The 72,089-nt window shown below is 33.5% G+C and overlaps 7 protein-coding genes and 1 long non-coding RNA gene across 11 annotated transcripts; 4 read left to right on the forward strand and 4 right to left on the reverse strand.

Annotated features, from left to right (window-relative positions):
- Positions 1-7,333: 7,333 nt before the first annotated feature.
- Positions 7,334-7,798, reverse strand: LOC123890005. Its single transcript, XM_045939548.1, has one exon. It carries the CDS (start codon positions 7,796-7,798, stop codon positions 7,334-7,336), a length of 465 nt encoding a protein of 154 aa, XP_045795504.1.
- Positions 7,799-17,634: 9,836 nt separating this feature from the next.
- Positions 17,635-30,345, reverse strand: LOC123903306 (sm-like protein LSM5). 2 transcript variants are annotated; one of them, XM_045953257.1, is made up of 6 exons: positions 30,274-30,345; positions 20,505-20,560; positions 19,105-19,167; positions 18,879-19,002; positions 18,116-18,188; positions 17,635-17,950 (listed from the first exon to the last, which is right to left on the reverse strand). In XM_045953257.1, the coding sequence occupies exons 3-6, from the start codon at positions 19,136-19,138 to the stop codon at positions 17,918-17,920; spliced, it is 264 nt and encodes an 87-aa protein (XP_045809213.1). In that variant the 5' UTR covers positions 19,139-19,167; positions 20,505-20,560; positions 30,274-30,345; the 3' UTR covers positions 17,635-17,917. The 2 variants fall into 2 exon arrangements, with proteins under 2 accessions (XP_045809213.1, XP_045809212.1); XM_045953256.1 differs by lacking the exon at positions 30,274-30,345 and having other exon boundaries at positions 20,505-20,675.
- LOC123890015 lies at positions 21,373-22,185 on the forward strand. Its single transcript, XM_045939560.1, has one exon. The coding sequence runs from the start codon at positions 21,373-21,375 to the stop codon at positions 22,183-22,185; it is 813 nt and encodes a 270-aa protein (XP_045795516.1).
- Positions 30,346-31,209: 864 nt separating the features above from the next.
- On the forward strand, positions 31,210-33,984 carry LOC123924481. 3 transcript variants are annotated; one of them, XR_006814735.1, is made up of 4 exons: positions 31,210-31,562; positions 31,662-31,789; positions 31,958-33,682; positions 33,781-33,984. It is a non-coding gene; the product is annotated as an uncharacterized LOC123924481 (long non-coding RNA). The 3 variants fall into 3 exon arrangements; XR_006814738.1 differs by having other exon boundaries at positions 31,345-31,562; positions 31,644-31,789; XR_006814740.1 differs by having other exon boundaries at positions 31,359-31,789.
- Positions 33,985-42,385: 8,401 nt separating this feature from the next.
- LOC123902999 (FCS-Like Zinc finger 8-like) lies at positions 42,386-43,796 on the reverse strand. Its single transcript, XM_045952849.1, has 2 exons — positions 42,751-43,796; positions 42,386-42,636 (listed from the first exon to the last, which is right to left on the reverse strand). Exons 1-2 carry the CDS (start codon positions 43,434-43,436, stop codon positions 42,567-42,569), a joined length of 756 nt encoding a protein of 251 aa, XP_045808805.1. The 5' UTR covers positions 43,437-43,796; the 3' UTR covers positions 42,386-42,566.
- A 16,606-nt stretch (positions 43,797-60,402) lies between these two features.
- On the reverse strand, positions 60,403-61,494 carry LOC123885557 (non-specific lipid transfer protein GPI-anchored 5-like). Its single transcript, XM_045934839.1, has 3 exons — positions 61,129-61,494; positions 60,775-60,903; positions 60,403-60,659 (listed from the first exon to the last, which is right to left on the reverse strand). The coding sequence occupies exons 1-3, from the start codon at positions 61,445-61,447 to the stop codon at positions 60,532-60,534; spliced, it is 576 nt and encodes a 191-aa protein (XP_045790795.1). The 5' UTR covers positions 61,448-61,494; the 3' UTR covers positions 60,403-60,531.
- Positions 61,495-62,671: 1,177 nt separating this feature from the next.
- On the forward strand, positions 62,672-64,551 carry LOC123896540 (non-specific lipid transfer protein GPI-anchored 16-like). The gene is made up of 4 exons (XM_045946917.1): positions 62,672-63,050; positions 63,190-63,216; positions 63,388-63,456; positions 64,352-64,551. Exons 1-4 carry the CDS (start codon positions 62,705-62,707, stop codon positions 64,456-64,458), a joined length of 549 nt encoding a protein of 182 aa, XP_045802873.1. The 5' UTR covers positions 62,672-62,704; the 3' UTR covers positions 64,459-64,551.
- Positions 64,552-66,159: 1,608 nt separating this feature from the next.
- LOC123903004 (sucrose-binding protein-like) lies at positions 66,160-68,661 on the forward strand. Its single transcript, XM_045952853.1, has 4 exons — positions 66,160-66,905; positions 66,988-67,172; positions 67,379-68,015; positions 68,501-68,661. The coding sequence occupies exons 1-4, from the start codon at positions 66,464-66,466 to the stop codon at positions 68,659-68,661; spliced, it is 1,425 nt and encodes a 474-aa protein (XP_045808809.1). The 5' UTR covers positions 66,160-66,463.
- Positions 68,662-72,089: the final 3,428 nt, after the last annotated feature.

The following is a 72,089-nucleotide window of genomic DNA, read 5'->3' on the forward strand; positions in this document are numbered from 1 at the left end:
TGTGTTGGACCTACTTGGATCTCATTCTCAGCCATGTTCACAACGTTGTTTTTGTTGACACCGACCATTGGTCGTGTTTTTGGATAGTTTTGGAAGTTTTGGTCTTGTTTCTGGAAAAGACGGAGAAATAACTTTAGGTTCCCATAAACGACACATTAATCTTACTAGGATCAAAGTCGACCTTTGTCTGGTGGTGCTCCATTTCCGTTATGGTGAATCGGAGGGGGTTTTGTACATACAGATTCTCTGAAGCTAAAGTTAGTAAGAGGTGGAGTAAGGTCTTAAGAATATAATAGAATGTACTTGACTCCTCTACATGAGAGAAATATATATAGCCCCGACGCTAGGCCATGACCATTGATGGACATATCAATGTCATCAATGACTTGTCGAAAAACGGCTGAGGAGCCTTGATGGACAGTAAATAATATCCATCATTCTGATGTCGGGCGTTATGATATGTTGGATATGATGTCTGTTGACCTGGGTGATGCGATCTTAGACTACTCTACGATTGAATCGTGCTCAACGGTTCAAGAGGAAGATTTTCTCAGCTATTAGGTCTTAGGCCCAGTTCAGAACAATATATAATTCTACGGTTTAAAATCACTAAGGATCAGATATCTTTCTCACTTATGGACAATGCACTTGGCCCACAAATCTAATTCTCCTTGCTTTTTTGACGTGGGCCTTATTTTAGGAGTGACTATGACCAAAAATATTTTCTCTCTAGGCCTCCCATGTATCTTTTATACCCTTAAATATTCCAATTTTGCCCTTGCTAAAAACTTCGGTTCGCAGAAACCGAAGTTTTTTCTAGTTCAAATTCAGGAAAAATTCGGTTAACAGAAACCGAATGTTTTTTATGACAAAAAAAATTCGATTCGTAATAAGCGAAGTTTTTATTGAAGGACAAAAAAGTAAAATTCAGGAGAAAAGAACCATAAGGCCTAAAAAAAACATGTGACCAACCCAAGTGTGGGGATAGCACCGCCCATACTACTTTTTTAATATGCGCCACAAAGCGCATTCTCTTATTTGTAGAAGTATTAGGTCCAGCTAGTTAGTGACATTATTTGAAGACACATATTTGAGAAAATATATAAAGAAAAAAAATTAGAAAATACAGAGTAATATATATTCTTAATATAAATAAATTATACGTAATTTTATGCCGGTGTACTTAGAGCATCCACAATGGAGCTACTCATTTTTGAATACTTAAGTGGCCCCACATGTACACATAATTTATTTATAATTTTTTTAATAATAGTACATAATAAGTACTTATTCCCTCCAACCCAAAACCTCTTCAAAAGTTCTAAATTGGTCCCACTAGTAGCACATCTATCCAATAACTCAACATCATTTTAAATGGGTCCCACAAAAATTATTTAGGTACTATGTCTTATTGTAGAACTAGTACCTATTAGGTACAATTTTGTTTTTGCTCCAATGGGAGTACCTATTAAGTACTAGTACTTAAAAATATAAGTACCACCATTGGAGATGGTCTTAAATGACTTAAATTTTTCGAGTCAAAAAAGTGGATGGTAATAATGTCACAATGCTCAGTGTCATTAGCAGGAGACAAATATCAATTGTCTAAATCAATTAACATCTGTAAATGAATTAAAAGAGTCTCAATATTTAATCAAATGATGCATGATTTTTTTTGTTAGAATGATATCAAATTTCCGTCAAGGTTACAAATAATTATTTTTCGATTGGGAATCTGTGATGCTTATAAGGTGAGTTATTCTCTTCCAATCAAATTTTTTTCATACAAATTGAATCGTTAACCAAAACTCTTGCCACTTGAATCAATTCATTACTCATAAAAATGCATGATTTTTACACTTCAACATCTAGTAAGACATAACAATAAGACATAACAACAAATAGGATGTTTTCCGCCGCCGCCGCCCAAAATTAAACCAAAAAAAAAAAAACTACATCCGCCGCCGCCGCGCTGCCTCCTTCCGTCTGATGACACTGCTGCAATGGCATCTATTGTTAGTCTCTCCTAGGAACATCCTTTGTGATTCCTCGTGAGTGTTTTGATTTCGATTCGGTAGGATTTGCCGTAAGATCCGGAAAACTAATCCTAACGTGGTCGCTTTGTTTTTGGGGTCCGATCCTCGTGAGTGTTTGACTTAGATTCACTACCAAATTGATTGATTTGAAGCCATTGTGAAGGTTTTCAGGTTTGCTGCTTATCAATTTGGTGTCTTTTGTCTTTTATAGAATTAAGTATCGGGATTGCTTTTATGAACTGGTTGGAGATTTGCTGGGTATACTGAAGCTTGTATTTTGTTGCTAATTCATTTGGATGCTTTCTATCTTGTCTCTCTTTGTGGTAATTGGGTTTGATCTGGTACTTTCTATTTGCCGTTTGGTGAGGCTTTCTCTTTGTTTGGGAATTTGATATTCATGAAGAGAGTTCATATGCATTACAACCACACCAGGCCTGCTACTAATGAGTATAGTAAGTTGATGGTAACAATACATATGCTGGTAGTGATATTATCTATTCATGGTAAACCATTGTTTTATGTTGATGTTGTAATGGTGGGCATTGAGACTCGGATCTGCCAAGAAAAATGAGTATCATCAGCTGGAATTGCCGGGGCTTGGGGAACCCGAATGCAATTCTACATTTGAAATTCCTCATCCGTAGGTATAAACCAGATGTAATGATCTTGTATGAGACCTTGATTAATTCGAATAAAACCAATGATCTGCGTTATGAATTGAGTTTTGATTCTTGTTTTGCTGCTGATCGGGAAGGTAGAGGAGGGGGCGTGGCTGTTTTTTGGAATAAGAATATTGACTGTACTATCACCAATTTTTCTTCCAATCATGTTGATATTAGTGTGAATGACTCGGTTAGAGGAAATTGGAGATTGACAGGATTTTATGGGTACCCAGAAGGTAGTCGTAGAAGAGATTCTTGGAATTTTCTTAGGCAACTTGCTAACCTCTCTACTTTACCTTGGTGTGTTATTGGGGAATTTAATGACATACTTTCATCCGACGAAAAGAAAGGAAGAGTGGACATAGCAAATTGGTTGATTAATGGATTTAGAGAAGCAGTAATGGACGCTGGCCTGTTTGATTTAAACATGCATGGATATCAATTTACTTGGTTCAAAAGCTTGGGAACAAACCGGGCAGTGGAAGAAAAACTAGATAGAGCGTTAGTTAATGATGCTTGGAGCCAAAATTTCCCAAACGCTATGTTGGAGTGTTTGTCGGCTACTTCCTCTGATCACTATCCCATACGGCTTACTTGTGATTATGTTCAGTCCAACAACTATGTACATAGGCATTTCAAATTTGAGATGGCCTGGTTAGAAGAACCTGAATTTGCAAAATTTGTGAGACATAATTGGGGTAACTATAATGCTGGTGATATTATGCATAAGCTCAAGGAGTGTGCATCCGATTTAACAAGCTGGAGCAAGGAAAATTTTCATAATTTGCGCAAGCAAATTGATTTCTACCACAAAAAGCTGGAGACTACTCGCTTAAATGTTGATGAATCCAATATCAACTATTTCAATGCCTTGAAAAGAAGACTCTCGGTACTTCTTACTCAGGAGGATCATTTTTGGAGACAAAGGGCAAAAACTTACTGGTACAAGGATGGTGATTTGAACACCAAGTTTTTCCATGCAGCTGCTTCTACAAGAAAGACAATGAACCGAATTGAAGCCTTGATCGACGACAATAATATTGAGTGTCGAAATCCAGATGGCATGGTTGCTATTGCTAGGGAGTATTTTTCAAATTTGTTCCAAAAGCAGATCAGTGCTCGTGATGAAGTGTTGAATGTCATCACGCTTACAATAACAATTGAAGATAATGAAAAGCTCCTTGAACCGTTTGTGTTTGAAGAATTTCGTGAAGCAATTTTTTCCATGCAAGCTGATAAATGCCCAGGTCCAGATGGCTTTAATCCTGGATTTTATCAACACTTTTGGGACCTCTACGGTAAAGATATTTTTTATGCTGGCTGTTCTTGGTTGGACTCAGGGGTGTTTCCTCCAGGTTGAATTCTACTAATATAGCCTTAATCCCTAAAGGTGATGTTCAAACCACCATGAAGGATTGGAGGCCGATTGCGTTGTGTAATGTTCTCTATAAAGTGGTAGCTAAAGTTCTTGCTAACAGATTAAAAGGTGTGCTTCACAAATGCATTTCTGACAACCAATCTGCATTTGTACCTGGAAGATCAATTCTGGATAACGCTATGGCTGCAATTGAGTTGGTGCATTTCATGAAGGCAAAAACCAGGGGTAAACGAGGAGAGGTTGCTCTCAAACTTGACATTAGTAAAGCATATGATAGAATAGATTGGGAGTATCTCAAAGATATTATGAGCACTATGGGATTCTCTGAAAAATGGATTTCTTGGATAATGCTTTGTGTTGAGACTGTCGATTACTCTATTATTTTCAATGGTAACACTGTTGGACCTATCATCCCAGGCAGAGGTTTGCGACAAGGGGACCCTTTGTCTCCTTATTTGTTTATCATTTGTGCAGAAGGCTTGTCAGCACTTATTAGAAAGGCTGAAGGAAGAGGTGATATTCACGGACTCAAAATTTGCAAAAATGCTCCTATTATCTCGCATCTCTTGTTTGCAGATGATTGTTTCCTCTTTTTTCGTGCATCCGACAATGAAGCTGTGATTATGAAAAATATTCTTGCTACCTATGAAGAAGCATCTGGCCAAACAATTAATTTGCAAAAGTCTGAAATCTTTTGTAGTAGGAATGTCTCTCCTGCTATTCAAAATTCTGTCACCACTATTTTAGGAGTGCAACATGTTCTTGGGACTGGTAAATATCTCGGATTGCCGTCTATGGTGGGCCGGAGTAGAAAATCAACATTCCGATTTATAAAGGACAGAATTTGGAAGAAGATTAATTCTTGGAGTAGTAGATGCCTCTCTCAAGTAGGTCGAGAAATTATGATTAAATCGGTTCTTCAATCTATACCCTCATATGTTATGAGTATATTTTTAATTCCATCCTCCCTTTGTGATGAAATTGAAAAAATGATGAACTCAATTTGGTGGGGCCATAATAGAGATCAATCTAAAGGAATATATTGGCTCTCTTGGGAGCGTCTTTCTATGCACAAAAATGCGGGTGGCTTGGGTTTTAAAAGCATTGAAGCTTTTAATTATGCAATGCTTGGAAAACAAGCTTGGAAGTTGTTATCAGATCCAAGCAATTTAATCACAAAATTATTCAAAGCTAAATACTTTCCTAAAAGTGATTTTCTTGATTCGAGCATTGGGCATAATCCTAGCTATGTTTGGCGAAGCATTTGGAGAGCTAAATTTATTGTTCGTGGCGGATATAAGTGGAGTATTGGTACTGGTAACCATATCCCGGTTTGGAATCATAAATGGAGCTTGGATGGTGATATTTTTACACGACCGATACATATTAATCATGTGATGGACACTATGAGAGTCTCAGATTTGTTGATGTCTGATTCAAAGATGTGGAATTTGCCTCTTATTTGCTCCTTGTTTGATGATAGTAGTGCAAGGAAAATTTTGAAAACTCCTATGTTAGACTCAGTTCCTGTCGACAAAGTTATTTGGAGATTAGAAAAGGATGGGCACTATTCAGTTAAGAGTGCATATCGTTATTGCATTGACGAGGCCATTGATACTACGCATTTGAAGGTTCCAGGTCAGTGGCATTATATCTGGAAAGCAACGGCTCCACCAAAAATTAAGAACTTTATTTGGCGGTTATGTCGTAATTGCATTCCGACTAGATTTCGACTGAACCAAAAGGGTGTTAATTGTCCTGGTAATTGTGTTCATTGTGATGATGAGCTTGAAGATAATATTCATCTATTTTTCTTATGCAATAATGCAAAGAATATATGGCAAAAGCTTGGATGGAGAGATGTTATTCAACAACACTTGCAGGCTAACAATCATATAGCAGAGATCATCTTTTCTCTTTTGCAGGTCTTTAACTCAGAGCATTCAACGTTGTTCATGGTGACATTATGGAGCATTTGGCAACAAAGAAACAATAGGGTGTGGGGGAATAAAATTGAACCAACTCATGTAGTTTGTGACAGAACCACCAACTTATTATTGGACTGGAGAAATGCACAACAATACAAGCAACGTAACTGTATGCAGCAACAAAAAGTAACTGAAACTCGTTGGCAAAAGCTGCATACAGGGCGGTACAAGTGTAACATAGATGCTTCGTTCTCTGTTCGGCAGAATAAAGTTGGAATAGGAATGTGTATACGAGATGATCAAGGACAATTTGTTCTAGCCAAAACTGAATGGATGTCACCCATCACAGATACTGATATTGGTGAAGCTCTTGGTTTGCTTAGCGCTCTGAAATGGGTTCATGATTTGCAGCTAGAAAATGTGGACTTTGAACTAGACTCCAAGAATGTTGTTACAAGCTTTCATAGTAAGCACAATAATGTGTCTGAGCTTGGTGATGTTATTAGAAATTGTGTTCGTTTGCACAAAACTTATTTTAGAAACTCTAGTGTTGAGTTTATTAGGAGACAAGTCAATGAGGTTGCTCATGCTCTAGCAAGGGTGGCCACTTCTATAGCTAGTTTCCACCTTTTCATTGATATACCCACTTGTATTGTTAACATTCTAAATAATGAAATGCTATAAACTTTTTACTGTAAAAAAAAAAAAAAAAAAAAAAAAATCTAGTAATACTTATGCCTATTTGTAACCATACATGCCACTTTGGTCGTGGGAAAAAAATTAACATGGTACCCAATGTATTAACATTTCAACTTCAAGTGAACCATTCATTCATTTTAGAGACTAAAGTGAAATATTCTAAATGAATAAATTATCTTAAAACTAAGATTAATACAAGCACCAAATTAACCTAACTAAATTATAAGTTTATACTATGTTATAAATAGAGATACCTGCATATATGTAACATGTTATATTACATGGAATAATTTTTTATTTTATTTTTATTTTATCAAATAGTTTAGTAAGTAAAATTTTACCCTATTAAAATAAATTAATGAAATAAATATATGTCCTACCAATTAAACTAAGGTCATACATAAAGGATTTTTTTTTTATTAGAATGAAAGAAGAAAAAAAAAAAAAGCCAAATGCATATACACACACGTATGTGTCATAAATTCATATATGGGACTCGTGATGAATTTGGCCTCTAAAGTGAGATATTTTGGTGTAAACAGGTATCTTTGACCGCAACCTTAAAGATTAATCCCTCGAGAATCTATACTAACGTGTACACATATATTCATTCTATCATTATTGATCATATTAGTTCCCTTTGATCTTAGGCACTGTCACTACCAATTTCCCACCGGAACAAACAGCAGTAACCCTCTCCGGCTGCGTCCACGGCGGAAGTCTAAACCGCCAAAGATCAACACCAAGAGATGACCTCTTCTCTTGCTGACCCGCCACCGAAACATCACCACCATCGAATCTCTTGATCACAATTTTAGTTATTCCTGGTAGAATCTCAATCGCCTGAGCTCGCACACCACCGTCATTGAAAATATTCATCTTATTACATAACGCTACAAACCGGAAAAACTGCGGCGTTTCCTCGATCGAAATATCGGCATCTGAAGGAAAAGGAAGCTCGAGCATTTTAGCAAACACATGTGGAAGCCTCCATAACTGCTTTTTTGTGTTTACGTTTGGTGTTGTTGAAACGACGCCGTGTTGAGAACGTTTCTTTGCGAAGGGGTTAACGGTTGTAACTTTCTTAGCGAACATGCTCATGAAGTGTTTGTGTTATTGTTTGTTCTTAGATGTGAGAAAAGGTTGAAATGGAAAGTATGAGTTTTTGCGGGTTAATTTTGTTATGGGAATTTATGTTCGATGATGGGTGATATATAAAGGGTTGTGTTTATTGGTTTGACGAAAATACCCTTAAAGAGGACATTGTTTTGAGTGATTGTGCTTTCTTTGTCCTAAGGAATCTTGAAAAGGTTTTGCTTTGGCCCCTAACTAAACGAATAGAATATATGTATGGTAAAGTTCGCAAAATAATTTTAAAAACAATTAATACAAAATAATGATTTGGAAAGTTTGTTTGCTGTGTCACCCGTTTCATTTTAGATTTCTGATGGCAAAGTCAAATTTAGAGTAAATAAATGACCACAAATCCTTGTATAAAAAAAAAACCACAAATCCTTTTGTAAAAAAAAAAAATACCACAAATCGTATCTCAAGTCAATTAGATTTGACATTTTAATCGAAGTTCGAATCCGATCTTTCACTTTGTTGCGTGAGTTTCCAACAACTTATTATTTTGTCTATCAACCAAAAAAATAAAAAAGAAGTGAAAAAAAAGAAGAGAAATTATTATAAGCCATGCTTAATATTTCCTATAACATAAATAGGTTAATCACGAAGTCAAATTTAACTTAACTTCTTCATCAATCTCGTGAATTATTAAACTGACATTAGTTTAAAGTGAATTTAATTTTGAAGGTTCATCAGAAAACTTAATGTTTATGAGGAGACACAATTAGGAACAGAGGTTTAAATTGTATTTTTCATTTTCTAAAACTTTTTCACTAATAATTTAATTGTATTCTTTATCACTAAAACTTAAGGATTTCCACCTAGTGAACCTTCATATTGAATTTTCTGCATCACAAGTGATGATGACTTCCTTGTTTAAGACAAGATGTTGCCTAACTGGGTGAGTTACATAACGTTTGAGTTTGTATCGGTGTGATACAAAGTCATGGTCTAGTATTCTAACTCCAAAGAGAGGATATATAATGAAAATCCTATAATCATGATATTCACTTGTTGAGTAATCATGATTGCACACATATTTGGTGCTTTGAAGTTCTGAATGTAGAGGATGATTTTTTTTTTAAAGGAACACGCAATAGCCCATTGTGTGACCTCCTTGCTGATTTCACTAATGATTTCCTTCCACTCACTAGCTCTTCAACCACTTACAACGATTACAAACAATCTTCTATTTATAAACAACTAAAAATAAAGTCGTTGTGATACAATTTAATTATAGTACAGTACGAAACCTCTCTGCGTAGTACTATTCTAAAAACTTGCAATAGTACTATGTTGAGCTGTCATTTTATCGTTCATGAGAAACACACACAATAATGTTTGAATATTACTGACGTGTGGTTGAATATTCAACACAAACAATAATGTTTGAATATTCCTCAAAAATTGATCCTTTTGTGATGTTGAATGTTTGTTATCATCAAAATCTTGAATGAATGTGATATTGCTTGAACATATTTTGTTCTAACAAATTTGGATTTATGCACCTCGTCAAAAATAACAATCACTATTATGGAGAGAACAATATACAAACCCTAATTCCCAAATTTTGAAAACGATAAACAACAAACCCTTTGTGTTGGTACAAGTATGATAAATTTAACAATAGAAGAAGACGTTTGAATGATGAAGCACTTTGGAGCAAGATTACGTAATTCTCTTTTGAATCATCATTACTGCTGCATTTATGTTTTCGTAATTTGAGAATTAGGGTTTATCATGTAATTTCTTTTTGTTTTTATTTATGATTTTATAAATACACATATTTGTTTTCTTTTATTAATTTATTCTTTTCTCTCTTATCATATCATGTTACTTATAATCATTTTATTTTATTTATTCATTTCTCTTCAATTTTTTACTTTCCTCTATATTTCTTTCATTAACCATACAAAAAAAATTAGGTAAGGAGTTGTCTCGGTTTATTTTTTTTAGATACTAAAAAATGGTTTTTATTAAAGACAAAGTTGGGTCTTGGATTTTTTTTGGAGCAAAATGAGCCTTCGCTCTTAAATTTAAGTAAAATAAATAAGTGAACACTCTTTTAGTTGGATATCAGTACCCTTTAAATAAAATTTAATATCATATCATATTTATATATTAAAATAAATTCAAATTTAAATAAATTTTGTCCAGAGGATACCGGTAGCTAACAAAACACTTGCACCTAAAAATTTATATCAAGGTAAATAGTGAATTTGGGAAAGAAAAAGTAAGATTAAATGAGATTAGAAGTTTAGTCAATGTCCAATTTTTTTACTTCTCCGTATTAATTAAAACTAGACACTTACCCGTGCATCACGGGTTTTATGCGCTATTTTATACTATAACGTCAAAAAATTATTTGTATAAGTAGTAAATTTAAAATTGAAACAATAGGAGCAAATATATTAATTTGAAATTTATTGGAGTCTTCAATCCCTTACCAAAAAATTACTGCATTATCGAATTTGACATTTATATTAATTTGAAACTTATTGGAGCAAAGATAAACCAACATAACTCATACTCAAATATCAAATATGATAAAAATCATACAGGGCATAACAACCACTAGTAAATTTTATTTTATCTAATTTTTTTTTACTAACATTAAAAAAAGAGTCAGGATCCGTTGACACCAACTAGTTTGACACCAAATGTTACACATCTCAATAACGTTTTAACCGATATAAATTTTATAAAATCCACCGTTGGATTGAAAGTTTACATCATATAGATCATTTGTGTAAAATTTCAAATAAATCCAAAATCATTTGATATGTTATTGAGATACATCAAAATTAACGGTTTTTGTATTTTTTTAAATGCCGTTAATCTTTATGTCTGAAATTTTGGATTTGTCTGAAATTTTACACAAATGATCAATATGATGTAAACTTTCAATCCAACGGTGGATTTTATAAAATTTATATCGGTTAAAACGTTATTGAGAGGTGTAACATTTGGTGTCAAACTAGTTGGTGTCAACGGATCCTGACTCTTAAAAAAATAGTCCCAACAATCGACCAACTCCTTATATTTACAAAGATTGGACAAAAGATTATTAACAAAAACATTAACTATTTTGAAAAAAAAACAATAAAATACACAAAATAATAAAATAACACAAAAAATTAAAATGAATAATAACCCAAAGGGGCTGCTAATTTAGACCCAGTTGGGTCTAAATTAGCAAAGTGCACCTTTTCAGTTGGACCAAAATACCCATTCTTTTTAATTAATTAACCAAATTACCATCAATGGACGCGGATCCAGAGTCGCGCGAGTACCGCAGGACCATGGTTACAGGCCGTTGATTTCCATCAGACAGCCAAGATCTGATCTCATCAAGACTGTTTGATCAATCAGACAGCCCAGATCATCCGAATCCATCAGATTCCAGCACGTGCACCACACTGGATTACACCCTGGAGAGAGAAGAATCTACTTTTTAAAAACAGGACACGTGTCGCTGTCTGATTGGCTGGGCGTGATTTTTTTCCATTTAATACTTTGAACTCAATTATTTCATTGTAAATTAATTTTTTTTTTTTTTATACCAAAATTCATAATTTTTTTCTCTACAAATAGAGACTTGGTTCGTTTGATTTGGACACAGAAAAAAAAACTCAATTTTTCACTACCTTAATCTCATTTTTCACTACCTTACATCAACTCACTGAAACCATTCTACCAGGAAAATGGTTTCAGAGTACAAATCTCTGAAACCATTCTACCAGCTAAATGGTTTCAGAAGCAAACACAATTAATAAATTACTCACTGAAACCATTCTACCAGTAAAATAGTTTCAGAGTACAACTATGTGCAACCATTCTACAAGCTAAATGGTTTCAGAAGCAAATAACTAATAATCAACTTACTGAAACCATTCTACCAGTAAAATGGTTTCAGATTACAACTCTCTGAAACCATTGTACCAGATAAATGGTTTCAGAAGCAAACACAATTAATAAATTACTCATTGAAACCATTCTACCAGTAAAATGGTTTCAGAATACAACTATGTGCAACCATTCTACCAGTAAAATGGTTTCAGAAGCAAACATTAGTTTTTAATTACCGTTTTATCTCATTTAATTAACTAAAAATAGTTTCAGGTCTCCAAAAATTTCATAAAATATACCAAAAGTTCCAGAATATTATCTACTATTTTCCTGGTATAATGGTTTCAGTGAGTTGGTTGAGTGGTGCGTGTTAAATTACAACACACAAGTAACGTATTTAGTAGACAAAAAATGAGATTAAGGTAGTGAAAAATTGCATTTTTTTTTCGGTGTCCAAATCAAACGAACCAAGTCTCTATTTGTAGAAAAAAAAAATTATGAATTTTGGTATAAAAAAAAAAATAAAAAATTAATTTACAACGAAATAATTGAGTTCAAAGTATTAAATGAACAAAAATCACGTCCAGCCAACCATTGTGTGACACGTGTCCTACTTTTAAAAAGCAAATTTTTCTCTCTCCAGGGTGTAATCCATTGTGGCGCACGCGCTGGAATCTGATGGATCAGGATGATCTGGGCTGTCGGAATGATCAGACAGTCTTGATGAGATCAGATCTTGGCTGTTTGATGGAAATCAACGGTCTGTAACCATGGTCCTTCGGTACGCGCGCGACACTGGATCCACGTCTATTAATGGGTATTTTAGTTAATTAATTAAAAAGAATGGGTATTTTGGTCCAATTGAAAAGGTGCACCTTGCTAACTTAGACCTAACTTGGGTCTAAGTTAGAAAACCCCTAACCCAAAACAACAACAACAACAACAATAATAATAATAATAATAATAATAATAATAATAATAATAATAATAATAATAATAATAATAATAATAATAATAATAATAATAATAATAATAATAATAATTACAATTAGTACCCCTCATTAAATGAATGTAAGTGGATGATGTGGCTAAATGAAAGGTTTTCATTGGTTTGTGGATTAGGGTTTAGATAAGCAATTCCACAACTATCTAGGATTTATATATATAGATAGATAATAATAATAATAATAATTATTATTATTATTATTATTATTTCTCAAAAATAATAATAATTGCAATTAGTACCCCACATTAAATGGATGTAAGTGGATGATGTGGCTAAATGAAAGGTTTTCATTGGTTTGTGGATTAGGGTTTAGATAAGCAATTCCACAACTATCTAGGATTTATATATATAGATATGCAAGTCTCTTGTATAAATAAAATGTCTAAGTCTATTAAATAATTTGACAAAAAAAAGTGTAATTATTATTAGCTCAATTATTCTCATAACTTGATTAAAAAAAAAAAAGAAGTACTCTCATAACTCGTATATAGTTTTTATTTTTGACAGCCTCATAGTCATATAGTTGACATAAATATATATCCCCTTGTTTTTTTGTAATTTTTTTTTATGAGAATATCCCCTTATTTTTAAATTGTGTTGTATTCTTTTCATTTCATTACTTTAATTTAGGTTCCTTCGAATGTATGCCGAAGATAAAATTTATAATTGGACGTATTGTTATTCATAGATAATAGACTTTAAAGGTTCTTTTAGTGATTAGATGGAATGTCTTAGACGTAAATTACGTAATCATCCTCAAACAGAAGGTTTGTTTAAATCGTATTGCCTCTTAGGCGAAAGATTCTTTTAAATAGGAAAATTTCTTATAGTGGTTTGCAAGACTTCTTAGATGAAAAACTCATTAATTAATCAGTCATAAGTATTAAGTATTAACTTAATACACTTTTCAGTTATTCGATACATATGAAAAAATTTAATATACCGATATATTAGATCAATTAATAAATTAACGATTATTTTATAAATTAAAAAGTTATTTGTCGATTATTATATTTTACATATGATAATTTCATAAGAAAAAAATATAAGTCCAATGTTTTATAAGTATTATATTAACTTTTTTATATTTTTTTCATGAAAAAATTCAATAATGACTATTATTAGTGATAAAAAAATCAAAAAAATCTAATTTTTTTATTTATAATTTTGATAAATAGTATTTAGTTATTACATTATTTTAAATAAATGATTTATTTCGGAAAAAAATATTTATTTACCTAGTAATTTAATAATCTAATGTACCGGCACATTGAATTTTTTCATATGTACCATTAGAATTTTCCATAATAAAGAGGATCTCTAAGGTACATATTCACAACTTCATTTTCCTTTCTTGAACTTTTTGAAAATTTTTTTTCAAAGGTTATAAAATAAGTAAATTTTAATCATTCGTGCTATTATTATTTTTGGTACAAGGAGACAAAGAAATGGAAAAACAAACAACAAAAAAATTATCTAAAAAAATAAAGTCTCACTAGCATCAGCTAGCAGAAAGAGACTCATTTTATTAGGTGGAATAACTATAAGAGAATAAGCTTTAGGGTTTCGTGTTTTGGCTAAATAGTCGGGAAATGTGTATCATTCGTGCTATATATATTAACGAGCCTATTATTTTACTATTAATTTTTAGTGAGTCATACAGTACCTATTGAACTAAAAAGTAGTTTGTGAATATCGTTTATAAATTTATTCATGAGTAATTTTTATTGGTTGTTGGAGATAATCTAAGCAAAAAAATCATTTCTTCAAAATGGTTAAAATTAATAATTAGTTGTTAACAGTAATATTTTTTTACAATCATTAAAATTTGAACTCTAAATTATTACTCTTAATTCTTTTAACCTTAGCTTTAATTAGTTGAATTACACAACCCAACTTATATCACTAATATCGATTGGTATATGAACTGACAAATATGTGTATTGTTAGTGTAAATCAGGACATACATATATACTTTTATTAATATTCATTCATTGACACAAGATAAAAAGATTCCCATCGAAATCGATCGATCAAATAGTCAGACTCCACTTTAGGCGAGGTGCTTATAGCCACTCAAACCCATAACTCAAGCACAACCACACTTTTTTGTTCTGTTTACATAATACTAGTAATATTGAACCCTTTAATGACTTTGATTTTAGTATTGTTGCATGATATTCCCTATAGCTAAAGTGTGATGTGTGTGTCTATCAGGAATATATCATATAATTTGGCAACAATATATTCATCAATAACCAATTCCATGTCAGTGAGAGTATAGTTTTATTCGCAAATCTTATTCTCTTATTTGTGTGGTCTGAGTATATGTGGGGATGTGACATGTTTGTTCTGTTTCTATTAGAACTCTGAAGTGGGTCGGTTCAGTCTTATTTGATGTTTTGCTCTTATTTGTTCCGAATGGAGCAGTGTAGACCACACATTCATGTATTGCACCCTGTGCCGTAGCGAACCGAGTCGCCCTGGAAGCATGTGTACAAGCTCGGAATGAGGGACATGATCTTGCTCGTGAGGGAAATGATATATATTATCCGTGCAGCTGACAAATGGAGTCCTGAATTAGCTGCTGCTTGTGAAGTTGGAAGGAGATCAAATTTGAATTCCCAACAATGGATACTTTGTAATCCAGTAATTATCATCCGTTCTATTAATTCACTACTTAAAGTATGAATTGTGCAGCTATTAAAATTGGTCAGTTCTATTTTGTGTGTTATCAAACCTACTTTAATAAATTAAAAAAATATAATCATCCAAACAAATTAAAATGCTTTGTTACTTAACATGGAACTGAGGGGTGGTTCGCTAATTAACGTGTGAGCTGTGCTGATCTATGAAGTACGGACACAGACATGGATACCGGACACGGCATGGACACTGACACGTTGACACTAATAAAAATTTGAAAAAATGACATAATTTAGTGTAATTATAAGTGTCGGTATCGATGTCGGACATGGACACCGACACGTGTCCGACACGGTGTCCGACACGGACACGCCTAATCTGAGGAGTTTGGACAGGTTCTATTTTGTGTTATTGAACCTACTTCAGTAAATTAAAAAAATATCATCATTTGGCCACATTAAAATGCTTAAAACAACATATAAACCAACATCAAATAATTATCCATACTTAGCCATAACAATTATTCTTACATAATTATTCAAAACCACAAAATTATCCATACATAAAAAAATTATTTGAAATTATTACAAACAAAAACAATCAATGTCTAGCCAAATCCCCTATACCCCTCCTCTTATACAACAAGACCTCATGGTCCGCCTCTTGATCTACTCCAAAGTAAGGTATGGCCGAGAGTTTTGTGGTATCTCCTCGCTAGCCATCGAATAAATGTCCACTAACTTCTTGATTATTTGCTTTTTTCTTCACTAGTGAGGGAATTTCGACCAAAAATGTGCACAAAAAAAAAAGGATTTAATGAGGTTTTCGAATTTTAGGGGTGTGGAGGTTTTTTTTTTTCTTCGGAAAATTCTTAGTTTTTTAAAGGGGTGTTGAAATGAGGGGAAAGGTGGTGAGACTCTTGTTATATAGGGCAAAAGTTTGCATTTTAAAATGTGAACTAGTTGAAAGGGTATTTGCACTTTAAGTAGCGAACATGTGTTTTTTCAAACTAGCGTGTTATTTAATTTCGGGGGTGTGCAGGTGTAAATATTGGAGCTAGGTTAATAAAGATTGTTATACGCTACTTAAGGGTTCAAACCTCGCAATTGTCATTGTAACCAAATGATAATACATAAATCTGGGAATTCATGGAAGCATAATAACTGAACTGGATTATAGTCTACATATCCCTACATACATTACATATTTGGATGCATAGGTTAGGGATATGGCATTTTTAAAGAAAACTAAGGTAAGAATACACCAATCAAAATAATGATTTCTGTATTATACTCAGTCCTAGAACAGCAAGAAGAAATCAGTAAAGGGAATATTTCAATACTAATTGACACAATTTTGACAGGGAATAAATGGTGCCTTAGTATGTGCAATTAATCTCTACCAGAACGATCCTGAGAGTTGGAAGCAACTTGTTCAGAAGGACATGAACATAAATTTTAGCTGGGATTCTTCAGCAGCACAATATGAGGAGCTCTATTTAAAATCCGTGATAAGAGGAAGGGCAGCAAGACGTGGTTAATTTAATCTCAAACTCCAACATAACACAATGATTCATGTCTAGAATCAATCTAAGGAATCAGAAAGAGGAAACCATATAACTTATAACTTGAATGAGTTGGATAATAACTTGTTGATCAAAGATACATATGGGTGAGATATTGCTCTGTTTATACAGCTTATTGAACCAACAAACTATGAATCAATTGTGAGAAATGAGATTTTTACATTTATGGGAACACAATTGTTTTTAGTGTTAACCCCTGATTTTTAGAAGGGGTTATAGTAATTCGGAATTCGGTCGTGAGGTTATGAGATAGTTATGCTGGAGATGGAGCTTGGGGAGAACCGATGTTCGATCTCAGCAAAAACATTATGAAAGGACAAAATATTTCAAGTTGGGGCCTAAATATCCTAGCATATAGACATATAGTAGTTTCATAGTTGGACCAAAAGACTGAAGATTGTAAGGATACTATGTAAAAGAAGCCTTTTGTCATTAGGGCACGATGACCTTTAAACACTAGCAATACAATGCAAATAACTGTACTTATCTTTGCAACATATGGATAAACTTGTAGTTCTATTAACAGTAGCCAAGTAGTCCTATGCAGCCAATTTTTTTATTATATAGTAATAACCGGCTTCATTGTTGTATTATAGTCCCAATGCATATACTTTTACTAGGTTTGTCAAAAAATATCATTATATTATATGTTCAAGCTTCAAATACTAATAGCAGGTACTACCACATAAACAGGAAAGGAGTCCAATCAGCTTATAGTAGACACGAGTGAACTTTGATACTTGATATTAATAATGGAAGAGAAACACGAATATGAAGGTGCACAGTTAATTGTTATAATCAATACCATTGCTTGCTACACTGGACAATCCATGATTGAACAAGACGATAAAGGTTTAATAATTACTACCATCATGTATCCTTAAAACAAGCTTTCGGAAGAAAGAACCCTAGCTTGCCTCAGAATTCTCTTTAAATATAGGAAATATGTGCCTTGTGCAAAAACTAATAGTTAAAAATAGAGGTAACCAAGTAGCATTATTCATTCTGGATCAGGTGAACCACCAGGGACCAACTGCATTGCACACCACATATTGTTAGTATCACTATGACACCGTAAAAACTAAAAAACATGCGAGACTACTGTCACTGTTTTCTGAAATTGCCAAGTCAAAAGATTTATTAATAATAATCCATAGAATTTAGGTAAATAGAAAACAATTGAGTATTTGGCACTTACAATGGCAATGTTGTTTCCATTGAGTAAAATCTGATCAAGCTTAGTAATCCTTCTCCCCTCAGCAGTGATCTCACTGTTGAATGAATTTAAAATCAAATCAACTTATTATGTGCCCAAGGCATCACCGTGAAAGAATAGAGAACTAACATAAATCATACGCAGACACAAAAGCCATTACAAAAGTGAGAAAGTCTTCTGTAAGGGCAATTAGATATAAATAGTCTATGAACTTGGTACATGACAGAGGCATTATGATGCCCTTTGGCCCATGTATCAAAACACACCCAATGATAAAAAAAAACGCCGTTGTTAGTGTTCGATATTTGCATCCACATGTAATAACACGCATTCCTAACAAGTTTAAAATTAATTTCAGTTTTGACCATCATTTCTTCCCAAGGAAACCTACTTTCATAAAGGTTGGGGAAAAAAGTATAATTAACTTCTCCGACATCATGCCAATTCAAACTAAATGTAAACACTCACAAAAGATAGGGAAAAACTGTTCATTATCGAAATTAACGTAGTATAACAATTCCAGTTAGAAGTGTAATTAAAAATGTTTGGGGCATCGAGTCCACGCATGAAATAAATGCATCCCTAAACAAACATGTATATCTGGTCCTATTCTATCTTCCTACCCAACAAACACGTGTTTAACAGAAAAACAATCAAATGTGCACAATGTAAATATAAATATAAAAAACAGAACATCAGAAAGTTTTGCAGATAAAAGCATAAAATGTAGTGGTGCAGGTCTTACTATTCAGTAACATCTTCAAGGACCATGTTGACATACACATCAAAGCCTCTAAGAGTACCAACAAGCTCCTTGTCACCTTTCATTATCACCCATATTTTTGAACCTATACAGCGGTCAATCAGTTCTGCATATTTTAAGCACAAAATGATATATTATCTTAAACTTTGTTCAAAGCTATATTGGATTACACAAAAATTGGTTGGAGAGAGATAGTGAATTCAAAAACCTGATGGAAGAAGCTGTGATGGATTATTAGCCATGAATATGAATTGGTAAGTTCACCAAAAACCTGTGACGGGAACAGAAAAGATTATATCAATGAAGCTTATAAATGTTTCTGAAAATTTATTAGCTCTGCCTCAACTAACTTAAGTTCAAACAATGAAAGCAAGATGAAAAGAAATATAAGATTTTGTCCAAGTTCCCAATTCTAGTGAAAATAACAAAGTAAACCAACCATATAAAAAATCCACAAGTCCCTAATGAAATTCAATTGATATTTGAAATTAGAGTGAGAAGCAAAATAACATAGAAATAAAGCAAGTATGCCCTAGTAGCAGTTCATTGTATGATCAGTATTGTGAAGTAATTAATACTCCCTCCGTCCCATTTTCCAATTTTAGCCTTGTTCATTTTTATTGCACTTTTTGATCAATAAATTATAAAATACCTATTTAAGAGGAGATATAAAGGGCATAACTTTACACTACACAACACTTCTTAACAGCTTTTCTTATAGAGTGTGCTAGAACCTTAGTATGGGACAGAGTGAGTACAAAGTAGTTTTCCTCATTTACTCTTGGATTGTAAAACTAGCTTATACTACATGAACTATTAAGTACTATATGATACATATTTGCTGAATATGTGCTTAATTAAACTATTTACTCTCATTATTCAACAAGGCACAATCTTGATTTAGGCCGCTTGGATAAACAGCTTATTTTGCAGCTTATAGCATAAGTTCTCAAGTATAAACTATTTTTATAATAAAAAATAAAATAAAGTCAAACTTTTTTCATATAAGCTATAAGCCATTTTCATAAGCTATCTTGGAGAGCTTATGAAAATAAACAGAAAACACCTTACTGAAAATGCCATAAGTTGTTGTCTCATAAATAACTGCTTATGCTAGTAATAGTATATAAGCTCAAATAAGTCAATCCAAACAGACTCTTAGTTGGCTTTGCTAATTTGTGTTAGTTTTCTTTTGAGGATGGACAGTATCTCTACACATCTTTGCAATATTATGATTATACTTAACTTTCAAGCTAATAATGAATGAGTTTGTTTACAGCACAAAATGCAAATTATTCCAAAATCTTATTAATCAGTGCAATCCCAAAAGATTAGGAATTTGCTGCAGAAAGATTAATTGATTGATTTCAAACTCATGGTATAAAATCCGAATTAATCAAATTAAATACTCCTATTAAACCCTAGTTAACTAATAACACCAATGCAAACGGTAACTGAAAATCGAAAGTTGAGCATGCCGGAGTGGAGTTGAATCACCGGCGAAGTGGCGGCTATCGCGGCCGCAAATCGCGCTGGAATTGGATCCTCGCAGAGGGGAATAAGAATCGCTAAAATAAAATAAAGATGAAAACCTGAAATGCTTCTTACTTTTTGTGGCGCCGAAGACCAATTTCCGGCGAGTTGAATTAAGTACGACTCTCCAACTTGTTTGATGTAGCTGCTGAGTTTGTTGTTTTAGGGTTTTAATTCTCTAGCTATGGCGACGGAGATATGGAATCGGCGACGGAGAGATGGAGAAGCGGTAATGTGAAAGAATGAAGAAAGGAGAGGGTCGTTGAGACTTGTGCTTTTTCAATTTTTAATTTCAACCGTTGGATAATTTTTTTTCCACGTGTCTCGGATCTGTTAAAAGAACTTGAAAACTGGAGGATAACCTACTGCTAGTTTGTAACTTTAGATTAAGTTTGTCAAGTCAACCGATCGTTAGGTGATTGACACTAAACTTGGTAAAGAGAATCGCGATTCGACTCTCGAAGCAGATTAAACTTGTGGTGAAAACCAAAAAAAATGTTTGTCAAGTCATTCTTTAGTAAAACCGAGTATTCTATGTCTAATCGTTATATTTTTTATTTGATTCCTCTTTATATTGTAACAATTTGATTAATAAAATAAATTAAAGTTGAATTAAGGATGAGTTCATTCTTTTGGTAAATAAATAAATAAATAAAAAAAGTTTGTCAAATGATAAATAAATAAAGTAGAACAAAAAAAATAATAATAAAGAAATGGGTTTTTGGTAATGGGCTTTTTACAGTATAAATAGTAAGTAATAATAAGAAAATGTATCAAAGTATACTGCATACATACGAGTGATTCCTCCTAAGTGATTCCTAGAGCCTTGATTCCTAGAGCATATCCGTCCTCCGTCACTCCGTCCATCCTGCCTCCGTCCTCCGTCACACCCTCCATCCTGCCTCTGTCACTCCGTCCCTCCATCGGCGGCGGCGGCTTCAATATGAAGAGAAAGGCAACAACTTGTTCTTCTTCTCTGATACTCCTCATCAATATGAAAGCAGCGAAGAGAATTAAAACAACAACAAGAAGAGATTCTGTGAGTGTTTACTTACCTGATGAGTGTTGGGGACTTGTATTCAAAAACTTACCCATGGATGATCGCGACTACAACTCTATCTCCCTCGTCTCCAAACAATTTCTCTCCATTACCAACAGACTTCGATCCTCTCTCACTATCAAATCCAATCTAACAACGAAACAAGCTCTCAATCTCATTCGAAGATTCCCCAAACTCACCTCCCTTGACTTCTCCGGCCGTCGCGACCTCGATTACATTCTCCCCCGACTCTCTACTTTCCCATTTAGACTCACATCACTCAAACTCGACAAAATATCCACCATTCCTGCTTCTGGCTTACTAGCTTTCTCTATAACTTCAACTTTAAACTCCTTCACATGTTCCCACACTAATTTTCTCCATTCCTCTCACATGTTCCTCGTTGGCAATTGTTTCCCTGAGTTGCAGCGCATTGATTTGAGTCATTGCAAAGACATATATCCAGACAGTCTCCATCTTCTTTTGAAGGGATGTCGTGAAAATATTACACATTTGAACTTAACTGACTGTTCTATTTTCACTGAAGATATAATCATGAACTTTCAAGTTCCTAAATTGAAGGTTTTGAATTTGTCAAGTTCATCCGTTGACGATAAAACACTCTATGTTATTACAAAGAGTTGTACTGGGATTTGGAAACTCTATCTCAACATTGTCATGCTGTCGGATACAAGGGTGATCACTGTCGTTTCGTGATCAAAATAAGTTTTAATTAAGAAAAGTACAGTAACAAGGTAGTTAACCTTGGTCGTCTCACAAGGACCTCTAATTTAATAATTAGTAAAAATAAGAACAATGAATAACACAATTAGAAGGGGGTTTTGGGTTTGTTTAGATCGAAAGAGTATTAGAAATTCAATTGATAAAAAGACGATCAATCCATTGGTTTTAGGAAAACTTCGTTATGATTCTATCCTCGGTTCACATAAAATATTGTTTATATATTCATGCCTTGGTTGGTTTATAAGACCGATTATACAAGCGATAAGCAGTTTTATACGAATTCATTCGATTAAGCAAAGAATGTGTTCAACTAACCATGGGTAGTGAACAAGCGTCACTTAGAACACAGTTTGTATCATGACAAAGTTCGACCAACCCTTTTTTGCTAAGCACGAAAAAACCTATATCAATTCCTATTGGAACTAGTCATACAAGCGATGAATTAATCCGAAAAGTCTCACAATATATAACTCGAAACAGAGATTAAGCATCACTATATTCGAGTTTCATAAATAAATAAAGAGCATGAATTGATAAGAGAAGACAGTAAATAAATAAACTGAATTACTATTAAGAATTGAACCTCAAGAAGTCATGAACGATGTTCTCGTATACCAATGAATCAACCTAGGGTTTTTAGGCTTCCATGAGAGCAAAGCAGCCCTTCTTTTCTATTTTGCGTGAATACTGAATTGTCCCTGAAACCCTAGCTGTGTTTTTGCTTAAGTACTCAGAGAAAATTGGGCTTAAAAAGCTACGGGTTGAAAAACATAAGTTTGACCTGAAATTACATTATTTTCATAAAGTCTGGAACATAAACGTAAATATTTGACTGCTTTGCGCTCCGAACTGGGTTCTGGCCTTAACATGAAAGTTGTAGCTCTTTCTCTTGTCTTTCCAGCGCATTTTCGCACACCTCAATCCGATACTCGTAGCTCAAGTTATGACCTGCGGACTGAGAAGGATCAAATGCAATTAAATCCGAAAATTAATCAAAGAAATACATTAGAGCTCAATTATGACCCAAAGTTTAGAAACATGGTAAAAAGTTGATATTAGGCTAGAAAAGCTTCCAATACGTCAAAGTACAAAGCCATAAAATATGTGCCAAAATGCACTGATCAAATTCCCCCACACTTATTCTTTTGCTCTCCTGAGCAAAACTCAAGTTTAAAGACTCAAGTAAAACTTTTTTTTTTTTTAGAGATAACAAAGCATGATACAACGTCATAAGAAATCAACACATTATAAGATTCAAGCTCAAACCATGGATTGTATTTCAAAGATTGGCATAACTCTTGTATATCAACCGTCAATGATAATCAAGCGTGTGTGTGTACTGCCTATTACTGTCAACCAGAGTCATGACATGATCCTTCTCAAAAACTACACAGTCAAGATACTAAGCTACCTTTTCTTTCCTACAACTTAGAGTTTGAGTTTAGATTTCAGCTTGAGGGGAAGCTATTCTTTTCTTGTTCTCACAGGCTTTTTGATTTTTATACGCAGGGATACTACTTAAGTTCATTTTAGTTATGCTTTAGGTGCTACTCTACCTTTTCACCTGACGGGATCTCACTTGTAATGAGTCCAACCTGTTACTCCGAATAGAGCACCCTACACAGCATTTGTTCCTCCAGTTTTAGGCACAGGAACTCAACATATTCATTATTGTTCCTCCAGTTTCGGGCACAGGAACTTATTATATTTTTATTTTTAATTTTAATTTTTTTATTGTGTAGTATCCCATCATTTAGTCTAGCCATGATCCTACAATCAAGTAATCCAGCTTTCCCCCAAACTTAGTCATAATCATGCCTCTTTATCATATTCTATACTCAGACAACTTAGGATAATGACTGTGTATTTTAAAGATTTATCAAGCCACTACTAAGTTTGCAAGTTTTTCAGCAGTTGTGCATTAAGGTGCAAAGATCATCATATCAAGCATGAAAACCAGAATTTCCAAAAATTTCACCAATCCTACGGCTATATTGCTCTAGTCCTAAAACATGTAACTACTCATAACAATTGCATGCATGCTAAATTTATTTTTTATTTTATTATTACTATTTTTTTTTAATTGACAAAAAAAAAAAGACTAGATGTTCCCCCCACACTTAAATCAGACATTGTCCGCAATGTAACAATAAGCATAAAGCGAGAATAAGGAAGGAACACACCCGAGAGGTCAAGGTGTAACAACTGTAGCTTCTATGTCTGGTGGTTTAGGTGGAGGCCTTGCTGCACTACGAACATATGAAACAAGAAAAAGCAAACAGCACGTGAACTTGTATAATAGTACAAAATCTGGTGGCTTAGGAGGAATAGCCAACACAAATAGTGAATCTGCACTAACAAAAGCATGGAAATCACAAAATCCACAGTTAACTGGTGAGTCAGGTAAAATAGGTGGAAGAGATGCATAAATGGTGAAGGACGACTGCATGTTGTGTGGCTTAATACGAGGCTCCACCAACAATTTTTCTGCTATAGGCAATAGTTGCTTCCGACTAAAATCCACATTTTTGGTGTCAACTTCAAGAGTTATTGAATTTGTTTGAATTTTTGCACAAGTGGTTGTCTGCATCAAAATGTCTTCACCTAAAATGGCTGCACTGATCTTATGACAAACATTACAAACACCACATTTACAAGCAACAATTTCAAAAGATTTATCTATTTCAAGAGAAGTATATAATTCATCCAAATCAAAATTTTGTGGTGTAATATTCTCTTTCATGCATTCACTTGAGTTTGTGTTATTTATTTTATGTTCATCAACAGAAACAAGTATTGTTTCAATGGGCTCACCTGAAATTTCATCAACACTTGTATCACATTGCATTACCTCTAAGAGTGCAACAGGTTGTACATCATCATGTAACATCTTCTTCTCTTGAATTAGATGGGCATTGGAGACTATTTGCTCAACTTGGACTGCTAAACTTTGAAGAGAGGATAGCATCCATTCATCCATTTGCTTATTATGTTCAGCCATCTGCTTTATCAATTCTTCCAAACTAGGTTGTGGCTCAACCACCAATGAATCAATTTGCTGAAACTGTGGATGTGACCAAATAGGCTGCTCAGCAGGATATGAATTTTGTTCTTGATAGTATTGTCCTTGAAAATTACCTACAAATTGTGTCTCACCACAAAAAGTATCTAAAAATATAGGACAATCATCACTAATATGAAAACTCGAAGAACAAATATTACACATCACAGTTGGAATATAATTTTGATAGCAAGATTGTTGTTTTCTTGCATCCAAGCAATTTATGATATAAGCCAACTGGCCCGATGAATCTCCCATTTTTTTATTGGTTTTTTTTTTGTCTAAATAAAATGAAGAGAAAAATAAAAACCGAGTCAAATAAAAACTAAAAAAAATTAAAATTAACACCTAAAATCTCTAAAAATCAAACAAATCTAAATATAATTTTTTAGGATTTTTTTAAATGTATGGAAAATTCAAAATAAAAATAAAAAGTGATATAAACGAAGGAATTTCGCAATTTCAGCCTCAATTTTCGTATCAAAGATACGAAAGTTTTGTTCCTTGATTTTTTTCAAATTTGTGGACCAAATTTCGGATCAATCTAAGATATCAACCGAAAATTAATTATTTTTCAGCTTCACTGCAAAATTCAACGTCGGAACCTGAAACACAACAAAAACTCACAAAACAAAAAGTGTTAGTAACGTTAGTTAGTTCTAAATTTTACTAATCCTAATCAGAGATCCCCGGCAACAGCGCCAATTTGATCACTGTCGTTTCGTGATCAAAATAAGTTTTAATTAAGAAAAGTAGTAACAAGGTAGTTAACCTTGGTCGTCTCACAAGGACCTCTAATTTAATAATTAGTAAAAATAAGAACAATGAATAACACAATTAGAAGGGGGTTTTGGGTTTGTTTAGATCGAAAGAGTATTAGAAATTCAATTGATAAAAAGACGATCAATCCATTGGTTTTAGGAAAACTTCGTTATGATTCTATCCTCAGTTCACATAAAATATTGTTTATATATTCATGCCTTGGTTGGTTTATAAGACCGATTATACAAGCGATAATCAGTTTTATACAAATTCATTCGATTAAGCAAAGAATGTGTTCAACTAACCATGGGTAGTGAACAAGCGTCACTTAGAACACGGTTTGTATCATGACAAAGTTCGACCAACCCTTTTTTGCTAAGCGCGAAAAAATCTATATCAATTCCTATTCGAACTAGTCATACAAGCGATGAATCAATCCGAAAAGTCTCACAATATATAACTCGAAACAGAGATTAAGCATCACTATATTCGAGTTTCATAAATAAATAAAGAGCATGAATTGATAAGAGAAGACAGTAAATAAATAAACTGAATTACTATTAAGAATTGAACCTCAAGAAGTCATGAACGATGTTCCCGTATACCAATGAATCAACCTAGGGTTTTTAGGCTTCCATGAGAGCAAAGCAGCCCTTCTTTTCTATTTTGCGTGAATACTGAATTGTCCCTGAAACCCTAGCTGTGTTTTTGCTTAAGTACTCAGAGAAAATTGGGCTTAAAAAGCTACGGGTCGAAAAACATAAGTTTGACCCGAAATTACATTATTTTCATAAAGTCTGGAACATAAACGTAAATATTTGACTGCTTTTCGCTCCGAACTGGGTTCTGGCCTTAACATGAAAGTTGTAGCTCTTTCTCTTGTCTTTCCAACGCATCTTCGCACACCTCAATCCGATACTCGTAGCTCAAGTTATGACCTGCGGACTGAGAAGGATCAACATGCAATTAAATCCGAAAATTAATCAAAGAAATACATTAGAGCTCAATTATGACCCAAAGTTTAGAAACATGGTAAAACGTTAATATTAGGCTAGAAAAGCTTCCAATACGTCAAAGTACAAAGCCATAAAATATGTGCCAAAATGCACTGATCAAAGGGAGTCAAGCGTGTGCTACGAAATTGCAAACAACTCAGAGAGATCAATTTGAAACATTGTCCTAGACTAGTACTTGATGTTAATCTTGACTCAATGCTACTAAGAAGGCCATCATTGAGAAAGATAAAGCTTCCATCTGGTGCGGCTTGGGTAGCTCCATTGGTTTCAACTAAGAGTTAAACGAAGGAATCAAAGGTTTATTCAAAGTTCAAACCATGCCTTGTTTGTTGCTCTTTCTGCTGATACTTCTAACTGCAGCTCTCTCTCTCTCTCTCTCTATCTCTCTCTCTCTCTCTCTCTCTCTCTCTCTCTCTCTCTCTCTCTCTCTCTCAGTAGCAACAACACCCTACAGTACTGAGACCAAAACTTGTGACTTCCTCATCATGTACTTCATTTTGTCTGACTTACATTTTAGTATTCTGGCTTGGGATGGGGAGGGTTGTGTCCTCTTTCTTTTCCTTGCTTGTACTTTGTTATTATTTTCAGTTTCATAAATAAAATCAGTTTATCAGTTTCATAAACTGTATTTTTATTTCAACAACTATACAAAATTGCACCTAAAAGTTTTTGTACATAAGAGTATAATGGCCAAATTACACACTTAGTAGTAGTAGTAGTAGTAGTAAAAGACTAAGACAAGATTAATGCAGGCCTAGAAACTAAACATGATATTTAATTAGTCAAAAAAAAAAATTAGGCCAACAAAAGATGATTATGATTTACACACGCCCCAAGGAAAGCCCTGCACGACCAATAACATCAACCATACAACCATAAAACTCATTTTTCATGCTTTCAAACACCCGCCATCCATCATGACTACAAGCCTATAAATGACATCCCGTCAGGCGTCAAATCCAGACTCCTACTACATGTCATACAACGCTTTCAAAGCCTCCCCCCTACTTGGTCCATGAACAACAAGCCCAATAATCAATGCAGTCCACGTAACTACATTTCTATTTGGCATTTCATCAAACACCTTGACAGAATGATCAATAGACCCATATCTATGTTGGGAAAAACTGGCATAGAGAAAATAAAAGAACGCAATCAACAACACAAGAATATAACGTGGAAACTCCAAATCGAAGAAAAAACCACGGTCGTTGTCAAAACCGACAACCAGAGAATAAACACTATGTGAAAATTGTTACAACACATAGACTTCACTCTCAATCACCCTATGCCCCAATACACCCACACTCTCCAAAGTAAATATTTGAACTACATCTCAAATACTCTTAAACAAGAGCATAAGAGAAAAGCAAAAAGACACAAATATAAACTTAAAGTGTTTACAAGTGTTACTGCTTGGTGCAATTATAAACAAAGAACTTAGGTCCATTATATAGCCTTGATTCCCTCATTGCTTCACCATTCTAAGCGATGTGGGACTTCTTCAATATAATTTCTTTGACCTTTTTTTTTTCCTTCATTAGCAATGTGGGACTTACATTGCAATCAATCCCAACAATCTCCACCTTGATTGTAATGGTCTTCAATCTTCATTGTTTACACCGACAATCATTATCTTCTGCTTCCATTGTCTATACCGACAATCATTGTCTTCACCGACAATCATAATTCTCATTGTCTATACCGACAAATTAAATTATCATACTCCACCATAAAAAGTACACTCCACTTGGAACTAAACCATCCCAAGAATTTTATTCACTTGGAACTAAACCATCTCAAGATTTTGCTTCACTTGGAACCAAGCCATCCCAGGAATTTCATCTCGAAACCTCGATGACAATTTATGGTGCAACTTTCATGTTGGCTTTCTCTGAAAGTTCATCAGCCATCGAGATAACCGCATACCTTGCATCAATGCCAACCAATGCCCGCACGCTATCATCACACACCTTGCATCCATGTCAACCGATGCCCATGTTCCACCTGAACAATTTCAAACTGCTCTGAAGCTACCTTCACGCCATTGTTAGGCTCCAACAATTCCAGTTTAGTTACATCACCTAGTAAACCTTGTTTCACTAGTCCAACTAAACTCATGTCACTAACAAGTACCCACCTGAAGATCCACAACTTAACCAAAACATGAGAATCACCACTAGTAACAGATGCATAACCAATAATAGTATAACTATCTAACAAGTATCTACCTACTATCTATGCATCAAAGTTCAAGAAAATACCTCACATTGTGTTAAAAGAAACTCACTCATACCTTGAACCTTACAAGCTTTCCGTCACCAAGATGAACAACTCCACCTTCAACTAGCTATAGGGATTCAAAAGTATTTCTTCTTCAAACACATGTGATAGGAGCTTCCAAAGTCCATATGACTCAACACTCCACCGATTCTCAACTTCCACTAGCACCTTCGCATCCTCACCTTCGCATCCTCATAATAAGTTGTTGTTTCAGACGTAACCCGAGTATTCTTAGCACCGCCTCTCCAGACTGATGTCGAGTATTATTACCACCGGCTCTCCAAGCTGACCTTGTGTAACCCTGATTGCATCAACATATCCTTGACTTGATTTCCCACAAGCCAAACGTGATTCTTCCATTAGTTTTCTCTAGCCTAAACTTCACAGCGGACTCCCTACTCCTGAATCAAACCAAGAGCTCTGATACCAGTTGTTGGGAAAAACCGGCATAGAGAAAATAAAAGAACACAATCAACAACACAAGAATATAACGTGGAAACTCCAAATCGAAGAAAAAACCACGGTCGTTGTCAAAACCGACAACCAGAGAATAAACACTATGTGAAAATTGTTACAACACATAGACTTCACTCTCAATCACCCTATGCCCCAATACACTCACACTCTCCAAAGTAAAGCATAAGAGAAAAGCAAAAAGACACAAATATAAACTTAAAGTGTTTACAAGTGTTACTGCTTGGTGCAATTATAAACAAAGAATTTAGGTCCATTATATAGCCTTGATTCCCTCATTGCTTCACCATTCTAAGCGATGTGGGACTTCTTCAATATAATTTCTTTGACCTTTTTTTTTCCTTCATTAGCAATGTGGGACTTACATTGCAATCAATCCCAGGAAACTAGAATACATATTAATAAGAGCAGTATAGTACCCAATGGAACAATAATGGAAAGCAGTACCTACATTTCATCAAACACCTTGTTTGATGTAGCTGCTGAGTTTGTTGTTTTAGGGTTTTAATTCTCTAGCTATGGCGACGGAGATATGGAGAAGCGGTAATGTGAAAGAATGAACCTATGTTGCCCGGGTGCGGGTACGGTACCGGTACCCGGTACCGGTACCGGTACGGGGTACGTCATTTTTAGAAAAACTAAAGTACGGGTACGTCCCTGTAATTTTTTTTTAAAATATAATTATATATATCAAATAATATAGTTATATTGTTAAAACAAATAATTAAACATTAAAAAGATCACACCACACTTTAAATGTAATTTAAATGGGAGGAGATTGTCTACAGTCATATGACTCTCCAGTGAAATTGAGACCATCAGATTGTAAAATAAAAGAAAATCAAAATAAAAAAAATAATATTTTAATGGTGGATATGGGAAGTGCACTCCCTCCAGTCAAATTTTCACGGGAGGTAATCCTCTCCCAATTTAAATTGTTCGAAACATCAAAATATGAAATTAAAAACCAATTAGCTCAAAAAGAGTCAATTATTTCCCTCATCATCACTAAAAAGAGTGACCTCTAGTTAGGTTCACCGCGAGTAAGACTAGCAATTTCAAGAATATCAACTATATATTAAATAAATCTCATTCATCTCTACGAATATCAACTATATATTATAAACAAATAAAAATCGTAAATCTTCCTATAAAAAGAAAACTAATAATAAAAGAAAAAGGAGAAAAATAATCGTGTTTTTTTGGATTGGTGTACTACGCGCGTACCACAGGTGTACCACAGGTGTACCACGCGTGTACCCATTGCAAAAAACAAACAAAAAAATTAGGTACGGGGTCGGTGCGTACCGGGAGAGTACCATACGCGTACCGGTACCCGATACGTACCCGGTACCGGTACCCAGTCTAAAATAGAGTACGCATGCAACATAGGAATGAACTGAAGAAAGGAGAGAGGGTCATTGAGTTGAGACTTTTTGTGATTTTTCAATTTTTAATTCCAACCGTTGGATAATTTGTTTGCCACGTGTCTCGGATTTGTTAAAAGAACTTGAAAACTGAAGGATATCCTACTGGAGTGGATGGATCTGAACTCCTTTCGGCGGTCACAAATAAACCCTATTTTTTGTTTGAGAGTGATGAGGGTATGCCAGCTTTAGTACCAGTTCCACCACGCACGACCAAGGAAAGCAAAGAACCACTTTTAGATATTTTTGGTCACAAATTCCGAAAGCAACGGAACGTGTAAAAATCATGTCACAATAATATAATCGCCACATAACCGACACCAGTAGGTAGTAGTAGCCCCATACTTTATCCCTTTTTCCTCTATTATTAATTTATTAATTTATCACAATATTATTATTATTTCTCAGTTTTCACGTTCATTTCAGATTCATGCAACTTTCATTTCTTTCAAACTATATAGTTAATCAAATATACTCCATAAGATAAAGCACCATCAGCTCTATCATACACTTTCCGTGTTCCCTCTTCAAAAATTTTCTCTTACAACAAACCGGTAGGTGATTCTTTCTACTTCCTTAATTTTTATTTTTTTTATTTTTCAGAAAAATATTAATTTGAAGTAAATTAATGCTCAGAACTGTAATTTTGTAATTTGTTTCTATAATCTTGTGTTTTGTGGTTATAGTTTAGTAATTAATATTTTTGTTAATTTTTTTTCCAGTGTCAGATAAAGTTTCTGTGGTGCTTGGTTTAAATCAGTAATATTGCAGTGATTTGTGAGTTGTGACATTGAGATTAAAGATCTAATTTTTTGAGTTAGTTATTGTGAATTTGTGATTATGGAGACACTTGTTTTTGAGCAGCATAAGAATTTGTCACAAGACTATGGTAGATTTGAGTATTCACCTAGTAAAGATTTTAGAGGGATTAATTGCAGGAATTTTGAGTCTGGTTCAGGTGTATTACCAAATCCATTGAAATCTAAGAGTTTTGATGAAAACCCTAATTTGGAAACTACTCCTAAGAGCACACCAATTCCAATTAATGGAAAAGGTTGTAGAAAAGAGATGACTTTTGATGAAGATTTAAGTGGTGGGAGTTTGTTGTTATCTGAGTTATGGGCTGGACCTACTTATTCAAATTCACCACCACCTAGTTCATTGCCGATTCCGAAGTTTTCAATGAGATCTAAAAGGAGTGTGTCTCTTGATCTTCCTGGTTCGTCACCTGAGATTGAATTATGTGTCATGGCTAAGTCTGCGCCGTCTTCTCCAATTAGGGAGCGTTTGGATTTTACTAGGGATATTTTTGATAATGCGGATTCGGCTACTGAGACCCTGCGTCGAATTCTGAATCTTAATATCAATGATGATTGAAATACAAGAAGCTGTGTGAGTGATCGTGTAAATAAGTGTTTGCAATGAAACTGGGTTAGTTAGTGGTAGATGTATATAAAGGTTCAATAAAATTTGTTTATGAGTTGGTTTGAGTGTTTAGTAGCTTTCGGTTTTTGTGGTTGCGGTTGTGCACTTGACGATCTTGGCTTGGCTTTAGTTGGTCAACAATCTCATGAGTCGTGATTTTGGAAATGGATTAGGCTTTGCAGTAGAAAGGATTACTTAGGTTGTGTACCAGAGGAATCTGTTGAAAGCAGGTTTTGGTATAGGTCTTGAGACTTGATGGAAGCTTCCACGAAAATGATTCGGAAGCAGAATTATGGTAACAGATAGGAGCGGCATGGAATATAATTCGGTTGGCTGCGTTTATTGGACCTGAAGAATGTTACATACAAGTTGAATCCTGACTTTATCATATGTAGTTACTAGTTATCACTTATCATAAGCTTCTTCTCATGTAATGGTTAACTTTCCTAATCCCTATACTCTGACATAGGATATAGGCCTCTTGCTCTAGAGACTATGTGCATACTGTAGAATCTTGCCCTTACATAAAACCCTCAAGTATCTCCCCTTTCTTTCTAAACTCTTTTGGATTTTTTTTCTTACCATCATCTTTAATCATTCTCACTTCTATGCTGATTATACTTTTGTTCTTTGACTCACTTCATCGCTGTCGTTCAAGCCGACTAGATGTTATGCAGTTTGCTAGTTACTACCTTTCCCTATCAGTTTATGTCTTCCGGTTATCTTTCTTTCTCTTTATTGATATTTATTTCTTAGCTATTCCCAGTGAGGGTTTTGTTTTCCCCTTTCCTATCTTTTCTGTTTTTTCCGATGAAAAGTTAGAAGGGATTTGTAGTAGTCTTTTGCTGCATTTTCTACTGTTTTCTAGGATTAATCAATGTCGTTCAATCAGTTAATTAACCACCTGCTATTTTCCTTCTGGTTCTGAGTAATAGTATTGCTTATTTCTTTAGTCCCAATCCTAACCTGCCTTTTCTTTCACTTTCATGGAGAGTGTTGGCTATGTTATGCCAAAATTTAAGGTAAAATCTTGCTTGATCATTGTTTAAATGCTTCTACCATATTATTTTTCATGCTGTCACATTAAAGTTACTGAGAATTTGTTCAATATGTGAATCAGGAAAGCAAAACTTCACCGATGCTGTTTCAGTTATGGCTCATGAGATGTGGTCAGTTGCAAATCGTTTTCGCCACTATGTCCTATGTGGCTCGTAAATTTGTTTGTTTCTTCAGTAACTTGTTTGATGTGCTGAAATAAAATGTTAATGACTATTATCTACTTGACATTATGTATCTGAATTAAATACTTGTTTTCTTTAAGTTGCATTTTAGTGAACTTTTGTATCCAATGTAAGCTTAGTAGTTAATTAAAATGTGGAGGTCCTAATGTTGATGGAACTTGTTCCATGAAAAATTTGGTGATGATTCTCAATTCTCATACATCAAAGATTTGGTGTCATGCCTGAACCATTCAGAATGGTCCATTTTCATGTGATTGTGATGACAACTACATGTTTGGCTCCTTGATAGTTAAATGAAACCAAATTTTATGCGGAAAGTGGCATGAGAAGTTTTATTAGTATCTATATGTTGGTGATTTGGTGAATTGCAGTGTTGTTTTGGATGATGAAAATGGGGGGTGAAGTACAGTTTGCCTGTTTCCCGAGACCTCACTTAGTTGAGGATTTCACTCTTCAACCTCGAGGTACTTGGTTCGAGACCGGGCACCGAGAAAAAATAGTACAGTTTGTATTGGATAGTAAATAGAAGCCAATCAAAGAAGTAAAGACTTCGTTTTTTTTTTTTTTTTTTGGTTTTTAATCCTATAACAATTGAACTCGGGTATATTATCCAAATTTCTAGGATCTCATGTATATTATCCAAATTCTTCACCACCAAACCAAAAGGTTGGATCATATACTTAATTCTTGCATTAGTGCCATATCCTACCTTGGTTGTATTGAATGATATAGTGCATGTTTGGATGGGTATCTAAATCGGACGATTCACAATGAATAACATGATTTTGGCAAAAGCCTCTCTAAATTCAACAAAATCACGGTACCACCGTAATTTTATCAAAGTCATCACTCATCCCACCGTGCATGTATATATGTTGTAGGTGTATAGTCTAAGTACCCTAAAATATAGTTCAATAATGATAAAATGTAATAATATATTCTTACCAATTGAGTATTGAGTTATGTTTATGGAAAATATTAAAAATATTTTCTAATATTCTAACATTAAATATGGAGTATTTAGTACCGAAATATGTTGTACTGTATTAAGTAGGGATGTTGATGGTCTGACGTGGACAGCCAATATGACCCAACTATTTGGTCCATAGACTGATTTGTGTTCCACTAGAAAATAAACACAGAAAGAAAAATATGGTAAAAATGAGTATCATTTTATGACTAAGTAGCATTTAAAAATGGGTGTAGTCCTACACTCCTACCTAAACATTATTATCTCTTAACGTAAACTACTATTATTCCCATTCCATCAAGTTAATCCTTTAATTGTTTTAAAAATAGAATGTTTAGGAATTAACTTGATGAATTAATTAAAAAAATTAAATTAGTTCACTTTAAATTAGGGGTTACCTTAAGCCTTATTACTTCTTTACATGTAATAAAGGACAATATAACAATTCTTCTTTTTCCATGTTTTTAAATGGTTATTTTTTATACACCAAAATATTCAATGTTAGTAGTTAGCTGTTATTTTTGTTAGCCCTTACGAATGAGGATTTATTTACATTTCTCTAAGTGCACTAGTGGAGTTCAAACTCTTGAAGTTATCACTATTATTTTAAATTATCCATATATTTCCTAAAGTTGTCTAAAAAATAATATAAAGTTGTCTGCATATATATATTTTTTAAAAAAGTTGGCTCTATTATTTCATCTCTACATAGATATATTTGCAATAAGAAACCTGCGTGTTTGGACGGGTTGCCATTTTAGCTGTAGATGAGTAGTTATATCATCAATGGACTTCCATGATATTGTCTCATGGAATTTTTCACAATTTTCACCTTTCCCATATCGTCGTGTCATGGGCTTCCATTTTTTGTTTTCACGAGTTATGTTATTTTCAATCTCCACAATTTTCACCTCTCTCGGTTTTTCTATTGGTTCGCTTTCTTTCATCTATTTGGGTGTTCCAATTTTCAAAGGTAAGCCACAGACCTGTCATTTTGCCCCTATTTTTGATAAAATCAAGCTCAAATTAGCTAAGTGGAAGGCTTCTCTTCTTTCTTATTCTGGGAGGGTCCAATTGCTCAAAAGTGTTATCCAAAGCATGTTAATTTATTCCATAACCATTTATTCTTGGCCTGTCAGTGTAATCAAGGATTTGGAAAAACTTATGAGAAACTTTCTTTGGAGTGGTGACATGAACGCTAGAAAGTTGGTTACAGTGCCCTGGCATATTGTTTGTTCCACTTTGGATGAAGGGGGTCTAGGAGTCAGATCTTTATCTTCCTTGAACCAAGCCTCTAATCTGAAGCTCATTTGGGATCTGATGAACTCCAATAGCCTTTGGGCTAGCTTCTTGAGAAGTAGAGTTGTCAGAAACAAAAGTTTTATCAGGCACCACATCTACTCTTCTGTTTGGTCCAGTATTAAAGCTCAAATTCATAATCTTTGGAATAACACTTGTTGGATGATTGGCAATGGTAGACGAATTAATTTTTTGCTTCATAATTGGAGTGGTGTTCCTTTAGTGGATTTGTTTAATGTCCCTCGCAACCTTCAAAGTCAATTAAACTATCCAGTTTCAGATTTTATCTTTGACCACCAGTGGCACATTCCCATGGATATTCAGACTGCTTTCCCTCAACTGCTGTCTTATCTTCAGCAATTCTCCATCCCCTTTGAAGATAAAGAGGACTTTCTTATTTGGAACCACACTACTTCTGGTGAGTTGACCATGAAAGATGCTTATCAATTTTTCTCTAATCCTGGTCCTACTGCTAGCTGGTCCAAAACCATATGGAATATTGCTATCCCTCCTTCTAAATCCTTCTTGGTGTGGAGGCTTTTTCATCACAAAATGCCAACTGATGATGCTTTATCAGCTAGAGGTTTTTATCTAACCTCTATGTGCAGCTTATGTAAAAAGCAAAGTGAATCCTCTTTGCATTTGTTTTTACAATGTCCTTTTGCTTTGTCTATTTGGCATTGGTTGGCCTCTATAATTAATCAAAGGCTTGATTTGAGTTCATACACATCCATTTTGAACATAACCAGTGCTGGATGGAACCCTCAGTGCAGAATCACAATAACTGCTGCAGTTATAAACATCTTCAATAGTATTTGGCAAAGCAGGAATAACTTAAGGTTCAAAAATATTAAGCCAAACTTGACTTCTATCATATCTCAAATCATTGCTTCAGTTTCTTTAACTGGTAATTGCTCTACTTTGTCTTCTAACTCATCTATTACTAATTTTAGTATCTTGAAATTTTTTAAAATCAATATACATCATGTTAGGCCCCCTAAGATCATTGAGGTTTTGTGGCAACCACCTATGTTTGGTTGGTATAAATGTAACACAGATGGAGCTTCATTGGGTAATCCTGGTATTGCTGCTTGTTCTGGTATTTTTAGAAACCATAGAGGTGAAATGGTTAGTTGTTTTTCCAAGCATTTGGGGTTGGCTAATGCTTTGTTTGCGGAAGCAATGGGGGTCATTCTTGCTATTGAACATGCATATGCTCAGAATTGGTCTCATCTTTGGATAGAAAGTGATTCTAAACTAGTCTCCTTGGCCTTTAAATCTCCGAATATCATTCCTTGGAAACTAAAGAACAGATGGATGAACTGTATATACATGACTAGAAACATGAGCTTCATTATATCTCACATCTATAGGGAGGGCAATCATTGTGCAGACAAGCTTGCTAATCTCGGGCTATCTTTACAAGGTTTCACATGGTGGACATCTGCTCCAGTTGAAATTAGGGAAGATTTAACTAGAAATAGGTTAGGTTTTCCTTATTTTAGATGTTGCTAGCTAGTTGTTTTGTTTCCTTTGTTGAGGGTTTAGGTTTGGTCCCCCCTCTTTTGTATCCCACTTTTTATTTTTATCTATGATATTTGAAGTTTAAAAAAAAAAAAATCTCCACAAGCTGTCATGCTTATTGTGAACTCTCTCTTCTAAATTTCAAATGATAACAATTTTTGTTGACATTTTTAAAATTTTTTTTAGGTACAAAGCTAGATATATTTAATTTTTTTTTTATATTGCATATCGTTATTATTACTAAAATAATATGGAGCTATTCATACTCACGTAACACCTATCTATATATGTAGTGAAAAAACCAATTTGGGTTGGAATAGTGGTGCTGACTTGAGACCTTAGGGTTTGCTCCTCTCAAAATTTTAGGTTCGATTTTTTTTTTATGTTAATTTTGGTGTGCGTCCATACAGTACAAAAAAGTTCTGACTTTAAATGAGATCTTGCAAGTGAGCGGTGAGATTGATCTCGAATTAGTTGGTCCTTAGCTGAATGTCAAGTTTCAAAACCATGTAGTGAAAGGACTCATATTTACATTGTAATTTTAATTTGACAAACTAAATACATGTCTTTCTTATTTTTTATATATTATATACATTTAAAAAATACATACAAAATTATATTTGATATTAATATTCGATTTTTTCCCCTACAATTCCTCTTAATAATTTGGAAGTATTCACACAACAACCAATTAGAATACATAATTCATATACATGTGAAATAAAAGTTAGTTAAAATTTATGAGTATCACATGCAAACCTATTTATCTTACTTGCTCCCATTGATTATTGCATAAATAAATTATCAAAAAGTAGTGTATGTCGCCTTAAAATTTTGATGTTAAGAAATAATTTTTCATAAGATTATGTAAGTTGGTACTTTCATAAGATTATATAAGATTATGTAAGTCTTTACTTTTTTCATAAGATTATGTGACACCTTTGATGTTAATTTGTCATTCGTACAAACTATAGTAACTAATTAACGTTTGGAGATGCCAAATGAGTCACCATCTTTGGGGTTCCTTTTGCTTGTTCTTTACTATTACCATTAATTGATGATGAGCATTAAACATATTAGCATGCTATCACTTTTCAGTACTAATTGGGTCCCAATTTCGTTTGTGTTAATTCTTGAACTTTTCACCTTAGGCGCAACATTAATCCTTTGCGAACGTCAATTTCACAAGTTAATGATTCCCCAAGCACAATACTTATCTAGTTAAGGTAGCTGGTGGTTTTCATGCGCACCAAGTCTTGTTTACCATCTCCTTTCATTTTCACATGTCCTATATATTACGGTTGGATGTCATTCCACTTATTTATTTATTTATTTTGATTTAAATATGATTTTTTATTTTATTATTTATTTATTTATATAAAGAGGTGCAAAAGCCCCTAGAGAAAGAAATTAAACAACAACTAAACGAGGAGCACTAATCCCCATAACATCAACTAATTAACAAGAAAGACTGCATCCTAGAAGGACATTGATCATATATTTTCCGTAATTTGTCTCTCGATAGAATGATAAATCTTGATCTCCCAATTCAAAGCAATAAGTCAACAAATTTTCTGAATGAGTCGAATCTGAGGTCTTCCAACATCCCTCAAAACTTTGTGATGTATGCATCGCACCTATTCAAATTTCTAGAAAAACTACAAAGCCATTGTACATCTGTTCCTCTAATGATACCACCACAACCTCCTATATATGCGCCATCTATATTCAGTCGCACCCAACCATCATTTGGCTTCCACCAAGCAATCCAAGCCTCAACACACATGGAGTAGTAGTAAGCATAATGTTACCAAGATTAGTTGCGTTATATTGACAAACTCATCCCAAAACAACTCACTAAGGCAAATGAGGGCGGATGCATTAGACTCTATATATGTTGCTCTCAATTACTCCAAAGCCAAAGAAAATGATAGCACGATGCCCGCACACTCAACCAAGGTCTTGAGAGAGGTTTAAGGAAATTCACTATGATAATTCCATATATAGCATAAAATTCCTCACGAACATCAATCCGCAAGACAACACTCCCATGACGTGACACAATGTAGGGACTATTATTAAGTATGAAGTAAAATGTGGACACTAAAAACATATTTAACCCTAAAAACAATAGGCCCACACTGTGTCACGTTAGGCAAAGACCAATTTTGATAACGAAAATAATTGTAGAATTTTTTTTCACCATAAAAAAAATGTAGAAACTAATTGACGGCACAAATTGACAGCAAAGACCGATTTTAATAACGGAAATAATTATAGGATTTTTTTCACCATAAAAAAAATGTAGAAACTATTCTTGATTGTAGGATAAAATGTAGACCTAAAAACATATTTAATCCTTAGATATAATAGGAGCTCATCAACAAAACTTGTCATCATTGATGATACCCTCATTCTCAGTTTGCTGGATAAGAGCTGAAAATCCTTTAGTACTTGGGATGAATAAGAATGGAGAAAGATGATCTCTTTATTATAAGGCTAGTTTGGTCTTTATAAATTAAAATTGTGTAGGAAACTGATTCCACCCACATCCTAATCGGTTTTTATTTTTTTTATTTTATCAAAGAGAGATGTTGTTTAGACATTAAAATTTTATCGTCAAATTTGTTGGCAAATATTTTTTGTGTATATTTAGTTGATAGACATATTTCATTTTATATGCGGTGATCAGGACACGAACTTCAGACACTCCACATATCCATCTTAAATGTGGAATTTCTACCCACTAAATCACCTGACAATTATTTTTTTTAAATGAATATGTGCAATATATATCACATACAATATCAAGATTTTATTGTTCAAATAACATTCTTTACCCAAATCTGCTTTTGATCGAAACCTAACATTTATATAACTCCACAAATATAACACAATTTATTCTAACAGCTAGCTTTACTAATATCAATCTTTTAGGTATAACTCTTTTTTTATAACACTCCGAGACACGTCTTATTTAGACATGTACCGGTACATTGCTGAAGTAAGCAATTTTAATAGGTCCACAAATAATGTTTAATATAAAAAAATTAATAAATACTATTTATAAATCTATCACAATTGTCAATTTCAACAACAAATGTATCTATACATATCTAAATAAATGTGTACAGAATAATTCTTTTTTTTTTGGTTTATAATTCATTTTTTCCTTTTGTGTTTAAGAAGAGTATATGTAAACTTAAATAACACTTAATAATAATTTGAGATGGAGGGAATAGTACCTGTCCATGTTGCTTATCATATTAAATAAACCATTACATTTTTTTTTTCCTTTTTGGCACATACTTATAATGCTAATGACTTGATGTGTAGATCAATTTTTGTAATTTAATGTCAGAATAGCATTAAAACCGAACTCTGAAATTGTGGGATTCTCACTGTTGTTAATACGTACAAAGTTTCACATTGATGCCTAATACTCAATTATTTGGATGATGGAGTAATAGGCAAGGAAAAGGACCTATAACAAATGTATATTTCTCTGTCAGTGTCAGTTTTTTGAAGTATTATAATGGTTTGCTTGATTTATCTAAGTGAGGGGCGTGAAAACTGAAAAGCATAACAATAATAGAATACATCAATCATATTAATGTATTTTTTTTTTTTTTTATATTCTTTTTTCAAGAGTCTAACACACATACAGTATAACTCTGTTTGGTATGTACCAAAAAAAATATAACTATTTGGTAATGGCATAATTTGAGATTATCTCTTATAGCATACGATAAAAATGATCTGTTTTAACTTTTTTTTTCTTCACAAATTTATAATTTACTTTTACTAGTTTATAGCATTTAATTTATATTTTTTCTTAAATTTTTCTCTTATTATGAAACAAAATTAAATATTGATATTTATAAACTAGTTTAACTTCTAATTTATCAGACAATAAATTAGCTTATAAGACCATTGTTGTAGCAAGTGTGAAGTGAGTTAAATTTCACAATTTTTAAAAAAATTGAGTTTGAACACTTTATAAGTGAGATAACTCAGAAACCTAATGCCTTAAGATTTTAAGTAAAAGTGTGGTGTCCAACTCACTTGCATAGTTGCTCTGAGCTCAATATGGATAATCCCTGACTACCCAGCCCCTCGTGGCCCAACAGTGGTATTATGGTCGATGGTTCGACGGATGATTCAACTAGCTCCTTGTATCGAAAGTCTTTCTGATAAAGGCGGTCAGACAGAGTATAGTTGTTTAAGCACAATGTGGATGATCCTCTAGCTGCCATAAGCATAACCATAGTGCAAATAAGTCGAGTATGTTGACTCTCCTTATTAAAAAAATCTACTAAATTCATCAAGTTGTTCCAAAGAATCAAAACGACCAGTTATCAATGAAATTCCTTGTCGACTTTCTGTAAAATACATATTTGGACGGAGGCTTCCAAATATATCGTAAGCTAATCTCGTGTTGACAAATAACCAACCCGCAATGAATAGGAAGGGTATAGTAAATAGTAATGATATAAAGAATAGTATCGAATACCAACCTATTATATCAAACCTCTTTGCAACCTTTTATCATTTTGAGCTCCAATCATAATGTATTCTATTAATAAAAATCGGGAATCTTCTTGAGAGAAATAATTTATTGGTCCCCATTTAATAATTATATGCATTATCATCACCAACAACTAAGATAAGAAGGAAAATAAAAGGCAGTATTTTCAATCATATCATCATCTTCATAAGAACCAATTCAATACTACTCATTTCTTGAGATGAACTCTACAATACATTATACATCCTCTTTTATCTCTATTTGCAAGGTAGAAGGAGGAAAAACCACACAAATAGAACTTAAAAAAGGTAAATACTTAAAAGTAAATTGTGATCATCAAATTCTTAATTTTCTGCTCCATCTAACACCATCTCTTTGTGTCGACATTCTTGACTGCAAAAAGCTTTTTCACCTCTGCAAAAAAACAAAAAAACAAATTCATGCTCGTTAAAAAATGTCCCTCAAAGTATCTAAATGAATAAAAAAAGATGAAATAGAAAAATAAATACTTAAATTAACTAAACTTACCTGTAAATGAAGATGTCTTTTGTATGCTCAAGATGATTTTTGCAAGTGTGACAAAAACTAAGAAAATTCAGTGAAAAATAGTGAGGACTATTAGGGACAGAACAGTAACTTTCCACAACACAATTATCAAATATATGAGTTGTTTTTGGATTTGGACCATGTGATTTCACACATGTGTATTCTTCAGAAAGTTCCATTTCACGTCTCAAACTAAGAACACCATTTTGTGAATCATTGATTTTGCTACCAAAAAAATCAGTTTTTGACTCAAACGTGGAAGTGGGCAAGGGAGGAATTTTCACTCTAAGTTCAGTTCCAAACAGAACTTTTCTATTACTTAGTTTTTCAGAATTTTGATGAAAAGTTTCATCTTTTAGAACACCAACAAGACCAAGTCCAATGATTCTTGAATCTACTTTGTCTCTTGAGCTACTACAAACTTTGTTCCTATTGTTAATTGAGAAAGGATTCTCAAAATGACTTAAAGCTTTTGAGTCAAGAATTGATGTTGGACTTATCAAAGCTTCAGTTCCATAGAGAGATTTTTTAGAAGTGAAATGAAAATCTCTATAGTTTGGTGAACCAAATAGAGATGGAATAGTTGTAGTGATCAAGTTTTGATTTGGTGATTGTTCACCCATCAAACTTTGTCTGGTCACTACTCTTGATCTGTTTCTAAGTAGCATAAGTGCTTATTTTAAGCACTTTTAAGATGAAAAATAATAAAAAAAAAATGAAATTGAAAAGGAAAAAGAATCCAAAGTGAAAGTGTACTGAATTTGTCTTTGATGTTTTAATTTAGTTGAAGAAGAAAAAGCATGATTTAGTAGTGGTACATGTACTATTGCAACTTTGGGATTATTTTTCAGCTTTAATTCTGAAACTTTGAGGAGAAAAAAACAGAAAGAAAGAGAAGAAAAAGAGAGAAGCTTTTGACATGAGAGAGATATGACTGAATAATAATTATATGGGTTTTAAAGGAAGAAAAAGCAAAAGATGTTGTGTGCATGAAAATCAAACGTTAATTAATACTTCAAAGTTTTGCTTTCTTTTTTTTTAATGAAAAAAGTTGTATTCTATTTTTCTACATCTAAAATCTCAACCGTTGTCACTAAACATATTGATTTTTATTTTTATTTTGTCTTTTTCTGATCATTTATTTATTGTTAGTATATGATTTGATCCAAGGTATTTTGTCCTGACTCTGGTAATCTGGTGTGCCTTCGAACCATGAAACATGAAAAGAGTTTTTTTTTTTTTACCTTAATGGATTGGTTGACAAATTTAGGAATTGACATATTAGAAAAATTAGTGTCCCATTGATTTGTAAAAAACCAAGTAATACAAACAAAAAAACCTAAGCAAAATTTTAAGATAGAGTATTAAACAATTTTATGTGATATATATATATATATATATATATATATATATATATATATATATATATATATATATATATATATATATATATATATATATATATTTAATGAATAATAAGAAAATTTAGCGGCAAGGGAGAACCTCCACATACACCGTCCCTCAAACGATGATGACAATGACATCACTCTTAGATTTTGTCTGAAGATCTAGCGCTTCTTGAAGGTGGTCATTGGTCAGCGTCAGAGTGGTCATTCGCCACAAGGGGTGGGACGTTGACCACCAGAGGTCCTTGGGGGTCATGGGTGCCTAGTTGACGTGTATATTGAAAGTTTGTTAGTTGTTTCAATCTCTCGTGCGGGTGTTGGTATTTTTATCCTAGCCAAGGGTTCTCGAACCACCTCAGATTGCTGATGCAAAGCTTCAATGAGACTTCTCAAGAGTTCGTTCGTATCTTGTTCGACGCTCTGTACATTTTCTAGGGGCGAAAATTTATGAATTGGTTGAATTTAGGGTATTTTTGTGTAAGTGTTTCCTTCGAATTCCTGGATCTGAAGGTTTCCCTGAAGGACTTCTCCATTTATTTGATTATGACATACAAGTTTCGGTGAAGAAGATGACAAAGTTATTATTCTATCTGCTTGTTGGTTGCAGCGACGACGATGCTTGCTAGTTTGTGATGCATCGTAACTGGTTCGACGTTCTTTGGTGGTTAGCGTGATAGGTTGCGGATGCGTCGTTAACCGTTACTCGGCATGCGTTAACCATCTGATATGAAATGTGGGTGTGATTCCCAAGTAACGTCGTCAATGATCATCTTCGGATCTGATAATGCAAATTTATATAGGTGGAGAATTAGGGTCTATGGGAGCCTAGAACCGTCTTTTGGGACACGTGTCATGTGGACAGGTGTTATCTAATGGCAGAGTGACACAATCCAGCAATCCACGTGTCCTAGTGAGTGGTGGTCGCATGCGATTTAGGGTGTGTCCACTGTATGGTCCGCTTAGATAAGTGTGGTTTATGCGACCCTATTTAGTTCGCGAATGAGCCTTGGCCTAGTCCAGAATAGATATATAGAAAGAAGAAAAAAAACAATACAGTCACACCATTGGGTTTGTCGTGATTGTACTTGCACTGTTTCAACTCAATAACTCCATCTCAATTGGCATGGTATTACTAGGTGTACCAAAATATGACATTTTAGTATTATTTTTTCGATGCAAAGTAGTTTTATATACGCTTAATTGCATGTTTGGTCCCTCATGTTTGTTAGGTTTCAATTTGATCTTTTACGTTTAAAAAAATTCAAGATACTCCTTACGTAACAATAAGTTTGTCATTTTAGTCAAAATTATGTTTAAATTGTCCATGTGGCTAATAGAGTTGAATACGGGGACAACTTAGGCGAGTCTCACGTGAAATTTTTAGAAGAAATTAACCTAAAATTTGACGGAAATGACAGACTTGTATTGACCTTAACCTTAACATTTTAGTTACACTTCTTATTGCATTTACCACTAAGCCATATGAATTAATTTATTATATTTTCGGAACCAACATATAATCAATATGAGTCAAATGCCCAATTGTAACCACAAAACTCCAATTTATTTGTTACTTCTCCCACGATTTTTTTCTTTTTATCTGAAAATCCAATTTTTGTATGTAACCCAAAATCAAATTACCTCACTCTATAAAAATTCAATTTTTTTATTAAATAAAAATCAATTATTAACTAGGAATCGATATATCCTATACACCATCATTTTCAAGGGTATTTTGTGCATATTTGAAAGTTAATAACTAATTTCAATATTTTAATATTTTTCTTTAGGTGGTTACTTTCATTTTAATATTTTGTGTCATATATTTATACTCATATATTAATACGATAGCCTAATTTTTGTGTGATTTATGCATGATCTATGTGTTTTACTCAAATTAATAAGTTTTCCCGTTCTTTTATAACATCTGCAGGACCTATATTTATACTCATATATGAAAAAAAAAAATTACAGGACTATATTCACACTCATATATATATATATATATATATATATATATATATATATATATATTTAATACAGAGACCTAAGAAAATAAGATACATGTGAAAATTTCATGTTACCCCCCTCCCCCCTACTTAATAATTTGACACATCATCACTTTCATGGGTATTTTTTGTCATATTTGAAAGTTAGTAAATAATTTCAATATTTTAAAATTTTTCTTGAGGTGATTAATTCCATTTTAATATTTTACTCCTTCCATTTTTTTATAAGTGTTCACTTAGAATGGTAACACTAAATTAAGAAAGTGGATTTTTGCACATTATCTTCATATTATACTCTCATCTTAATTTACCAATAAATTCTATTTTTTGCACTCTTTCAAATAAATTTATTTTTATACAAAAATAAATTGGTAACAAATTCTATTTAAATATGAATATAACAAGGAAGAAACAAACTTTACTATCGTAAAAAAAAAGGAACAAAATTTCTTTTTAAAAAAAACTTTAGTTTTTCAAATATATATATATTTATATATATATACACACATATATTATTGAAAAAGATAATAATAATCTACTATCCAAGAAAACAAGATACTAATGAAATCTCTAATTTGTCCTTTTTAATTTTTTGACACATAATCTAATTCAGGGTTATTTGTGTCATTATTCAAAGTTAGTATAAAATAACTACCCATTATCTGATGGTTTCTCTTAAAGTCTGTAGAAAAAAACTTCTATTAAAGTTTGTAGGAAAAAACTTCTCATTATGTTACTCATATTTTAACTTCTACTTATTTTTCTTCTACTTCAATCCTTTATGATTGGAAACTTAAACATAGCATAAGCATATTGAAACTTCTGGTGTTTGTATCAATCTTTTAGAAGGTACAATCATGATTTTCTATTTTGTGTTTTTTTTTTTTTTGTATTTCATGTATTGTTGTTATACTGAAGTTATCAGAAACTTAAACATAGCATAAACATATTGAAACTTATGGTGTTTGTATCAATCTTTTAGAAGGTACAATCATGATTTTTTTTTTTGTGTTTTATTTTTTTTTTGTATTTCATGTATTGTTGTTATACTAAAGTTATCAGAAACAAACTTTTTTTTTTCTATTTCATGTATTGTTCTTATACTGAAGTTTTCATAAATAAATTGTTTTTTTTTTCTTCTATATTTTTCCTTTTTTTTTTGTTGCTCTTTTAAGTTTGTTACATCCTTATCTTTTTTTTTTTTTTGATATATTTATCTTTTTTTTTTGTTGTTGCTATTTTTATGTTTTTTTTTTCATATCACCAAAATGAATTTTCCCATTTTTTTGCTATTTTTTTTGTTTTTTGTTGATATTTTTTTTCTATATTTTTCCTTTTTTTGTTGCTCTTTTAAGTTTCTTACATCCTTATCTTTTTTAATTATTTTGTTGCTATTTTTAGGTTTTTTTTTTCATATCACCAAAATGAATTTTCCCCTTTTTTTGTGTTTTGTTGTTGTTGTTGATACTTTGTTCCTACTTTATTTCTTGATACTTTCTTCATACTTTATGACTTTTCTCCTTTTTCTACTTCATATCCCATATCTTCCAAACATTCGAACCATCCTTTAGCCACATATTTCTCATTACTTCCACCATTAACAGTCTCAACATCACATTCATATGACTTATTATTTGTCTCATCAATCAATGTTATCAACTTCTGATCCCTCAGCAAACATTGTTCTACAACACGCTTCGGAAATTCCTGAAACAACCCACAAATAATAATATTCAATTTTTAAAAATAGATTCTAAACTATATATACATCATAATTTGTTCAAAACAAAATTTCTTACAATCACACCATGTCCTTCACCTTCATATTTGTTGGATATTTGAATTGGCTTAATTTTGCTAAAACAAATATACTAACAATATGTTGGAAAATATGTTACAACATCATATTTATTCAAGGAAATCTCGCGCATTTATGAGAGCATCTGCTATATATGGAAATCCACTTAAAGAGCACGCTCAATGGAGATTTGATCTGATCGTGTATTTTAAGGATAAGATAAGACTTAATGGTACAACGGTATGATCACAATTATCCTATAAAGTCCTTAAACACTTTTGGAAAGTTTCTATACATTCTTGATGAAGATCAAAAGAGAATCAGATCATCCTTTATGATTCTCAAGGAGCGTCTGAGCATTTGTGAAGAAAGAGGAGCGTGCCTAATCATTATATATACGAAGACCAAGCTCAAGACTAAGGATCCAATTGAAAAATATTAGTTCACATATTGAGTCTTTGTTGAGTCTTTTATTGTTTGATTGTAATTCTTGCTTGTGGATTCTATAACACGAGTTAAGAAGTAAGTTTATTATTTTAAGGTGACTCCTAAGCTTTGAAGTACGGAGTTTACCGTGTGTCATTCACTTGAAGCTTTTAAGCAAAAGTGAAGTGTTGTCTTGGCAAGTTGTCACCACATCATTCCCAACATTGTATAATCAACACAGGTTGTGTTGTGTGAGTGGAAGTGAGATGGGATCTCATGTCTAGGAGTTCCTAGGCAGAAGTTGCATGAGTAGTGTCGAGGTTATAAGGCGTAAACCAAGGGTTTGCTGGAGGTCTTAGTTTAAGGCGTAAATCCTAGGGTTTGCTGGAGGTCTTAGTAACTAGAGCTATTAGTGGATTTCCTTCCTGGATTGGTATCCCCCAGAGTAGGCAGTTGGCTGAACTGGGTTAACAATTACTTGTGTCATTTATTTATTCTCTGTCAGTTTTTATATGTTATATAAGATGTGCCAACAATAGAAAACAACATTATTCACAAAGTAGTTGTTGGGACATCTTAGGCAACATCATTCTAGTGATACCAGAATTTCAATTGGCATCAGAGCAGGCACCCTGTTCTGTTATTTTGGGTGAGCTCCAGGGAGAGTACTTTCTGGTACAATGGATAAAGAAGGAGGGTCAGTGTCTAAACCCCCCTTACTGACAGGTCTTGAGAACTATGATTATTGGAAAGCTAAAATGGAGGCTTTCATAAAATCAATTGACAGCAGGACATGGAAGGCTGTGTTACGCGGATGGGAACCACCAATGGTTCTTGACAAAGATGGCAATAAAACTGATGTCAAGAAGCCAAATGATGAATGGACTAAAGATGAGGATGATCTGGCACTTGGCAACTCCAAAGCCTTGTATGCAATTTTTAATGGTGTGGATGCAAACATGTTCAGGCTTGTTAAGAGATGTATTACTGCTAAGCATGCCTGGGAAATTCTGAGAAAAGCTCATGAAGGAACATCAAAAGTTAAGCTATCTAAACTTCAGATGCTCAAAACCAATTTTGAGAATCTCAGAATGAAGGAGGAAGAAACCATTCATGACTTTCAGATGAATGTGCTTGACTTTGCAAATTCGTTTGATGCACTTGGAAAACCTATCTCAGATGAGGAGCTAGTTGGAAAAATACTCAGATCTTTGCCTAAAAGATTTGATATGAAAGTGACAGCTATTGAGGAGGCTCATGATCTTTCAAGTCTAAATCTAGATGAACTCATAGGATCACTTCAGACCTATGAAATTGGCCTAAACAGGAGAAATGAAAAGAAAGATAAGAATCTAGCCTTTGCTTCGAAAAGTGCTGCTGATGATTTACAAATTGAATCTGAAGGTGAAGAAAGCTTAGCTGAGTCTATGGCTATGCTTGGAAGACAGTTCAACAAGTTGATGAAGAAAGTGGATCAAAGGCACAAGCCAAATGGTCGACTCAACAACAACAAACAGTCCAGCTTTCAGAAAAAGACAAATGAAGATGAAAGAGGAGTGAAATGCCACGAATGTGAAGGTTTTGGCCATATCAGACCTGAATGTCCAACCTTTCTAAAAAGGCAAAAGAAAAGTCTTGTGGTTTCATGGTCTGATACAGATTCAGAGGAGGAAGAATCTGCCAAATATGTTAATGCTTTAACAGGAGTCTGTGAATCTGACTCAGAATCATGTGATGAGGAGGTAACTTATGAAGAACTAGCTGCTACTTACAAAGATCTTCATAGTAGAAGTATAGAAGTTTGCAAAGCATTGGAGAAACAAAAGAAGATCAATGGCAAACTGCAAGCTGAGAGAAATGACTTACTCATGAACATTAATAATCTCAACATTAAGGTTGAAGATCAGAGTAGTCAAATTCAACAGTTGGAAATAGAGAAGTCTAACCTCCTGTGTAAAGTTGCTGAACAAGGTGAAGAAGTGACCAAGTTAAATGCTGACTTGGATCAAGTCACAAAAGTGGCTAAAATGATGACCAAAGGTACTGATGCCTTTGAGGAAATGCTACAAAGACAAAACTACGGGAAACCTAAGCCCATTGGTTTTGAACATGAAAGAGTAAAGCAACAGATGAAGTTCAACAATGCCACTATACATACTCCAATCAACAACACGTTTGTGTCAGGAGGATTGTCGCAACATCTGATGGGACATTCTATGCCCAGGTTCTATAACTGGACATGTCATCATTGTGGCAGGAAAGGACACATTAGGCCTTTCTGCTATAGGCTGCACGGATATCCAAGGAGAGTTCATCAAGAATTCTATACTCCTGTCTTTCCTAATGTTACAACAAGACAGGAATGGAGAGAAAAGAAGAAGATCACAGGTCTAATAGCTCATACATCCTTGAGAGCTTCTTCAAGAGAAACCTGGTACTTTGATAGTGGCTGTTCTAGACACATGACAGGTGTTGAACACTATCTTGAAGACTTGAAGTCATATGCTACCAGCTTTGTGACCTTTGGAGATGGAGCCAAAGGAGAGATCAAGGGAGTTGGTAAACTTGCAAACCATGGCTTACCAAAGCTTGATAATGTGCTGCTTGTAAAAGGGCTTAAAGCTAATCTAATCAGCATAAGCCAACTTTGTGATCAAGGCATGAAAGTTAACTTCACAAAAGCTGAATGCTTAGTTACAAACGAGCAAGGAGAGCTGTTGATGAAAGGAGTAAGGTCAAGAGACAACTGCTATCTCTGGATCCCTAAAGAAGAAGATGTACCAACATGTCTTATTAGTAAAGAAGATGAGGTAAAGTTGTGGCACCAAAAACTTGGCCACCTGCACCTCAAAGGGATGAAGAAGGCAATAGCTAAAGAGGCAATCAGAGGTCTTCCAAAACTCAAAATTGAGGAAGGAAGTATATGTGGAGAATGTCAAATAGGGAAGCAGACAAAGATGTCGCATCCAAAGTTGCAACATCTTACCACAACAAGGGTTCTAGAATTACTGCACATAGACCTGATGGGGCCAATGCAAGTGGAGAGCCTTGGAGGAAAAAGGTACGCGTTTGTCATGGTAGATGACTTTTCAAGGTTCACATGGATTGAATTTCTAAAAGACAAATCTGAAAGTTTTGATGCATTCAAAGAACTTTGTCTTCAACTCCAAAGAGAAAAGAACTCTGCTATTGTTAGGATACGAAGTGATCATGGTAAAGAGTTTGAGAATGCAAGCTTTCTTGAATTCTGCATCTCTGAAGGAATCAAGCATGAATTCTCAGCTCCAATCACACCTCAACAAAATGGTGTTGTTGAGAGGAAGAACAGGACAATACAAGAGTCAGCCAGAGTAATGTTGCATGCAAAACATCTTCCATATCAATTCTGGGCTGAGGCTATGCATACTGCTTGTTATATTCACAATCGTGTCACACTCAGAACTGGAACCTCTACTACACTATATGAACTGTGGAAAGGCAGAAAACCAACTGTCAAACACTTTCATGTGTTTGGAAGTAAGTGCTATATCCTATCTGATAGAGAGCACAGAAGAAAAATGGATCCTAAAAGTGAAGAAGGATTGTTTCTTGGATACTCAACAAACAGCAGGGCCTACAGAGTTTACAACCAGAGAACTAAGGTAATAGTAGAATCTATCAATGTTGTGATAGATGATTTGACATCTGCTAAAACATCTGATACTGAAGATGATGTTGCAACAACTTTGCCAACATCTGAAGAAGCTGTAGCAGAAAAGGAATCAGATTCAGACGATGAATCAACCATTCCTACACCTCGCCCTGTGAGTAAAGTTCCTTCAATAAGAATACAGAAGAACCATCCCAAGGATCTCATCATAGGAAATCCTAACCAGGGAATTGCTACAAGAAGGACAAATGAAGTGGTTACTAATGCATGTTTTGTCTCAAAGGTTGAGCCTAAAAATGTAAAAGAGGCTCTCACTGATGAGTTCTGGATAGAAGCCATGCAAGATGAATTAACTCAGTTTAGGAGAAGTGATGTGTGGGATCTTGTTCCTAGACCCAATGGTGTTAATGTCATAGGCACAAAATGGGTGTTCAAGAACAAGTCAGATGAAAATGGTGTTGTAACAAGAAACAAGGCAAGATTAGTGGCTCAAGGGTACACTCAGGTTGAAGGACTTGATTTTGATGAAACATTTGCGCCTGTAGCAAGACTAGAATCTATTAGGCTACTCCTTGGTATAGCATGCATTTTCAAATTTAAGCTGTACCAAATGGATGTCAAGAGTGCCTTTCTAAATGGGTACTTGCATGAAGAGGTTTATGTGGAGCAGCCAAAAGGTTTTGTAGATCCTGCCAATCCTGATCATGTGTACAAGCTGAAGAAGGCACTTTATGGATTAAAACAAGCTCCAAGGGCCTGGTACGAAAGGCTGACAAATTTTCTTGTTAGTCAAGGATACAGAAAAGGAGGCCATGAAAAAACCTTGTTTGTTAAAGAACAAGAAGAGAAGCTGATGATTGCCCAGATTTATGTTGATGACATAGTATTTGGTGGAATGTCTGAAAAGATGGTGCAACATTTTGTACAACAAATGCAATCAGAGTTTGAAATGAGTTTGGTAGGTGAGCTGACATATTTCCTTGGTCTGCAAGTAAAACAAATGGAAGACACCATATTTGTCTCTCAAAGCAAGTATGCGAAGAACATGATCAAAAAGTTTGGAATGGACACTGCAGCACACAAGAGAACACCAGCTGCTACTCATCTAAAGCTAACCAAAGATGAAAATGGCATTGATGTTGATCAAAGCCTATACAGGAGCATGATTGGCAGTCTATTGTATCTTACAGCTAGTAGACCAGACATCACCTTTGCTGTGGGTGTTTGTGCAAGATATCAAGCAAAGCCAAAGATGAGCCATCTTGTACAAGTCAAAAGGATTCTGAAATATATAAAGGGCACCAGTGATTATGGGATTCTGTATTCCCAGACCAAGAACTCAACTTTGATAGGGTATTGTGATGCAGATTGGGCTGGAAGTGCTGATGATAGAAAGAGCACTTCAGGAGGATGCTTCTTTTTGGGTGATAATTTGATCTCATGGTTCAGCAAGAAGCAGAATTGTGTGTCTCTGTCTACTGCAGAGGCTGAATACATAGCTGCAGGAAGCAGTTGTTCCCAGCTGATGTGGATGAAACAGATGCTGAAAGAATATAATGTCGACCAAGATGTCATGACATTATATTGTGACAACTTGAGTGCGATCAATATATCCAAGAATCCAGTTCAACACTCAAGAACCAAACACATAGACATCAGGCATCATTTTATCAGAGACCTTGTTGAAGAAAATTGTGTGGAACTCAAGCACATTGGTACAAGTGAACAGCTAGCTGACATTTTTACAAAGGCGCTTGATGCTAATCAGTTTGAATTTTTAAGGGGCAAATTGGGAATTTGCCTGCATGAAGAAGCATAACAGTTACAGCAGTTGAGGCGTGCAAAAGGAAACCGTTTTCTCTCCCATCATTCAATGCACGCTAATTTAGGGAAATCATTACAAACTTCCCTTAAATATGTCTGTACACGCAATCAATGCACTTCCATTCAAATCCTAATTTTCTATCGTAAACCCTATTCTTCCACTTCCAACCTCAACTTTCATCCATTCAACTTCCTAAACCTCAAAAATCTTCATCCAAACATGTCTGAATCATCACAAACTACAATTACCGGCCGTTCTACTCGATCAAAAGCAAAAATCGAACCATCAAAGATTATCAAAGACGCCGTCCCTGTTACAATTGTTCGTGCTTCCAAATCCAAAACTCAATCAAGTGTTGCTGAGAAGAAGGTAAAGGGAAAATCAGTTGAAAAGATGAAAGCTCCAAAAGTAAGTGACGATACTTCCCCTTCTATTGATAAATCTGGTAAAGGAAGTTCTAAGAAGAAGAGAAGGGATTATAAGTCTAGAATTCCTCTTTCTATGTCTGATCTGGTTTTTGAATCTAATGTTAAAACATCCGAGCAAACAACTGAAGAAGAATCTCAGAACCCTAAATCTGTGTCTGAAGTTGTTGAAACACTTATTTCAATTGCTGGTAACCCTAATCAAGATAATTTGGGGTCTGATGCTGAGAAGAGAGATCTGAATAATATGCCTGTTGATACTGAGATGGAAGACACTCCTACAGAGGTTGAGCCTAATATTGCTGAGAAATCACCAACAATTGCTGAGATGGTGGCTGAAAAATCAACCCCTGCTGTTACTGAAGAAGTTGTTATGAAGGATGTTGAAACATCCTTGAATGAGAATGAAGAAGTTGAAACTACAACTGCTGAGGAAGAACCTGTGAAGGAAACTGTTGCTGAAAAGGATGTTGAGACAACTGCCACAACATCTGAGTCCACAGATGAAGAAACAGGAACTGCTGATGAGGGTACTTCTGATAATGAAGGGGACACTCAATCTGAAGAGAGCAACCAGTCTATTCCCACAGAAGAACCAGAGATTGAAGCTGACAAGCCTGCAGAAGCTGAGAAGGAAACAGAGAAAGATGTAGTAGATGTTGATGATTATGTCACCACCAAGACTGCTGTTAAACCAACTGGTGGTATAACAAAAAGGTTGAGAAGCTGTACAGGGAAGGCTGTGGCCACTGCAAGCAAGACTCCTGCACCAAGAGTGAAAACAAAAGGTGTTGGACCAGTCAAAGGTTGGAGTAAAGTTCTCTCCCCTCCTGTCAAGAAGAAGGAGACACTGAAGAGAAAGAAGGAGTCATCCAGTGACTCAGATTATGATGCTGCTGAAGATGTTGCTAACATCTCATCTCCAAACCCTAAGAAGGCTACTGCAAAGAAGGTTCCTCAAGGTATTGAAGAAGCCCCCTGTGACAACATTTCATTCCATCGTGCTGCCTTTGCACTGAGATGGGATTACATCTACCAGAGGAGACTGGCTGTTGAAAGGGAATTAACCAAAGATGCTCTCAAATGTCAAGACATCTTTGACTACATCAAAGAAGCTGGTCTGATGAAGACAGTCTGTGACTTCAGTCCCTGCTATGAGCTGCTGGTGAAAGAGTTTCTTGTGAACATCCCTGAAGAATGTGATAACCCACTGAGCAAGGACTACCACAAAGTTTTTGTCAGAGGTAAATGTATCAATTTCTCTCCTGTAGTGATCAATAATTACTTAGGAAGATCTGTAGAACCTAAGGCTGAATTAGAGGTTGCTAATGATGTTGTGAGTGCTGAAATAACTGCTGGTAAGGTTAAGGTCTGGCCCACAAAGAAGCTGATACCCACTAGTAAATTGAATGTCAAATATGCCATCCTCAATAGGATAGGGTCAACAAATTGGGTGCCAACCAAGCATGCAACCAATGTTGCTACAAACCTGGGTAGATTTATATATGCTGTAGGAACCAAGTTTGACTATGACTATGGGACCTTTATTTTTGATCAAACCATTAAGCATATTAGATCAACAGCTGTGAAGATGCCAATAGCATTTCCATCTTTGCTATGTGGAATTATCTTGGCCCAATATCCAGACATTAAGGTTGTGACTGACACTCCCAAGAAAAGGGAATCTGGTTTTACTTTTCATCATAAGCTTTTTGGTAATCACAATGTTACTGATCATGTTGGGACATCTGCTGCTGGAGCTGGTGTTATGACCAAAAGGGAAATTATTGCTAGTTTGAAGGTTCAATGTCAGGACATTGATAAACAGCAGGCTGAGCTTGAGGAAAGGAAGAATGTGTTCTTGAAGATGATTGAAGGATTGGAAGCTGATGAGGTACCTGTGAAAGCTAGTGCAAATGTGGCTGCTACAGGTGATCAAAACAATGCAGATGAGGATGAAGGTTATGCTACTGCTACAGATGAGGATGAAGCCTCTGACAGTAGTGATGATGAATGATTTTGTAATCTGTTTTAATATTTTACTGTACTTTGTTTTTGGTTTGTGGGTTGTTTTGTGCCCTGGATTTTAGCACCTTCTGAGTGCATGGTCTGTATTTTTAATTCTGCACTTTGGATACTTAACTTTCCTGTTTTGGCACATTTTGTGGCTAAAAAGGGGGAGTACTTTGATTGTTTGTTTCTGCTACATGTTGTTGTGTCTTTTGTTATGACATGTTTTTAAGTAGCAGTAAGCAAGTATTCAGGGGGAGTAAATTTTTTTTCCCTGAGATGATGCACAAGCTGATGAAGTCAGGGGGAGTTTGCTACTGAATGGATGCCCTGATTGGACGAACATGTGCTAGAAGATGTGCTCCCATATGTCACAACACCTTTGATGACATATGACATATGATATATGTTTTGCTCTGATACCACGTTTATTTTGCTCGAGGCTAATTGATGATAACTCCGCTGCTGCTGCCTCTGATGCATATATTTTCACCTATGTGAAATTTTGTTTAAATGATGCTCTAACATTCCTTCTTTTGTGTGACCATGGTGATTTGAAGGATTGCGCTCTTTAATCTCTCAAAGGTAATGGCCTGAAATTGTTTTAGCCAAAAATTGCCAAAGGGGGAGATTGTTGGATATTTGAATTGGCTTAATTTTGCTAAAACAAATATACTAACAATATGTTGGAAAATATGTTACAACATCATATTTATTCAAGGAAATCTCGCGCATTTATGAGAGCATCTGCTATATATGGAAATCCACTTAAAGAGCACGCTCAATGGAGATTTGATCTGATCGTGTATTTTAAGGATAAGATAAGACTTAATGGTACAACGGTATGATCACAATTATCCTATAAAGTCCTTAAACACTTTTGGAAAGTTTCTATACATTCTTGATGAAGATCAAAAGAGAATCAGATCATCCTTTATGATTCTCAAGGAGCGTCTGAGCATTTGTGAAGAAAGAGGAGCGTGCCTAATCATTATATATACGAAGACCAAGCTCAAGACTAAGGATCCAATTGAAAAATATTAGTTCACATATTGAGTCTTTGTTGAGTCTTTTATTGTTTGATTGTAATTCTTGCTTGTGGATTCTATAACACGAGTTAAGAAGTAAGTTTATTATTTTAAGGTGACTCCTAAGCTTTGAAGTACGGAGTTTACCGTGTGTCATTCACTTGAAGCTTTTAAGCAAAAGTGAAGTGTTGTCTTGGCAAGTTGTCGCCACATCATTCCCAACATTGTATAATCAACACAGGTTGTGTTGTGTGAGTGGAAGTGAGATGGGATCTCATGTCTAGGAGTTCCTAGGCAGAAGTTGCATGAGTAGTGTCGAGGTTATAAGGCGTAAACCAAGGGTTTGCTGGAGGTCTTAGTTTAAGGCGTAAATCCTAGGGTTTGCTGGAGGTCTTAGTAACTAGAGCTATTAGTGGATTTCCTTCCTGGATTGGTATCCCCCAGAGTAGGCAGTTGGCTGAACTGGGTTAACAATTACTTGTGTCATTTATTTATTCTCTGTCAGTTTTTATATGTTATATAAGATGTGCCAACAATAGAAAACAACATTATTCACAAAGTAGTTGTTGGGACATCTTAGGCAACATCATTCTAGTGATACCAGAATTTCAATATTTACAAACAGTTTGTTCCCACATAAATACCACAAGGGTTAGGACAACATTACTTTCAAAACGAACTACATTCTCCTTATTCTCCCTAAATATTTGAAACATTTAAATGTACAGTGTTAGATATCATATACATTTATTAAACCGACCAACAAAAATTATCTAATCAATAACCGAAATCTTATTCTTCAAATACCCGGAGGCAACATAGGAGATCTCCATAAAATTTGTAGTAACTTCTCGCCGCAATCAATTTACCACAACTGTTTTCTAACCTAAATGTCTCCTTCTTATAAAAGGAATCTTAATTTTATTTATATATTTACAACAATTAACTACTCACACTATTCACATAGCCACATTTCAAGGCCTACGTCATTAAATAGTTTTCACTATTTCACCCATATTTTTAACTTCATATTTACTTTTCGTTTATAACATTAAAAAATTATTGAAAACATTTATTTCATTTTTTTTCCTTCTTATATACATTATTCAGATTTTTAAAATTGCCAACATATTTTTTCTTTATTTTTTCACCTTTATATTTTATTATTAACCAATAAATCTATATTCTATAGTACATATTCTGGAGCGGCAACGCCGCTCCTCCCGTGCGTCCGCACGGGTATCCAGCTAGTAATAATAATAATAATAATAATAATTGACAAAAGGTATAATTGACAAATCGTATCCTTAAAACACAAACTGGGCAGTTGATTAGAAACGCTAAATTTGATGGAACTGAACACTTATAAAAAAAATGGGGGAGTAATATTTTATGTAATCAATACATTGGCCATTTTTTTGGAATGTATGACCATCAATACCATCAACAAAATCTATATTTATACCTATATATTAATACGAAAATCTACTATTTTTTGTGACTCTCACGGAACTTGTGTTTTTACTAATATATTATGTTATCTTTTTTTTTTAATAATTTTACTGGTTATATTCATATTAATACGGGAACCCTTTTTTTGTTATATTTACGGGCATTATATTTTTAATCTTATATTAATAAAGTTGTTTATTTTTTTTTTTTTTATAATTTTACGTATTATACTCATATATTTATACGGGGACATAATCTTTTGTGTGAATTCTGCGGGACCTATGATTTTTCTCTTATTAATAAGGTTTCCTGATCTTTAATAATTTATGTAGGACCTAAATTTATACTCAGATATTAATGCGAGAACCTATATTTTTTTCTGATTTCTACGAGACTTTATATTTTTAATCATATATTAATAAACTTGGAAATACCTGTGGATTTTCCCGAAAACCTCAAATCCACAGGAAATAACATCTTAGTGTAAAATTTGCAGGTAAATCCTTAGGAATAGCTGTGGATTTTTTTCCGCATGAAATTTGCAAATTTCTAGTAGTGTTGTTATCAATGATTGTTGGAATAATGCCTGAAAAATCATGATTGACAGTTAATATCAATTCATTTCAATATCGGCCATTACGAAACGCTAGCTTCCATGCCTGTTAATGTCAATTCATTCCAATTAACTTCATTTGTAAATGTATTTGGATAGAATAATACAAAAAATTATTGTCAACATTTTTGGGTTACTTTTCTTTACAAGTTTTTTTTTGAAAAATAGAAATGCATTTGCAACTTTTGAAAATTTAACCCATTTGCAAAATTTAAAAAAGGGTCATGCTAACTAGTGCCCCCGGGGCACTAGTTAAGGATACAAAAAAAACAATTTTTGCATTGGAAATGACACTTTTTATATTTTACAAACATTGACTACACAAGTTTCAATGTAATTTTACTATAATTAGTATCCTTAACTAGTGCCCCGGGGGCATTAGTTAGCATTTTCCTTTTAAAAAATTAGGTGTCAATTTACTAGGTCTTGTTAGGTCAATTTGGAAATTTTAAAATTTATAGGACTTTTTTTTTTTTGCAATTTGCAAAATTTTTGTTTTTGCCAAAAGAATAAATAAATACAAAGGAATAAATTCAATTTTTAAATACAAAAAAAAAACAAAATTATAACCTTTTTACAAAATATATTAACATTTTTTTATTATACAATCATCAACTTTCTGAAAATAAAAAAAAATATATTAAAACTTTTTTATATAATCCCCTTCACCAATGTCCCACTTAACTCTTTCGGACCTAACTTCAGTTTTATATCAGAAGATACCCATTCCAAATGTATACTTGTCCGATATGGGATTCCAATGCTTCTATCTTAACTTTTATTGTCATACCTTCGTATTTATAGTAGATGATATAAGCATCCTAGTAGTAGTAACAATGAATAACAAGGAAATGATAACATTTCTGAGAATACAACTCAATTTTTCAACTCATAAAAATTGGAATTTCAATTATGTTGCTCTGGAAAAAGATTATCTATTTTCATCAATTGGAATTTTGCATAACACATCAATTTTACTATTGGCTTGAATAATTAAGTAACTCCATGTCAAATTCTTCTTATGAATAAATAATCCTTATTTATACAACCACATTACATATATCTTCTATGGTAAAAGAAAGCTAAATATAAACTTGAGTGCTCAAATCTCAGGACACAAAATTAAAACTTGGTGACAACACAAAACACAATGGCAAGAAGAGAAAGAACAAAGTTGAATGAGACTTTAATGGTGCTTCCATCAGATGAGCCACCGTTTGTTGATGGGACACTTTTTGAACCTCCTCCTGCTGCAATTTACCAAAACTATGTCACCAAAAATATAGTACTCTATTTTCATAGCACAAAAACTAATTATGATTATTTATGAATTAATTAATTTAGTGTACTAAACATAATATATACCTGAGGGAAAGTTTGAAGGAGAAGGTGTTATTGAGCCTTCAGGTGATTCAGTTGAAGAATCAGTTGGTGAATCAACAGGAGACCCCACTGGAGAACTTGAACTTGAAGGAGATATTGGTCCATTTCCACCTAAATTCATACCATCACAATAAATTAATTAACGGTTTAACACTAATAACACTTCAGATCGAAGACGTATCCGAGTGTCCAACTAACACACGTTGTTGTCCAACACTGACATATGTATTTACATTAAATCACTTTCATTATTTCAAATTATTATTGCTATCTATGTGTTAGTATTGTGTCGTGTCCAATTTTGTGTCTATGTTACTCCGACATTTTTTTACATACCTTTGCACTGACTAACAGGTGGAGTTTGAACTTTACAAGCAGAAGGGAGAGACAGAGCAAGAGTTTGATTTATGGTAATTCCAAAAGAAGAGCCACCACCATTAAGCAAGGAGCAGAGACACTGTGGAGAAGATTGAACTACAGTTGAAAGTTGTGAGCAACATGAAGCTGATGGGTTTGATGAACTACCCATTATGTAGTTTAGACAAGGGCTCAAGTTAGTGAGTGTAGAAGTACAGCTTGATTGGGCTTCATTTTGAGTCATCATATTGGCCACTAGGATCATAACTAGACATAGGACATACCCTTTAAATGCCATTAGTCCTTTTTGATATATTTGTTATTTGGTGATACTGATTAATGTTTGAGTGTTAATGAAAGAATAGGTTATTATATATACTATAGAAGTTCTATTTGGTCAAAAGAAAGGAAAAGGACAAGTAAATGCAGGTTGCCTACCGTTGTGAATTATATGACCCTCTTGTGTTGAACATATAAAGGAAAACTTTTTTCCTTTAAATGGAAGTGTTTATTGTTACAAATTTTAATAAAAAATTAAATGTATTAATGAAATTGTTGCGGTTTACTAACATTATATTGATCCGAGTTTCATTTATTTAGTAAGGTATCGGTTCGAGTCTTGTAGATAAATAAATGAGATTAGAAGAGACTTCACTAAAGATGGTCAGTCAAGTTTCTTAATAGAGATTAGTCATCGATAAAGTTAATGAATATTTCCTCCTAATAATAACTTGGTTATAAATTTTTAACAAATTATAGTGGTTATTTATTAGAGACTGAAGTCAGTGGCGGATCCACGGTTCGGCCAGCCCGGGCACTTGCCCATGTTTTGGTAAAAAAAAAAGGTATTTTAGAGGTTAATTTAGGACAAAATAGATACTTTTAAAAGTTAGTTTATGGTAGAAATGAATTATTTTTTTCAATACTGAGATTTTATCCAAACTTTATAAATTTTCTAGTTTCGTCACGGAGCAGAGTTACGTGCATAATACTAACAAAGAAAGAATTTTGGACCTCCTCTGTAAAACTAATTCTCAATTATTACTTAAATATATGTAGAATGAATTCTGACTTGTTTGGTTCCTCAAAACTAGAATTGATTCTGCCTCCAGAATGGATTCTACTTGAAGCTAGAAATTGTAGCTTCTCATTCTAGAATTGATTTTTACACTCAAATTATTTGTTCAACTCACTTTTGTATGAATATATCCAAACATAAATCAATTCTATCAAACTCAATTCTATCAAAATCAATTCTGTCAAACTCAATTCTATCAAAATCAATTCTGTCCACCGCAGAACCAAACACATACTAAATTGAGTCATTTCAAAATTTGGTTTCCAAATAAGACACTCAATTCTAGCCAACTCTACCAAACTATAACTCAAGAAAAAATAAAAACTTTAGTAGTTAAGGTAGTTGAACTCCTATATGCATATTCAAATCTACCTATACTCTCCTCATAAATGTTGCAAAATATATAAATAATGTCCTTATCATCCTTAATCTAATCCCATCACCGTCCTAGCTAAAACTCACACATCATATTCCATCATGGGACAACTAAGTTTATTTCAAATGAAAGTGATATCAATGTTTCTTTTAATCACTTCAGTAAAATTTGTTTTAGGACAAATTAGTACACCTTGTACAACATCTATGATTAGTAGTTTCACACCATGTGCAAATTTCATTACAGGAAGCACTAATTATAATGGTTTAATTACACCATCAAGTAGTTGTTGTGATTCATTAGAGTCTATGATGAGTACTAGTATGGATTGTGCTTGTCTTTTAATTTCAGCTAATGTTCCATTTCAATTATTACCTATTAATCGACTTCTTTCAATCTTCCTTCCACAAGCATGTAACCTTAATGGATTGCCTGCACAATGCAAGGGTACATAATTAATCGTGTTTCTTTTGTGACAAATTATTTGATAATGCAAAAGAAAAAAAAATTGTTACAAAATATATCTAGTTAATCTAGTAATTTTTTTTACAGCAATCTAGTAATTGTTTTAATTTGTACATTGCAGCTTCTGGTTCTCCATTACCAGCTCCAGGTATTAATTAATTAATACTCATTATGTTACTTTTTAATTGTTTTTTTTTTTTTTTACTAATACTTTTTAATTGTTTTAAGATCTGAATTATTTTTAAATATTTATTACTTTACTCTAATTTATTTTTTTTACCATGAAGCCAATGAATTTATTTCAACATTTTGTTGGCAGGCCCAGCCATCTTTGGATCAAATGTCCCGTCTCTCCCGCCAACTAATGGTTCTCCCTTGAGCCCACAGGGTAATATAATTGAGTTTTTCTTTCGCACCCTCCTCAAAATCCTATAAAAAGAGGTTTATGTTTTAAAAAGGTTTTACCTAAAATAAAAATTGAGTTTGATAACTAAAAGATTGAGCTCAAGTGGTTAATATGAGTTCTCAAAAAGACGAAATATATGGAAAAATCCGAGTTCAATTTTTGGTGAGAACAATTCTTAACTACACTTTATTTACCTTGTGGTTAAATTCTAAATTATCGGTGCTTCATTTCCTTGAAAGTCGAAGGATCAATACAAAAGAAATTGAGTTTGATGCCCCCAACAACTTACCAAACACTTGCGTTCGTATATTGCATACTAATAGTAGAAATAGTACATTAAAATTTGAGGGGGCAACATCATAATAGTAAGTAATACTCCTGTTAATTTTTGTGGTTTTTATTTTTTATTTTTTATTTTTTTTATTTTCACCATCAGTATCAGGTTTTATATACAAAATTTTGAAACTATTGATACTTTATTAAACACTTTTGAATTATAGTTACTTAATTGAGAGTTCAATGAGAGTAGGGCCTAGGATTAACTTAAAATTAACGATCGCAAACTAAGTCATTAGATTGAAGTGGTTAACGAGTTCTCTCTAAAACAAATTGTTTCAAAAAATCCAAATTCGATTCTTGGTGAAAGTAATTCTTGCCCGGACTTTATCGTTGCACCATTTTTTTCCCTTTCTTTCTATTAGCTATGAAGCTCAATTTGTTTAATAAAAAATCCTTAATTGAGAGTTTAATGAAAATAGGGACTTAGGATTAACTCAACTTAAATTAAGGATTGTTGCATTTTTATTTATTTTCTTCTATTAGCTATCTAGCTTAATTTATTGAAACAAAAAAACTTAATGTATAAATTTCAATGCAGCTGATGCTCCCAAATCAACGATTCTACATTCAACAATGGCACCAGCACCGGCAAAACTAGCACCATTGAAGCAAATTCATCCACGAAAACTTCAAAAAGTTGGCTAGCTAGTACTCTTGAGTTTCTGATAATCAACTATAATAATGTTTGTATCCATTTTCATATGAAATTTGGAGTCTTTATGTTTTCTTATGTTTCCATAAGTCCATATTCTTCTTCTTCTTCCTCATGTCATCCAATTGCATTTTGCATTGATATGAGGTTGTCATATGATGATTCATGAAGCAAAATGAGTTTGTGAGTATTCAACACTTTATTAATTAAATTATTTCTGCAAATGAAAATATTCATTTTAACTTTATTTGACACCTCTTTAACTTCTATAGATGTGTGTGAAATGTGTTTAAAGAATGTTTTAAGGTGTGTACAAACGAAGAAAACATAATTTTTCTGAAACACTTTTTTTTTTTTTTTTTTATGGCAAATATAGTTATTAGTAATATATTGAAATTGATTACCACCAAATTTCCTAAATTATCCTTATTGCTTTTAACTCTACGTTGCAAGTTTTATATCCTTTATTGTAATTTAACTAAAAAAATAATAAAATGATATATAGAAAGAATATAAGATAAATACAAAAAAAAAACAAATATATAGAAAAATATAAGATAAATAAAAAAAATGATATGCTAGCTTAAAAATAGGAACAAAAAAAGTTATAGATAGAAACAAAACAAAAGAATCTATGTGCATAAAAATAGGAAAAAAAACAATAAAAACATTATAGAAAGTTTAGTCAATAAAAAAAAATTATAGAAAGAATATAGAAAAAATAAGAAGAAACCGCATAGAAATAAGAATATAGAAATAATTAATAAAAAAATACTTTATAAAAAAAAAAAGAAAAGAAAATAAATAATGTTACTTTCAAGTTTACTACTAACCACAAATAATAATAATAAAGTTCAATAGTATCACACTGGAACTGGAGTACTAAATTATCCTAAATATTAATAATAAAATTTATAATTTTTTATTAAAAATATACACGGGACCATTATTTATCACTGAAATATAAAAAATTGAATAAATAAATTTACTAGAAAAAATATAATAATTCCACTTATATTTGAACGATATTATAGAATAATTTTTTAAATATTTAATTCTAAATAAATTTTCTAATATAATGACGAACTTATATATCAAATAAAAATCAATAGACCCGTGCGAATGCACGGGTATTTAAACTAGTTATATATGAATATAAAAATGAAAAACAGTCAAATAATCTCCGAGGTAAGATAAAAAAACAAACAGTCAAATAAAACTACAAATAAAACTCCACGCGAGAACACTTGCTTGTCTGAGTTGTCTAACATGAGTCATTCGAACATCTTACAATTGTTGGATAAAGATTCAAAAAGTATCAAAATAAATAAATTAACAACATATTTTGGGACACTTGTCTTAATTGCCCCACGTATTGTACACAAATATCAAACACTGACACGGTCAGATACCATGATACTCTTAATATCGTAAGTTTGTGCTTACGCTTGATATCATAAGTGTTCGTGCTTTATAGTAAATAAAATTATCAGAAAATTTTTATGACTGTTGTAAGTCAAATTATCCAAAGCCACTATGTTAAGTATGTAAGATTTTTTGGAGAATCTAAATCTATTAAATATAGTGAATTTCATTAGTCAATGTAAGAAAAATAAATTATTCAATTCAAATTTTCCCTCAAATTTTTATTTCCTATTGGACCTTTTACATGATAGGAATTTTAGGATTGAGTTCATATATATCAAAACACAGGAATAGGTAAATATGACAAACACAAGTAACTATAGGTGTGTAGAAAAACCGAGAAACTCTAGTAGAATATATTGCTGGCTTATATATCAATTTATTTTCCACATGGTAGCAATTGGTGTATTGTTATTAATTTCTCATAAGCCACGTACATTAACACATGTCACCCTGCATGTTTTTGCCATATACCCTTTTCTTCCAATTTTTCATATATAAATAACTAAGCAAATAACACACTCAAATTCTTCCATGTAACACAAACAACAGAGTAAGAAAAATTTGAACACCATGGGAATTAAAACCAAGCTTTCTATATTTATCTTCCTCTTCTTCCTCATAAACATAGCCATATGCAGAGAAGAAACAGACCCAGAACTCAAAACATGTAAACACCAATGTCACCAACAACGTCAATATGATGAACATGATAAACGGATATGTATGAAGGAGTGTGATGAATATCATGAAATGAAGCAAGAACGAGAGAAACATAAGGAAGATAAAGATGATGAAAAAGAAGTTGAAAATCCTTATGTTTTTGAATATAAGGATTTTGATACTATATTGGATACTGAGGATGGTAGAATTTCGGTTCTAAATATGTTTGATCAAAAATCAAAGCTACTAAGAAATGTTGAGAATTATGGTTTGGCTGTTTTAGAAGCTAAAGCACATGCTTTTGTTTCTCCACATCACTTTGATTCTGAGGTTATTTTCTTCAACATGAAAGGTATATTGGCTATAATCTATTATTTTTATTTGTTATTCATTTTGGTGATTTTTATTAACTTGTTGGATTATTATTACTATAGGGAGAGGCATAATTGGGTTGGTGGAGGAAGATAATACAGAGAGATTCAACCTTGAAGCTGGTGACATTATCAGGGTACCTGCAGGGACACCTATATACTTGGTTAATAGAGATGAGAATGAGAAGCTTTTTATTGCAGCTTTGCACATGCCATCTTCCCCTGGTTCTGCTCCATTAAATTTTGAGGTTACAACTTCTAACATTTTTTTTATTATTAATGTGTCACACTAATAAATATTTCACATGCTCAAGTTCTTAACACTAATATATTAAAAGATTAAATCATGATTGAGTACACTAAACTCACATGGAATATGATCTTATATTTAAGACCAGAGTACGTAGTATATTGTACAGATACATAAATTATGTAATATGTGTTATTGGTGTAGGCATTTTTTGGGCCTGCAGGGAGAAATCCAGAATCTGTCCTCACAGCATTCAGCTCCAAAGTGCTCCAAGCAGCATTCAAGACTTCAAAAGGGAAGTTAGAAAGTGTTTTGGAAGAACAAAAGAAGGAAAGGATTTTCAAAATACGAAAAGAAGATGTACATGGCATGGCTCCTAAGAAAAGTATTTGGCCTTTTGGTGGACAATTTAACGGTCCATTCAATATTTTCAGCAACAAACCATCTTTCTCTAACCAATTTGGTAGTCTGTTTGAAATTGGTCCTTCAGAATCAAAAAGTGGTCTTGAAGGACTGAATGTAATGCTTAGCTTTGCCAACATCACAAAGGGATCTATGTCTACTATTTACTACAACACAAATGCAAACAAAATAGCATTTGTAGTTGATGGTGAAGGATATTTTGAGATGGCATGCCCACATTATATGTCATCACGCTCAGACTCTAAACATAGAAAGAGTAGCGGTGCATACCACAAGATCAATGCAAGGTTAAGGCCTGGAATGGTGTTTGTTGTTCCAGCTGGTCATCCTTTTGTAACCATTGCATCCAAGAACAATAATCTCAAGATTGTTTGCTTTGAGGTTAATGCACAAAGGAACAAGAAGCTTGCTTTTGCAGGTACGTACATTATCTCCATCACTCTTCTTTTTATACATAAGGTCTGCATGATGGCTACCAGCTTTCGTCCTTGCCACCTTCAAGGGTCAAGCCAAGGGTTTTAAGTCTCAAAATTTTGGCCTAAAAAAGACCTCAAATTTTTTATTTTATTATAAATATATAATAATAATAGGACAATTAAGTTTCAATTATTTCTTTCCTTCAATTAGTAAAGTTAAAGGTCCCGAATTCTCCTAGATACAAGTTCAATCCTTGACTTTAGCCATGTTTAGATATTTTATTTTATTTATTTTTTATAAAGTCGTATGTAATTTTTTTTGTTCTATAACTAAGGCCTCATGGTGCTGAAGAGTGCCATCTCCCATTATTGCTCGAACAATGTCAGGCATGGGCCATTCCTGTGGCTTGTGCTCGGGGCTACTTTTGATTAATTGTTTGATTATGATTTAGTATACAACATAATTATAAATTGATTGTGTAAACAGGGAAGAAGAACATTGTGCTTGCATTGGACAAGACAGCGAAGGAGCTAGCATTCGACTTAGCTGCTGAGAAGGTGGATGAGATGTTTAAGAGAGACGAGGAATTCTTTTTCTCTTATAATGTGGATGAGAGCAAGGAGGATCGTGGTCATGCTGATGTTTGAAGAGCAGTAGTAAGTACGTACAACACAGTGGTTATGATGTAAATTAGATAATATACATGGAGGGATGGATCCATGTAAATGTCAATGAAATAAAAGGGTCACAAATTGCTGCCTCCTGTTATGGCAGCAAAACTATTTGTGTTGTATCAGAAGTTGTTATTTAAGTTAATGTGAGTTTTCTTCTCCGGTTTATTTTTGTTGTGAATTTGATCAACTACTTTTCTTAAAATCCAACAAGAAATTGAACAAGTAACACCGTCTATCATTAAAAAGATGCCACCACTATCATATACCGCGCGGTAGGGATACATAGGACACAAAAAAGGAAAAGATGCCACACATAGTGATGACAGTCACTTAATTGCTAATTTTAATTCCAATTTTAGTTTTTTTTTAATTAGTTTTTAGTAGTAATTCATGGTCAAAAAGAAGAATATTTGAAGAAATTGACACAGCAAGAAGTTTGAAGACTAAAGTGAAAAGAAGAAAAAATACTTAGAAAAATTCTAAGTTTTGAAGCTCAAACACACCTACACTCTCTGTATTTTTCGCAGCCCCAAAAACATCCTATAGTGGCGCGATCAGCTTGCATATGACTTCAGAATTTATCTTTGCACATGATGATGTCAGCATGACACAGTGGTGGACCAGCTGTTTTTGTTTTTCTTTGATGAGGTGTCAACACACTAATGGGCTTGAGGCCTTTTAAGTTGGCACGTGAGTGTTCTTTAGGGATATATAAATAGGCTTCATAGTAACCTAGAGACATAACGGAGACTTTTGGAAAAAAACGGAACAAAGGAATTCACGCAGAGGCATCACGGGAAGAAAAAAAGGATTACGGCTTTGACCAAAAGGAGAGAAGAATTCTTAGTCTTATTTCAAGGTGCTTTATCATTGATTTATTATTATTTAATTGTTAGGTCAATTATTATTATGAGTAACTAATCTCATCAGATTAAGGATTTTAGATGATTCTCTATAGAACTATTTGAACCATGTAACTACGTGTTCTTATTTATGCAATCAAAACTAATAGTTATTCAGTTAATTTCGTGTTTAATGTTTTTCTTTATTTGGCCAATATCGAATTGATTTCAAGAAATAATTCACTACTGACCCTAGGTTTTATTACTAGAACTAAATTAACTGTTTGCCAATCGTAATTGCTTTAGGAATAAAGAATTAGTTGGTATGATTGAGAATTTAACGTTCAATAACGCTTTTGATAATATTAGTTTCGCTTAAGGAATTAGGGTACTTTATTAGATAAAAGGGATCATGAGCCAAGGAATTGGACTTAATCTATTTTGTTAAATTATCGTAACTATTAGAGTTTGGTTGTTGAGAATTAGAACCTAGAATACCAAATAGGGATACAGAGAGGATTCGAACAATCCTTAATCGCTTCGCTCCATTAAAAAGTCTTCGTCAAGTTATTGCAATATTTATTTTAATTATTTTATAAACCAAATATATGCCAAGCATACCCCCTTATATTTACGTCCTAAATACGATTCAATTGTTTTGTCGAGATTGAACAATCCCTGTGGATACGAACTTTATAAATTTTATTACTTAACGACGAATTTAGTACACTTGCTAAAACTGTCATCAAGTTTTTGGCGCCGTTGCCGGGGATTGTTGATTAATTTTGACTAAACAATTTATTGTATATAGGATTTTTTTTTCTGTCATTTTTATTTTATTTTGTATATAAAAAAATCTTTTACACTTCATGATTATTTCATTGTGCTTTGCTACTGAAAAGTTTCCTTGAGTTTTGTAGTAATGACAGGAATATGGTATGAGAATGTATTGATTGATAGTGAAGAAATAGGCATTCTTCGATATCAATTATTGAGATCAAGGCTCGAGGAAAAATACAGGGAGATAGATATAAAGAAGCTAAAGGAGAGGTGTGTTTATTGTGATCAAAATCATGATTGCGAATATAATAAGAAACCTTGTAGTAAAGATGAAGAGCCACAAGTGGTCATGATTAATTACAATTCACAACTCGAAAGTATTTTGGATGAATTCTGGAAGTCCAATCAAGTTCCCTGTGATAGATTTGAAGTGCAATGTGGTAACCTCATGGAGGAGGCAAATGAGTGTGAGAAGAAGTTGGTTGAGATGGTGATGAAACCTCATGCCATTGTGGTAGAAGAAGAAAATTCGAAAAACAAAAATAATGGCATGAAAGAGAATTCAAGAGTGAAGAATGTTGATCTCTATGCAACATGTGAGTCTCAACCAATGGAGATTAAAAAGAAATGTCACTTGAAAAATGAGCATCATTCTTCTCTAAAGTGGGAGAGTGCATATTCCAAGAGCTTAGTTGTTGGAGCACGGAAGAATTTGACTCTTTATGTCAAGTTCATGCAATTCCTACCAAACAAGAGAAAGAAGAAGGATGATGTGTTCTTTTTGTCATATATGCCACCCTAACGATGGGTGATGAGTCAAGCTAATGACTGTAAAGAAGCGCTTAATGGGAGGCAACCCATCAGATACGTTTTTATTTATTTTCTAGTCTTGAATTTTTTTTTTAAAAAAAAAAAAAACAAAAAAAAAAACAAAAAGAAACAAAAAAAGAGTCAGTCATGGTTGTTGTTTGCTGACAATCCCTATGTTTCATCCTTATGTTACTTTGTTTATTATCAAGTTGAATGTTTTTAAGTCTTTTCAGAATTGTCAGTGTGTTAATACCTGAATTTGCATGATGAGAATCTCTTAGACTTGCACATAAAAGAATAACTGACGTGTGACTGCTCATGAAAGTGCGATGGTTCAAGAGACAAAGAGATGAATAGGAAAGATGGAGTTTTGCACGGTGTACAAGTTCAACTTTCAGATACCTCAGCTGGTGAGCATATTGAGCCAAATAAATTCCATGGTATACCCTTTTCTTTCACATCTTATGAGTGTATCCATGCTTTGTATATTTTCTAGAACTTGCGACTATTCTCTACTGTTGATTGGTTTTGCATTTACACACATAGAGGCACATTTGTTTGGTACTCCGAGCCTTTTCAAGCTACCCTGTTTATTATTCATCCGTTGCTAAACCAATTTGAGCCAAAAAAAAAATTTCCCCTTTTCTTTCGGTGACATACCAAATTATAAGCCTTTTAGACCTGAAATTTTTTATCTGTTTGCCCTCCTTGGAGTTAGGTAGAAGCTTTAAATTTTCTTGTCATGGCAGCATTTTAAGTTTGGGGTTGCTTCTGGAATTAGCAACATCTTAAGTTTGGGGTAGGGGTACTAGAGAACTTGAAAAAGAAAAAAAAAAAAAGAGAAAAAAAAAAAAAAAAGAGAATAATAAAGACTCACAAAAATAATGGAGTTTCTTAGAAAAAAATAAAGAGCCATTAAACATGAAAAATATTGGCATCTTCAAAAAGAAAGAAAAAAAATTGAAGGAT

The sequence above is a fragment of the Trifolium pratense genome, linkage group LG1 (genome assembly GCF_020283565.1).
Source record: "Trifolium pratense cultivar HEN17-A07 linkage group LG1, ARS_RC_1.1, whole genome shotgun sequence".
NCBI classification, from domain to species: domain Eukaryota; kingdom Viridiplantae; phylum Streptophyta; class Magnoliopsida; order Fabales; family Fabaceae; genus Trifolium; species Trifolium pratense.

Bases quoted from the DNA above. Each gene is read 5' to 3' on its own strand.
- LOC123890005 (XM_045939548.1), bottom strand. From the start codon at position 7,798: ATGTTCGCTAAGAAAGTTACAACCGTTAACCCCTTCGCAAAGAAACGT.
- LOC123903306 (XM_045953257.1), bottom strand. From the start codon at position 19,138: ATGGCTAATAATCCATCACAGCTTCTTCCATCAG. The intron at 19,003-19,104 runs GTTTTTGAATTC...TAAAATATGCAG, and splicing joins ATCACAGCTTCTTCCATCAG to AACTGATTGACCGCTGTATA. The intron at 18,189-18,878 runs GTAAGACCTGCA...TTCATTCAACAG, and splicing joins CTTGAAGATGTTACTGAATA to TGAGATCACTGCTGAGGGGA.
- LOC123890015 (XM_045939560.1), top strand. From the start codon at position 21,373: ATGAAGAGAAAGGCAACAACTTGTTCTTCTTCTCTGATACTCCTCATC.
- LOC123902999 (XM_045952849.1), bottom strand. From the start codon at position 43,436: ATGCTACTTAGAAACAGATCAAGAGTAGTGACCAGACAAAGTTTGATG. The intron at 42,637-42,750 runs GTAAGTTTAGTT...GTTTTTTTGCAG, and splicing joins AAAGACATCTTCATTTACAG to AGGTGAAAAAGCTTTTTGCA.
- LOC123885557 (XM_045934839.1), bottom strand. From the start codon at position 61,447: ATGGCATTTAAAGGGTATGTCCTATGTCTAGTTATGATCCTAGTGGCC. The intron at 60,904-61,128 runs GTATGTAAAAAA...GTATGAATTTAG, and splicing joins ACCTGTTAGTCAGTGCAAAG to GTGGAAATGGACCAATATCT. The intron at 60,660-60,774 runs GTATATATTATG...GGTAAATTGCAG, and splicing joins TCCTTCAAACTTTCCCTCAG to CAGGAGGAGGTTCAAAAAGT.
- LOC123896540 (XM_045946917.1), top strand. From the start codon at position 62,705: ATGGGACAACTAAGTTTATTTCAAATGAAAGTGATATCAATGTTTCTT. The intron at 63,217-63,387 runs GTATTAATTAAT...TTTTGTTGGCAG, and splicing joins TTCTCCATTACCAGCTCCAG to GCCCAGCCATCTTTGGATCA. The intron at 63,457-64,351 runs GTAATATAATTG...ATTTCAATGCAG, and splicing joins TTCTCCCTTGAGCCCACAGG to CTGATGCTCCCAAATCAACG.
- LOC123903004 (XM_045952853.1), top strand. From the start codon at position 66,464: ATGGGAATTAAAACCAAGCTTTCTATATTTATCTTCCTCTTCTTCCTC. The intron at 66,906-66,987 runs GTATATTGGCTA...TTATTACTATAG, and splicing joins TATTTTCTTCAACATGAAAG to GGAGAGGCATAATTGGGTTG. The intron at 67,173-67,378 runs GTTACAACTTCT...TTATTGGTGTAG, and splicing joins CTGCTCCATTAAATTTTGAG to GCATTTTTTGGGCCTGCAGG.